The sequence below is a fragment of the Paroedura picta genome, chromosome 4, assembly GCF_049243985.1.
Source record: "Paroedura picta isolate Pp20150507F chromosome 4, Ppicta_v3.0, whole genome shotgun sequence".
NCBI classification, from domain to species: Eukaryota; Metazoa; Chordata; class Lepidosauria; order Squamata; family Gekkonidae; genus Paroedura; species Paroedura picta.
The window spans coordinates 86,105,354-86,177,442 of record NC_135372.1 but is presented as its reverse complement, the minus strand read 5'-3'; the positions used below and the strand labels follow the sequence as shown (position 1 = coordinate 86,177,442).

The window sequence follows — 72,089 nt, the reverse complement described above, 5'->3', positions numbered from 1 at the left end:
GTCTTCCTACATGTGGAAAACCACAGAGGATTCTGCTGCATGTGGACGATGGTGGATATTTCCAGTGCAAATCGGAAGGTTATATCTACAGATTTGCCATGCAGGCTGTCTGGAGTCTCTGTCTTGCTTCTGCCACAGTTCCACTCCACGCATTTCTGTGTCATATTCTACACACACACACACAGGGTTGATGCACTGTCAGTACTCAATGTCTTGTTGTTCAGCACCATAATGGGCTTCTGCTACATAAATGCAATTTCTTCATTCACCTGTACAGGCAAAGCAATGATACACCTAGTAGCCTTGCACTGATGCTGAGGGCACTGCATTGCACTCATGCCATAATCCCTTATCCTGATCCAAGAGTTTATTTGGTGACTGAGAAGCTATTGGGCCTCAGCCATGAGTAAATATGGTTTAGCCAGATATCCTAGAGGCATGACTTTAGTGAGTTAGTTTGTAAAGCCCACATTAAGTGTGCTAGTGTGTAATGGCTCCATTTGTCTTTCTAATTCGTGCAGTCCAATTCCAGCCGAAACAAACGTACTCAATTTGTATGTGTCATAGGTTCTGAAAACTCTGACATTAATTCCGGAATCTATGTTCTCAAGGCAAGTGTGCTCTGAAATACAAAGGTTCAGTCTTGCACCAGAAATTGATTCATACTGGCCCAATGGCTACACTGCTGAGACTTTTTCCACAGTTCAGAAAAAAATCTGTTCTAGCATTCTTTAAGTCTCAAAGAATAACAAAAGATTTTATACAAAAATCTTAAGGAATAGATCTGAATGCAAGCCCTGGTTGCCCCATGGTTTATTGTAAATCTTCAGAAAACACAATTCCCGCCCCCTCCCCTGGAAGGAAATCCAGTCATCCATTGTGTAACCTCAGGATATAAGTGTGCTCCCCCTCCATTCCTGCCTCAAGCGGATACATATTAACTCTACCTACTACCCACCTCTCCTTCCACCTGCCCCCCTGTCCTTTCTGTATTTTTTAAATTGAATATGATTACATCACAACGTGAATTTATAATAATAGCAACAACAATAGTTGGCTGCAGAGGAAAGGACATGCAGTAATGGGTTTAAACTTCAAGTACAACGATATAGGCTAGATATCAGGAAAAAAATTTTCACAGTCAGAGTAGTTCAGCAGTGGAATAGGCTGCCTAAGGAGGTGGTGAACTCCCCCTCACTGGCAGTCTTCAAGCAAAGGTTGGATGCACACTTTTCTTGGATGCTTTAGGATGCTTAGGGCTGATCCTGCATAGAGCAGGGGGTTGGACTAGATGGCCCGTATGGCCCCTTCCAACTCTATGATTCTATGATCTGCTTTTAGGAAATACTACAGAATGTTATCCTATGTAGTTTTGTTTTCTGCTTGATCTTTCTCCCCAATTGTTCTTAACTTTTGTGCTGATAGACTGTTGTGTAATGGTGGCCAACATGTTTTAGACATGCCTGTTGATTGAGCACATATCAACATGAAACCCCTCCCCCCTTGCTTGTGTGATTCAAGTGTCACAAGAATCTAGGGATGGGGGTTGTGATAACTCTGGGCTTCTACAGGTAGAGAATGAAAATCAGCTAGAACAAATACTTGTGATTCAAGCATTGGAACTCACAATCTTCAAGCATCTACATGCTAAATTATTGTGGGTGACAGTTTAAATTATGTTACCGTGAGATTGCATGTGCATGCTAAAATTACTTTTAAAAGGAGGACTTGACAGGAGATGGCACCACGCATTTTTCCAAAGAAAATGGAAAATACATGTGGCACATTCAGTCCTGAGCTGTGACAGAAGACAATCATAGTTGCAGAATTTCTGATTCTAAAGTATCTGGTTTGGAGCCCACCTTCTAAAATATGTATCATATGTATCATATTACCATTCTGTAAAGAAAATGGAAATAAAATATTCTGCCACACATGGAAATGCACTCTAGAGTTAAGCAAAAACTGAGGTATGTATGAAGACATTCTGTTTGAAATATGGGCATTTTTAATTTTTTCATTGTGGTGTAGACAACACATTCCCCCTTATTATTCTGTAGCAGAAGTCTCTAGGACTTCAAGAAATGTGGCAATATATTGTTAGAATGTTAATTGATCATTTACCATTAAAACAACCTCTAAAAGTATGTCATGTGAAAACTGGGGGGAGAATGGTGGCTCACTATGTGGCTGTAGCCATAGTAAAGTAATCATAAATAAATGCTATTTTAAAAGATTATTTATGTCTAAGAAGTCCTTAATTAATGGCTGCCAATCTCCCTGGATCAGCAACATTATGCACATACATAATTTTCCGGGGGGGGGGGGGGGACTCAAACCATTTGCTACCAATGGATCAGATTGGTTGATTAGCTCATGTCTGATCATCTCATTCTTACACTGAAGGTTCGACTGTCAAACCCATTCAACACATTATTTGCAGCATCCATAATCTTGAGATGGAGAGAAAAATCAGAAGAGAATACTACATAATTTCATCTCACCTCATATTAAGGGAATGTATATTACATTTGTAACAAAGTCATATATGACAAAACGCTTCTGAGCTGCAGTCATAGAATCATAGAATCATAGAGTTGGAAGGGGCCATACAGGCCATCTAGTCCAACCCCCTGCTCAACGCAGGATCAGCCCTAAGCATCCTAAGCATCCAAGAAAAGTGTGTATCCAACCTTTGCTTGAAGACTGCCAGTGAGGGGGAGCTCACCACCTCCTTAGGCAGCCTATTCCACTGCTGAACTACTCTGACTGTGACATTTTTTCCCTGATATCTAGCCTATATACTTGGCTACTGCCTGCTCTAGATGTGCCTAAAACCTTTGACCTGTGGGAAAAAACAGATGTAAAATAAGTGCTGAGCCTTTCTGTTTTCTCTGCATCCTCCGTTGTCAGGATCAGCCCCCTGATCTCTGCCCTGCTTTGAGATTGTCCAGAGAGACTCCATCTTTGGTAGATTGTGTTTGTAGAACCTTTGTAACCCTTTTTATGACCCTGAGCTATTTCACACTGCAATGTGTATTCTCTCCTGCTGCAACACTTAGTTGCAAATGTTGCTCTGCATTTTATCTACAAAGAAGGGTGCCAATTCCACCAAGGACGCCGGAGCCAGAGACAGTCTGGCAGGAAGCCTGGGATGGCACTTGGGAGCAGGGGGTAATTCCATCCTGGGAAAGTGGGGACATTTTGGCGGGAGAAATGCATTTATAACTGCTTGCTGTCCATGTATCGATCAGTTTCGACTTCAGACGTTAGAGTGTTCAGAACTACTTCCAATAAAGCTTTCTATTAATACAGAAGCCTAGTTGTGAGTCTGTCTGCCTTTGACATCCGTTAGAGTTTGTCCATCTGCACCCAACAGTGGGGCTATTGCCTCCTTTACTTTACGTTTGCTCCTCACATAACTGAAAAATCTTTTCTTGTTACAGTGGGCTTCCCTGGCCAATCTTAGCTCACTCTCAGCTTTGGCCTTTCTTATGATTCACAGTCTTAAGCATGTGAATAGGTTGCATTGAAGGTGGTTGATTGTAATCTACCTCTTGCCTCAGCAAGTCTGAAGCCAGTCTAAGGTGCCTTTCTCTGATGGAAGGGACTTTTTAGCTCCTTCAGCAAGGGGAAGGCTTCAAACTTGCTGAGCAGAGTGATAAGGTAGAAGTCAATGGGTTTTATTGGGCTAAACCTGAAACCTTCTACATACTAGATGCGTACCTATTGAGCCAGAGTCCCTGTAGTAGCCTGTGTCATGCAGGAGATATACCAGACAGTTGAAGGGCTGCTCAAATACCTAATGGTTCAACTCTTAGCCTGTTCAGTTGTGAACATAGACTTAAATTTTCAGCAATCCATTAGATAGTTCATCATGGGTATTTATCAGGCTGTTCTATGGTATTCCTCCCCAACGCACAATTTAATGCTTTCACAAAGGCCAGCTGAGTTCTACTACCTTGATTTAATAAAAAGTAAGATCACTGACAATTTAAATAATATGAATTAATGTTAAATAAATGCAGCATTTTAATAAAATCTTATCCATCAGTGTTCCATCAAAGTAAGCCTTGATGACTGTTCACCAGCTTAAATTGGCAGCAACCTGGACCATATACAGTTTTGCAAAATCCAGCACACTTGGTAATGTATCCCTGCCTTCTGAGACACAAAAGAGTCAGTTAAATTCGAGAAAGAGTACTAGGGTGTTCAGAAAACACTGAAACAAAAACCTCTCACCTCAAAGATTCTAAGACTGTGGAAAGTTTTAAACAATTACTGGAAATATATGAGCTGGAGTTTGTGAAGTTATTAAGTTATCTCAGAACAGTTATTGATTCACCTCAGACATTTTACCCCTGATTTCACCTGACCTTTTCCCCTGCTACATTTATCTTTGAACTTTAAGAAGCCTCTTGTGTATTATTTTCAGAAGTTTAAGAGGTTATATTGTCTCTTTCTTCAAGTTCCTAGGCTGAGCCAGCATCAAAATACAATAAAGTGAAAGTATGGAACAACCACAGATCTTCAGAAAAGACGAACATCGATAAAGGGGTTGCTCAATCAGAAAGGAAGAAAAATTGGAAGGAAAATCTTGTGTCTGAGGGAGAGAAGAGGGCTAGGTCATCATACAACACTTTATACTAACAGAGCCAACCCTTACTTCCTAATTTTCATAAGGACATTAACAATAAATCATGGAATAATTCAGTTGTGGCAGCAAAACTTTAAGATTCAATGTCTAACTTGGTCAGAGAGGAAGATGAGAAGAGGTAGGAGTAAGAGAAGATAGGCATAGAACAGTCAGGAAATGTTAGAGTGGTTCTAGCTTTGGATGATGCAGTTGCTAACAGATTGAATCAGACCAACACAGGCATCAGTCCTATCAAACACTCATCAGCCCTCAAGTAGCTTCTGACATGGCAACCCTATGAATGAACTTTTTTCCCCCAGAACTTGGATGTAAATTGATTTTTTCAAGTCTTTGAGCCATTATTTTGTTGTCCATATTTGTGGGCATATTCTTGTTAAGATTTTGATGGACTCCATTTCTGTGGCTTGGAATACCTTTACTGATGTGATGGTTTGTTTCTCACAATTGCTCTCAGTGCAGTTCACTTCTCTTTCGGAAATTAGAGGTTCTTCTTCATAAGATTTTTCTTGGATAGAATGTCATTCTTTCATCTCTTTTGCATAGTTCTTTGGTGTACTGTTCCCATCTTTTCTTCATTTTATCCTGTTCAGTTCATGTATTTCTATATTGAACTTTCAGCATGATTAGCTGAACTTTAAATTTCCTTTTGATGTATTGGATCTTCTGCAGCAGATCTTTTGTTCCTCCATTTTTGTTATTCTCTTATATTTCCGTACACTGATTATTGTAATAGTTCTCTGTGTTTCTAAATACAAGTTGCTAGAATGCTGCATTTACACATTCGATCCTATTTTTGCCACCTATTACTTTTGCTTCTCATCTATCTTTACCAAATTTTAGCATTTCATTAAGATAGACTCAGTTGGTCTGAAGCAGCAGAACAAAGTGACACCTTTAAGACCAACAAAGGTTTACTCTGGATATCAATTATTTTTGTATCTGAAGAAGTGTGTGCACTCATGAAAGCTTATACCCAGAATAAACTTTGTTGGTCTTAAAGGTGCTATTGGATTCAAACTTTTTAATCAGTTATCTATTGAGGCTTTACACTTAATTTGACTACAGGAATAGTCTTTTGATCATTCTTCCTTGATAATATCTCTAGTTTCAACCTATAGTTCTTCTGATTCATGTTTACTAAAATAAAATTACTGTATACTAAAACATAGTAAAGCAGTTCTTTTTATGGTCCTTAAACTCTTGGAGAATGTTGCCTAAATTGTATTTTGATACCTATGAATATTTCTCTTTAACTTTATTCTACTCTCTGATATAAACAATTCATATTATGTAACACAATAGACTCCTAGTTTTGTTTTGGTAGAAAGAATTGAGTTTCTCTATCTTGTGCTTCTAATCATGTAATGTATTTCTATATTTTAAGTTTTTATGATTTCTACATCAGCTATCTGTTGATGTCTACATACACATCTGTTTGATTGCCTGAAACATGTATTTGAAATGAATCAATGATTGTCTTCACAGAATTCTATGAGTTGTTCAGGTCCATTTGAGGCATAAATCAGTTTGGACCACTTTCAGAGTTATACACAAATGTTCACATTTTTATGTACATATAATGACATCTGATATCCTGTTGAACACAGATCTGCAAGCAGAACCTGACCCTGATGTGAAATAAACTGAAAAACAATCTACATTTACAGTAAGGAACATCTGAGGAGCAAAGAATGGATGTGTTTGTTAGAGCATGGAGAGGCTGGGTAGGGAGAGCCCTGCTTTAGCGGGGAGAGCCTTGGCAAGATCAAAGAACCTAATAATGTCACAACCAATTTGTAATAGTTTTCCAACCGCACACAGACAAAGGCCTTGAAATATTTGCTCCATGGTTTGAACGAGGAAAAGGTTTGACAGCTGTTTTATAACAACATTTGCTTCTTCATTATGGCTGAATTTACTCAAAGCAGAGATTCCCCATGGGTATGTGCACACAATATCTTGGTGGGAGGGAGACACATTTTAAAATATATACTATACTATACTATACTATACTATACTATACTATACTATACTATACTATACTATACTATACTATACTATACTATACTATACTATACTATACTATACTATACTATACTAAGAATACCTCTGCCAGAAATTAGTAATTAATTATCTATGTTTATGGGGTCACATCTACAAGCTTGGTGTGGTGGTTAGGAGCGCCAACTTCTAATCTAGTGAGTCAAATTTGATTCCCCACTCCCCCAAATGCAGCCATCTGAGTGACCTTGGGCTTACCCCAGCACTGATAAAGCTGTTCTGACCGAGCAGTAATATCAGGGTTCTCTCAGCCTCACTTACTTCACAGGGTGTCTGTTGTGGGGAGAGGAAAGTGAAGGCGAATGTAAGCCGCTTTATGAATCTTTTGGGTAGAGAAAAGCAGCATATAAGAACCAACTCTTCTTCTACTCAGATTATCCTTTAAATTTTTTTGTTTACAAGGGTTTGTATCCTAAAGATGCATAAGCAGAAGGCACTCATAGTCACATTCTTTTTCCTCCATTAAACCTTTTCAACCCCTAAAAATCATTGCCAGTAGTCATGGGTAGAGAAAAGCTACATATAAGAACCAGCTCTTCTTCTTAAGCACCTATTCAATTTATGTGTATATGAGGTTGCAGAGGTTCATTATAAAAGCCCTCTCAGTGTTGCTTGATTTTCATTCACATCACATACATATACTTTTTTAAAAAGCCATTTGCTAAATAGTGCTAATAAAGCCCTCAATGCCACCCAAGAGGGCTCTCTGCTACAGCTGCTGAAGGATTTATGAATTCATTGCTGTTTGGTAACTCTCACTTCTCAAACACAGATGAATATTTTATGCCCTGGGGGTTCCATACTCTGCATAATGTAAAGAGTCGAAGAACCTGAAAGATAATCCTAAAGGTCCCTTAGAGAAAAGCTCTCAGTGAGGTTATTCATTGTTGGCAAGATGGGTAAATGATTCATTTAAACTCTACCGGATGCATTATCTGATGATAAAATGGCTAGTGTAGGGTGTCAATAAAGTTGCAAGAAGCAAAATAGAATTCATATAAATAATTGTGTTCAAGGGAGGGAATGCAGATCTCTAGCATGTAATGTGGGCATTGAGTTTCACAGGAAAATACTCTGCCAAGGAAAAATATGTAATTCTAGACGGTCTCCTTTATGATCCTCATTAGTCTGGAGCTTCACTCTGCTCCAATGTTATATGCATCTATTTATTTTTCATTTATTTATTATATTTATATACCATCCTCCCTGAAGGTTCAGGGTGGTTCAAATAAAATGGAAACAATACAGATAACTTAGTTTAACAATAATAAAGTGATAACAACAAGCAACATAGGACAAGAGAAAAATATGGAGAACATCAAATTAATGTATACTGATAGCCCAGTGGGTTGGGCAGAATTGTAGTGGGTGCCATGGGAGAGGGGAAGTGGTGGAGGACCCATTAAAAGGCCCATGGAAAGTGGTGGTTCTGGTAGACCTCAGCCAAGTGCCTGGTGGAAGAGCACCCTTTTGCATGCCCTGCAGAACTATTCAAGTTCCGTCAGGGTCCTGATCTCCTCTGGGAACTTGTTCCACCAGATGGAGGCCATGATGGAGAAAGCTCTGGCCTTGGTTAAGGTCAAGTCAGCTTCCCTAGGGCCAAGGATTACCAGAAAGTAGGAAGTGCTGAAGCATAAGGCTCTTTGAGGAGTGTAAGCAGAGAGGTGAAGAAGAAGATAAAAGAAAAATGTAAGTGAATGAGTCAGCCTTGCTTGCAAAAGCCTTCTTATTCTGCACTGACTTTGGTATTATCAGAACCTAATTGTAGCATGAGGGCTATTTTGCACCTAATAAATATAGTGAAATACTCACGAGTGCCATATTTTTGGCATTTTACATGACGTCTCCAACAACCAGAGTCCAAGCAGTTACATCCTCTATTTTAAAATGCTAGCTGGGTAATTGCATAAAGTGGATTGCCATGAATATATCAGCTTGGTGTAGTGGTTAGGAGTGCAGACTTCTGCACTCCCCCACATGCAGCCAGCTGGGTGACCTTGGCCTCGCCACAACACTGAGCAAACTGCTCTGACAGAGCAGTGGTATCAGGGCTCTCTCAGCCTCACCTACCCCACAGGGTGTCTGTTGTGAGGAGAGGAAAGGGAAGGTGACTGTAAGCTGCTTTGAGCCTCCTTCGGGTACAGAAAACCAGCATATAAGAACCAACTCTTCTTCATCATCATCATCATAAACACACCCATAGATACACCTATCAGTTAAACCTCTCCCACATGGGATGTGTAAGGATAGATGAATACATTCTCTCTATCCTGACATACATATGCCTACAGCAAGATAAGTCTGGAACTTATCGGCGGCCTTTGACATCGTGGACCACGAACTGTTGGTCCATCGCCTGGCCGGTACGGGGATACGGGGCATAGCCTTGTGCTGGATACGCTCCTTCCTCCAGAACCGGTCCCAGAGGGTTGCTGTGGGGGAAGAGCTCTCACGGCCCTATAGACTCCCTTGCGGGGTCCCTCAGGGTGCGGTCCTCTCCCCCACATTGTTTAACATCTTTATGCGCCCTCTGGCCCAGGTGGTACGGAGCTTTGGGCTGGGTTGCCATCAGTACGCTGATGACACCCAGTTCTATCTCCTAATGGACGGTCACCCGAACTCCCCCCCAGAACCATTTGCCAGATGTTTGGAAGCGGTGACACAATGGTTCGAGCAGAGTCGCCTGAAACTCAACCCCTCCAAGACGGAGGTCCTGTGGCTGGGGGGAAGGGGGTGGGAACAGGTAACGTGTTTACCCACCCTAGCAGGGGTGCAACTTACCATCGTGCCCCAAGCTAGGAATTTGGGTGTGACCATTGATGCCTCCCTGACTATGGAGGCTCAGGTCAAGAGAGTAGCGGGCCAGGCATTTTTCTACCTTCGCCAGGCCCGGCTACTAGCGCCCAACCTGTCCCCTGACCACTTGGCCACAGTGATCCATGCGACAGTCACCTCCAGAATAGATTTCTGTAACTCGCTCTACGCAGGCCTACCCTTGTCCCTGATCCGGAAACTACAGCTGGTACAAAATGCAGCTGCCAGGGTCCTCACTGGAACATCCTGGAGGGTCCACATCCAGCCGGTGCTGAGGCAGCTGCATTGACTGCCAATTGCTGCCCGGATCCGGTTCAAGGTTTTGGTTTTAACCTTCAAAGCCATACGCGGGTTGGGACCCACATACCTGAGGGACTGCCTACCGCTCTATGCCCCCCGCAGGGCCTTACGCTCTGCGGGTGAGAACCTGTTGGTCATCCCCGGCCCGAAGGAAGCGCGCCTAGCCTCGACCAGGGCCAGGGCCTTTTCAGTCCTGGCCCCTACCTGGTGGAATGAGCTCCCGGGTGATCTGCAGGCCCTGCGGGATTTGTCAGCTTTCCGCAGGGCCTGTAAAACGGAGCTCTTCCACCAGGTCTATGGTTGAGGCTGGGGTCAGCAGATCAGGGACATCGCTCCCCCACTAGGAGCTGTACTGTACGCTACTCCCCTATCCTTTCCTCTTCACCTCTTAATAATTGGGGGAGGGATGGGTTTTTTAGCCGCCATGTTAGTAGATTGATATTTTAATGGGAATTTTAATGGGATTAGTTGTTGTGACCCGCCTCGAGCCTATCGGGAGAGGCGGGAAATAAATCTAATAATAACAACAACAACAACAACAACAACAACAACAACAACAATAACAATAACAATAACAATAACAATAACAATAACTTTTAGGGCCATTCTGCACAAAGGGCAATGTGGCTAAATCTGTGCGCTATTGAAAAGCGCTGCAGGCAAAAGCGGCAGATCACGGTAATGCACACAGCCATTTCTAGCAAAAAAAGGCTCTCCCACTAGCGCTGTTCTCGTAATGCACAAGTTTCCGGTCTTGCCGAAATCGCAATGGGGGGGCGATATTTTCCCACGCTTCCTCCTACCCCTTAACAGCCAATTGACTGTTGTGTTTGTGTTTCCCTTTAAGAACCCAAAAACACCTGTAGCAATGCATATTCATTCCTTCAATGTACCAGAAAGACCTTTTCCGCAAGTGTAGGAGCTGGCACTTAATCGTTTACAGGCTCCTCAAGTTAAAAAAAAAAAAAATACCCCCCCATGGGCGAGATTTGTGGCCGAAATTATGGGCAGTGTCAAACAAGGGGCTGTATTGTGCTTGGGAACTTTAAAGACACTTGCAGTAGGAAGCTTTGTCTAACTTTTAATCACTTCTGTGGAGGGACTTTAGCCGGAGAAGCCTCTGAGAAGCCTCGCTCATTCGTTGCTTTCCCCGTCTAAGAAAAAAAAAAAGGCGATTGGTTCGCCAGAAGTTCGGCAGGGAGGGACATTCTTTCTACCGCTACATTGAGAACGCACATGCCTTTCGCTGATGTGTTGCAGCTTGTGCGCAGGAGTGTAGCGGTTTTCTCAGGGGGAATCCACTTTTCTGGATTTCCCGAAAAGCACTACAACGAGGCGCTTTTTGCAGGAGTGTTGCAGAACGTTGAATTAGTAGCGTTTACCAAAGGTAAGACTTCTGCTACATTTAAGTCGTGGGGAATGGCCCTTAGAAATACTCCTGTTCAGCTCACCATTTCCCCAGAAGTGATCTTCCAGGGAAATCTGACCTTTACTCCAACAAGCTCAGACTATGGACATCTCAGCAAGTTCTTCTGTTGGAATACCTGGAAGTGGTAGTGTTATTTCAGACTGCAATCAACAAATATCAACTATATATAACTAACTTCTTTTTGTTAAAATCAGCTCTAGTCTTTCAAGGAAAAGACATAAATACACAAATCTTTAAGTGAAGAGATGCATTAGATGAAGTACTGGATTGAACTGGAATGGACTAAGAGTAGAATTATATAGCAATACCTTAACACTATTGTGTTCCTTAAAACAAGTGTACACTTCAACAGCCCTAAAAAGGTATTGAAAATGGTGGTTCATAGCACTGCCGTTTCTTAGGTTCCGTGTGACATTTTAGGTGCCAAATGGAGGACAGGACATTGACTAGCTGATTTCCTTTATTTGGTTGCTGTGCTGCAGTGACCCAAGACATTTCTCTGACTCATGCTCCTCATTGAACCTTCCTCCTGGGAAAGCTGTGATCACCTGGCCAGCATCTCTTCCCCGTCTATTTTACTTTTTAAAATTTCACCTCAAACAAAAAGTACTTGAGGGATCAGCTTTAGAGGAGAGATACCACTGTATGACTGGGAGATGAATTTTTATGAAGACATGCTAACACTTGGTGGGCTTTGTTTTCTTAATGTGAGCACAGCCTAAAACTCTTAGAAAAATTAAGTCTTTTGCAAACGTATATTCTTCATCAAGACAGAATATTAATTAGGGAACCCAGTGTTCCAATGTTCCTTGTTGCTGGCATTAGCACAGTGAGAAATGCAAGTTTAATTAATGGAATTAGCACAATAAGAACAATAGGTTTCTTTCTTCCCTGGTCCTACAGCTGTAACAACCAAGTGGCTGAAAAATCTATTACATATAAATATGTACTGAATGTACTTTGTTGCTCTTTCTCTGATAAGGGTTGAAAAAGGCACAAACATTGGGTTGAGACTGTGTAATCATGATGCGTGGTAGGCCCACCTTGAGTGGTCACAAGGTAGCAGAAAGAGCACCAGGCACTGTAGGTGAGCAGATCAATGCTAACCTCACTTGGCTTAAGGGTCAGCCACCATCAGCCTCAACTTCTTCACAAGCATCTCTGCACCCTGCATGGGGCAGTGTCAGGTGAAGGAGCCAGCCAGCACCTCTCCCAATAAGGAGAGATGCTGGCTGGCTCTTTCAGCTCCCACCCCACCCCAGGGTTCAGAGACAAGCCTCTCTTCACCTTGCAGAGGCAGCACCAGAGAAATGGGGAGATATGATGGCCAGCTATTTCAGTTCCCACCCCACCTAAGGGTGCAAAGACAAAGCTCTCTGCACCTGCTGGGGCAGGGATGGGGGATGGGGAGAGGCACTGCCTGGCTCTTCAAATCCTCCCTCCCAGGTGCAGAGAGAAGCCCACTTTTCCAGCTGGTTGAATCTCTATCTTCTGGGGTATTCACTACTCCTCCCAATTTAGTGTCATCTGCAAATTTAATGAGAAGTCCCTCCACTCCCTCATCCAAATAATTCATAAAAATGTTGAAAAATACCAGACCCAGTACCAAGCCATGTGACACCACGATGTTCACTTCCCTCTGATCTGACAAATTACCTTTGACAACTACTCTTTTGGTATGGTTTTCTAACCAGTTCCCTATCCACTTAACCATCTGAAAAGCACCTAATCTAACTGTGCTAAATACATTTCTCCCCAATGCCCCCTGCAGGCTATTCTTCATATGTTTTTAAATCATGCACACTACAGATCTTGCATATTCTGACCTTATCATCGGTAGCAGAGCACCATGGGTGCTAGGTCAGAAGTGACCAAAATGTGCTGGCAGGAGCTCATGGTAATTTTAGTCCATGAACATCTGGAGAGCCACAGTTTGGCCACCCCTGGGCTACCCATCTTGCCAACACTGAATAACCACCAATCAAATTAATATTGTTTTGAGAAAGCAAATTAATCTCTATTTGGAAAAAATATGTAGCATAAAGAAGGCACTCATCTATCCAATATATTATCCCCCTCTTTGTTTTCTTCTTCCCTCTCTTGGCACTTGTCTAAAAAGAGCTCTCCATGGGAGACCTATTTACTAATCTGTCCGTTTTCTGGAAAATACCTGTGGGCAACAACATTCACTGCTGGAGATTTACCTGTCAAACAAAACTTCGGGGAGCAAGGAAGAAGATCTATAAAAGCAAGAGAAAATATAACTCCAGCTGATAACGGTGAAGCCTGAAAACCAGTACTGCAGGGGGGTTTCTGAAGATCACCACTCCAGGGATAGCAGAGAAGGCAGAAAAATAATTTAAATTATTGGTCCACAACTGCCCAAGGGCAATTAATCACTCTGTTACCACAGGAGATGTCAAGTCCTGACAGTCCTCAACGCCCTGCTCCCCCCCCCCCCACAAACAAATAAAGTTTTTCAGCTAACTTAGACGGTTGTTTGGGGCTCACTTTCAGCAGTTTAGCCCTTGATACACTTTAAAATCAAGTGTTGAATCAACAAAAGAAAAAACTTCTGCCTCTTTTGAAGTACTAGCCAGAACACAAACTGAGCAAACCAAACGACTTTAGATGCACCTGGTGAGGGTCAAGACAACAGAAGCAGATCACTTCAAATTGCAAAAGTTAATCTAGAAGATTTCAGATTCTGAACTCTACTAATGTTCATAGAATCATAGAATCATAGAGTTGGAAGGGGCCATACAAGCCATCTAGTCCAACCCCCAGCTCAACACAGGATCAGCCCAAAGCATCCTAAAGCATCCAAGAAAAGTGTGTATCCAACCTTTGCTTGAAGACTGCCAGTAAGGGGGAGCTCACCACCTCCTTAGGCAGCCTATTCCACTGCTGAACTACTTTGACTGTGAAAAACTTTTTCCTGATATCTAGCCTATATCGTTGTACTTGTAGTTTAAACCCATTACTGTGTGTCCTCTCCTCTGCAGCCAATGGGAACAGCATCATGCCCGCCTCCAAATGACAACTTTTCAAATACTTAAAGAGGGCTATCATGTCCCCTCTCAACCTCCTCCAGGCTGAACATTCCCAAGTCCCTCAACCTATCTTCATAGGGCTTGGTCTCTTGGCCCCAGATCATCCTCGTCGCTCTCCTCTGTACCCTTTCAATTTTATCTATGTCCTTCTTGAAGTGAGGCCTCCAGAACTGCGCACAGTACTCCAGGTGTGGTCTGACCAGTGCCGTATACAATGGGACTATGACATCTTATGATTTTGATGTGATGCCCCTGTTGATACAGCCCAAAATGTAATTTGCCTTTTTACCGCTGCATCACACTGCCTGCTCATGTTTAGTTTACAATCCACAAGTACCCCAAGGTCTCGTTCACACACAGTGTTACCTAGAAGCGTATCCCCCATCCAGTAGGTATGCTTTTCATATTTCTGACCCAGATGCAGAACTTTACACTTATCTTTATTAAATTGCATCTTGTTCTCATTTGCCCATTTTTCCATTGTGTTCAGATCTCGTTGAATGCTGTCTCTATCTTCTGGAATATTTGCCAGTCCTCCCAATTTGGTATCATCTGAAAACTTGATGAGTAGTCCCTCCACCCCCTCATCTAGATCATTAATAAATATGTTTAAAAGTGCCGGACCGAGCACCGAGCCCTGAGGTACACCACTACTCACCTCCCTCCAGTCTGATGAAATACCATTGACAACAACTCTTTGAGTGCGGTTCTCTAGCCAATTCCCTATCCATCTAACTATCTGAAAATCCAGATTGCAGTCCTTCAATTTATCCATCAGAACATCATGGGGAACCTTATCAAAAGCTGTACTAAAATCCAAGTAAACAACATCAACCGAATTTCCATGATCCAGCAAACCTGTTACTTGGTCAAAAAGGGAAACCAGGTTGGTCTGACAGGACCTGTTGGAGACAAATCCATGCTGACTTCCTTGGATCACCAAATTGTCCTCCAGATGTTTGCAGATCGCTCCCTTTAATATCTACTCCATTATCTTCCCCACAACAGAGGTAGTTGGTCTGTAGTTTCCCGGGTCATCCTTACTCCCTTTTTTGAAGATCAGAATAATGTTTGCTCTTTTCCAGTCCTTCGGGACGTCTCCAGTCCTTAAAAAGGTCCGGAAGATGATGGACAAGGGTTGTGCAAGTTCTCCAGAAAGTTCTTTGAGCACTCTCGGGTGCATTTCACCCGGCCCAGGGGATTTGCACTCATCCAGTGCAGCTAAATGCCTCTTGACAACCTCTCTGTCCATGTCAATCTGCCACCCAGATGCTATCTCTTGGCTACTGCCATCTCTAAATGTGCCTAAACCCTTTGACCTGTGGGGAAAAAAACAGATGTAAAATAGGCGCTGAGCCTTTCTGCTTTCTCTGCATCTTCCGTTAGAGTTTGTCCATCCGCACCCAAGAGTGGGCCTATTGCCTCCTTGACTTTACATTTGCTCCTCACATAACTGAAAAATCTTTTCTTGTTACAGTGGGCTTCCCTGGCCAATCTTAGCTCACTCTCAGCTTTGGCCTTTCTGATGATTGATCTACAATCAAACAGATTTTTGGTAGCACTGGAAATGAAAGGGTCTGCTGGTGCAAGGAGCCAACCAATCAGCAAACACCTTGGCACAAGGCACAAGGTCTTTGCTGGAGGCAAGGGTGATATGCAACTGGAACAGAATGCTGAGGGCTGCATTTCCTTGTTGAAGTGGGGAAAATCCACTCTCTGATATGCTGGGGAATAAGTAGAATGACTGCAGAGTCAACTTTCAGGTGTGCAGACAGGGAACAAAATCTGAACAGCATCAGAATGGAAATCGGGATCAGGTGCAGATGGCTGTCATGAACCTCAATTCATGCCCCCTGATTGCCAGGCATTCTGACATTTTTGCTGTCCTTTTGAACTCAGGCTGTAACATGTTTCACATGCACTCTGAAACTGTCACCATAAAACCTGCATGCTTCTCCTGTCTCCTACCTAGTGCCCAACCTCCCTTTTGTCTCCCCCTGATGTTCTCAGCGCGACATTCTTATCTCTTCCACCCTAAACATCCTTGTAGAATGCAGAGACGAAACAGAGTTGTTACAATTTAGATCAAAGGTGGGGCTATCTGGCTCAGCCTGAGAATCTTCACACCCTTTCTCGATCCTGCTCTCCCTCCATAATTCCTATGCCCCCCTCCTATAAATGTACCACTATGTCTACGTCCATTGCCTCTGCCAAGAAGTTTGCTCTATGCTTCTTGGCTGCCTTCAGTTTTGTATTGCCTATTGCCTATTCAATAAAGCTTTTCTTTGAATTTCACCTGAACATCTCGGATGCTTGCTTTGAGAGGACTTTACTAGCTGAACTCTGCCTGGTTCATGACAATGGCTTTTTTAAACCTGAGCCAATGATTCTTAAAATCCCAGCACAGATAAGCCCCTGGACAATACAGCTCACCCCCCTTCCCCCCTTGGTGCAGTCCCTTTTCCCTGTAACTACACCACTTCCATTTGACCATACCCCTTTGGCTAGACCTCTTCTTTAAGCAGATTCAAGTTGGTAGCTGTGTTGGTCTGAAGCAGCAAAACAAAACAAAAACAGAGTCCAGTGGCACCTTTAAGACCAACAATATATATTTCCCACTGTCATGATGGTCAGTTCCTAGCCTGAGGAAGAGTGCTCACGCCTTGTTGGTCTTAAAGGTGCCACTGGACTCTTCTTTAAGCATTTACTTTTCTATTTCAATTTACTCACTTTAGTAAGGAGAAATCACATATTTTGCTTTCTTTTACATTTTATTATGTTCTATAAAACCAGAGGGAAGAAGATATGCTTGATTTTATTTGGATTTCTGTTCAATAAAATTGGCCTTTGGACTTTGACAGCATCTGCACCATGTGCAAACATAAATGTCCAGGTGTGGGAAGATCAAGAGACAAAGAATTCCTGAAGATATTTACCTGAACAATGGTTTGCATGCTTTTGGCAGCATTATCATAGCATTGACAGTAAGCATTAGACACCTGCAACCATATTTTTCTGTCATCCTGTTCAATACTGTTTGCAAGACTTTCTGGTTGTGTCTGTGACATGCAGTATTCTTTTTAAAACTTTCTTGAGCTCTACCTCTATTTTCTGTTAACAAAAAGAGGAAGAATATATGAGATTAGAGTGGGCACATTTTCCTTTGGAGGCTTAATGAAAGTTTAGCAGATGCTTGCTTTCTCAGATGATCCATCACCATAATGTAATAAAGTTGATTTTCTCCACTTTGCTGTGGTGTGCTTGTAAGTTCTAGGGGGGGGGGGATTATTTCACAGCAGGGGGTGAGCCTTGGCATCTGCCCCAATTCAGCCAGTGCTGATGCCAGCATTTTTGAATGATATTCTGTAATATATAAAAGAAAAACCTGTTGAAGGATCCTATGTGCAATGATTCACAATATAATTCTAGCAGCCTTTTAAGATAATCAGCCAAATACAGATGTAATACAAGCCCACCCTCATTCTGTTTATGGCATACTGCATTAAAATAAATCAGAGAAGTTTCCAGATAAATACATTTGATACATCCTTTAACAAAATTCTTATACTGGAGTTTTCCAAATATGGAAATTGGTGCCTTTGTTATTCCTGGAGAAAGTAATGCAAATCATTTCTGTCTTATTTCATTTAACCTTCTATCAACTTTCTCACATTCCTCCGCCATTTTATGTAATTCACTCAAGGAATCCATCAGACTAGCAGGACATTGTTGTTTGCATACCTTTAGCTTAACTTGTAACCTAATTCTCTCTAGATCTTTTATCGGGATGGGCTGATCATTTTGTTTGGAGGGAAATTCCCTGGTGAGGCACTGACCTAGATGGCCACATTGAAGTCCTGACAATTCGGCCAACACCTTAGAGAAGAAGAAGAGTTGGTTCTTATATGCCGCTTTTCTCTACCTGAAGGAGTCTCAAAGAGGCTTACATTCGCCTAACCCTTTCATCTCCCCACAACAGACACCCTGTGAGGGAGGTGAGGCTGAGAGAGCCTTGATATTACTGCTTAGCCAGAAGAGCTCTATCAATCCTGTGGCGAGCCCAAGGTCACCCAGCTGGCTACATGCGGAGGAGCAGGAAATCAAACCCGGCTCGCCAGATTAAAAGTCTGCGTTCCTAACCACCCTCACCAAGCTGGCTCTCTAAATTGTCAGAAGAAGGCATATTGCAAATTGCAAAGACTATCAACAGCTGACCCAACTTTGATTGAAATCCTCATTTATAAGTGAATCAAGCCTCCATTAACCAGATGTCTTCCCAATATTGCTGTTGGATGCTTGACTCAAACTCCATGCTGAGTAATTTTATAGCTGCACAACAGCCTCATGCTACAGGGCCACAGCTTAAGTGTGCCTTAGTTGAGAGGTTTAATTTAATCTTTGCTGCATCTTGCATTTCCTTTGTCACCTGAACGGTTGGCAAATACAATCTTCATTCACACTGCAATAGAAATGTGTTATCTAAGTCACTTCTCAAGACTGCATTGCCACCTTTTTGCACCTGTGCAGTCAGTGGCGTCAATAGTGATGGCAAGATTAGTCAGTTATGCTACCACAGTAAGGGACATAGGCACCATATTCCTTTATTATTCCGTTTTTCCTTTAACACTACTTCAGCATGGATTTACTAGTCAACATGAGTCACATCTGACCATGAGAAAGGTCAAGAGTCATGACAGCTGTCCTTGTGTCTGATGTTCAGTCTTTTGAATCAGCAACAGAGCTGACATTTAATGCAACAGTCTAGTGACATGTTTTCCATGCCAATTAAGAACCCCAAGAGAGAGTGACAGTTAAGAACTGTAACTGTAGTTAATTTAATAAGCTCTACTAATTGTGAACTCAAGATAAAACCTGGTTGTACTTCTGTGAATTTTGCCTCACCCAGGATTCAAGCACCTACTTAAAAATTCCATCAAGACCAAATAATTCTGAACACAATATTTCTTTTTACCCAGGCTTGTAACTGAGAGTCTGCATGTTTCAAAGCTGTTTTTAAAATAGTTGTTTTTAATACTCTGCTTTTCACTACTTGAGTCTCAAAGTGACTTGTAATCACCTTCCCTTCCTCTCCCCACAACAGATACCCTATGAGGTAGGTTGGGCTGAGAGAGTTCTAAGAGAACTGTGACGGACCCAGGGTGGCTGCATGTGGCGGATTGGGGAATCAAACTTGGATTTCCATATTAGACTGCCTGCCGCTCATAATCACTACACCTAGCTTGAGGACTGTTTTCTACATATCATTGTCATCTGCCAGTTGTTTTATACTATTTTATTAATTCTTTTATGATAATTCTTTTATTGTCTTGTGATTTTTTTCTATCCTGTGATATTTCAAACAGGTCATATATAATCTAATATCATATGTAGGAGTACTTTAAATGTCTTGTATCAAGAGGATTGACCAAGAAAACATGTTTATTTATCATAAACGTGCTCTCTGAATACTGGGTGAGAAACTTTCCTGTACCCTCTGGAACAGATATAGAGAAATATTAAGCAAAATGGTCAGGATGTAGAAGTACTACCTTCCCTAGGAGAAAAGACTGAAGCAGCCAGGGTGATGAAGGTTCCTTTAAAAATAACTACAGGAGATGTTTCCATGGGGGATGAGAAAATGCACCAAATTGTGGAAGCAGCAGTGAGTAAGATGGAGGCAGATAGGGACACGTTCTGCCCACCCTGGCCCCATACTGCTTGATGTTTCAGCACATTTACCTTCATATTTATGACACCTTTGGAGAGAGAGGAGGCATGCTCTGGGTTGCAAGCACATTGTACCAAGATTTTGACAAATGAACTGGCTGGCATCTATCCACAGGACAAAATTCTGCTCAATAACAGCAAACCACAGGAAACAGAGAGAAGGTATAAATGGACAGTTCTCTCAGTGGATAGAAAAAAACAGTGGGATCCCACAGGATCAGCATTTGGGTTGGCACCATTTATTTGTTCATAAATGATCTGGAACTGGGTGAGGGCGGTGTAGAAGGCATGTCTTCAGATCGAGAATGTTCTCAAAGCAATCTCACATTAGTAGTAGTCAATTGTTGGGAACTAATATCCACACCTCCTCATGAGAAATCTCATGTCCCTTTTGATTTGGGACCAAAATAAATTAAATTTTATGGTGCACTACAAACTTACGCAGTTATCTGACACTTGGGATGCGGCCTGAAGTTATATTTGTCTAAAGGTAAAGGTAAAAAGTATCCCCTGTGCAAGCACCGGGTCGTGTCTGACCCTTGGAGTGACACCCTCTAGCGTTTTCATGGCAGACTCAATACGGAGTGGTTTGCCAGTGCCTTCGCCAGTCATTACCATTTACCCCCCAGCAAGCTGGGTACTTGCCTACTCAGGACTGGCAGTCACTGGCAGTCTTCAAGCAAAGGTTGGATACATACTTTTCTTGGATGCTTTAGGATGCTTAGGGCTCATCCTGCATTGAGCAGGGGGTTGGACTAGATGGCCTGTATGGCCCCTTCCAACTCTATGATTCTATGATTCTATGACTAAATCCCCTGGTGGTGCATTCACTAGGCTTTCACATAAGCGAGCTAGGTTAACCTTAACAAAGCAGCCCATGACATCTGAAAATCTACTTTATCATGGCACTGGCCAAATGATGCACCCAAGGTTAGGCCTGAACCCTGTATCTGTTTAGCCATAGCCATACTTTTCCACCCTTGCCTCACCCCTTCTCTGTTATTTATTAGTTTTGCTCACTGTTGCATTTTAGATTGTACTAGCCTTGGGAAAAGAACTGACCTCTTTACTGTGTTATATTATAAAAAGTTCCTTGTACACACACTATGCAATAATAAATGGGCCTAAGCAAAGAGACTGTGTGAAGTAGTCTAGACATGCATGGTGAGCTATTAGTCATCATGGATTATGATAAAAAGGCCATCTATTTTTATCTGGCTTAAGCAGCAAATACAAAGATATTATAATACTGGTATGCTGAAATTACTGGCATTAACTTTGAGCACAGTAAGAGAGTAAGGACTATACACTACCACTCCTCCCTATAATCACTTTCTTGTAAGAATGCTCCATTAAATACTGTGGGATTTATTTCCACATCAATATGCATAGGATTGGCCTCTGAATCTCCTAAATGGAACATGTAGTAAATTCTGCAAAGGGAGCTCTTAAAAGAATTACAATGCAGTTGCTATTGTTCGTGGTGTGTTTTGCAATTTATTTTTAATATACATGCTATTATCATAAGTGATTTATTTAAAAGCCCAAGGGATATAAAAGACAAAAGGCATTTGTGAGTCTCAGAACGATTTGTATAGACTAAGATTGCAAACCCTGGCAGGATAATTAGTTCTCACTCTACCCTGAGTCTTTTAATAAGCAAATGGATATTCTATTTCTAGGCTTTAGAAACCAGCACAGGTTCCAACTGTCCAGTTTACTTTTCCTGCAATGGTTTTGCAAACATGCTCAACTAAAATTTAATAATGCCCCCAGCTAGCTGTTTACAGATAAACCCTTGCATCCACCAAATAGGAAATTAGCAACAGGAAATTCTTGGCAGACCCTTGGATCATTGTTAGAGCCATACTTTTAAATGAACCAGCCATAAGGAAGCCCATTCCAGTTGGAAGGGCTTGACATTAGTACATTGATATTAAAAATAAATCATGTTCAAGATTGTAATGCTATAATGTATAAACTGGTCAGTTTATCACTTGCACAGTAATTTATAATTCTAAGAGTTGATTCACACAAAATGGATGCTATGCAGCTCTGCTGCTAATGCCCTCCATGAGCTGCAGAACACCACATAGGTCGTGACATTCTTTCCACATAGCAAAGAAAAAAAGATTAATTAGGTTTAAAAAATCCCCTCAGTAATGCAGTGAGCTGCTGAATATGAATGTATCACAAGGAAATAGGCCTTACAGGACAGAACACAAGATTACCATTTGGTATGCACAGTATTTAGAGTTTGTTCATGTTCATATAGCTCAGCTGCTAGGATTTAACTATCATTCACACTTCGATGATTTATTCAGTCTGCACCTTCTGCTTCTTAGAAGTGTTTTCCATGATCCCAGTTTTTTTCCTGGCCTTTAAATTGCTACATATATATGGAAGAAACAGAACAATTTCCAGCTCCTGCAGTCTGACACATTTTCTACCGCTTATTCATTTTGATTTATTTAACTTTTATACCACCATACTTCCAATGGTCTCACAGTGGTTCACAACAGCATGAAATCAATAAAATAGAATTTTGTTGTTGTTGTTAGGTGTGAAGTCGTGCCCGACCCATCGCGATCCCATGGACAATGATCCTCCAGGCCTTCCTGTCCTCTACCATTCCCCGGAGTCTGTTTAAGTTTGCACCTACTGCTTCAGTGACTTCATCTAGCCACCTCATTCTCTGCTATCCCCTTCTTCTTTTGCCCTCGATCGCTCCCAGCATTAGGCTCTTCTCCAGGGAGTCCTTCCTTCTCATGAGGTGGCCAAAGTATTTGAGTTTCATCTTCAGGATCTGGCCTTCTAAGGAGCAGGCAGGGCTGATCTCCTCTAGGACTGACAGGTTTGTTCGCCTTGCAGTCCAAGGGACTCGCAAGAGTCTTCTCCAGCACCAGAGTTCAAAAGCCTCAATTCTTTGACGCTCGGCCTTCCTTAAGGTCCAACTTTCACAGCCATACATTGCAACGGGGAATACCATAGCCTTGACTAAACACACTTTTGTTGGCAGGGTGATGTCTCTGCTTTTTAGGATGCTGTCTAGATTTGCCATAGCTTTCCTCCCCAGGAGCAAGCGTCTTTTAATTTCTTTGCTGCAGTCCCCATCTGCAGTGATCTTGGAGCCCAGGAAATTAAAATCTGTCACTATCTCCATTTCTTCCCCATACAATAAAACCCCATAAAACACCCCTTACAGCAATAGATAGATGGTGATCCCTTCGTAAAACATTTTTAACTTCCTATTCCTCCCCTCCCCTGTTCAGCTAGCAGGCCAGATTTTCTTCCACTGGGAGCAATGAAATAGATCTAAATATATTGGGAGAGGATCCTCCAATAGAAATACTTCGGCTCCACCCTGGCCTCAACCGTGTGCCTGGTGGAAGAGCTCCATTTTGCAGGCTCTGTGGAAAGCTGACAATTCCGGCAGGGCCCTCAACTCTTTTGGGATCTCATTCCACCAGGTTGGGGCCAGGAGTGAAAAGGCCCTGGCCCGGGTCGAGGCCAGGTGGAAGTCTCAGGGGCCTTGGACAACCAATAAATTCATACCCGCAGAGCAAAGAGCCCTGTAGGGGGCATAAGCAACCAAACTGTCCCACAGATAAGTAGGACCCAGGCCACATATAGCCTTAAAGGTCAATACCAATACCTTGAACTTGACCTGGAAGCAGATTGGTAACTAGTGCAGCTGTCAAAGCACCAGCTGAATATGGGCCCTCCATGGTGTTCTAGTGAGGATCCTACCGCTGCATTTTAATGGGCATAACTATGAAAGAGTGGTTGGAAATTAATTAAACCTCCCCAACATAATAAATGAAGGTCTACTTTTGCTACTGTAAACATGTGTGTGGGGGGGTATGTATTTGGGATCATGGTGACAATCACACTCCAGTGTGACTTTGATTGGAATGAAATATTCTCCCCAGTCTTTGCATTTCTTGTTTGGGACTATGACAGTTTTATCCATGTTACCGGAATCCAGATTCCCAAAGCTAGGAAGAGATTGCAGGGAAATCCTTTCATCCTTATATCTTTCCCTGTTGAAACCAAACAGAAATTCAATTCTTGCTTGGACCAGCAAGCTCTATAGGTGACCCCGATACAAAGCAGAGCATGACAGAGCCAAAAAAAGTGTTGCAACAGAGGCATAATCAACACACAGCATAACTGAGTAGGACAGTAAAAGATGAGCTGCATTATACATTGCCAGTTCAAGTATACAACATGCATACTTATTCAATTGAATGATATCACACATTTAGATAGCATAACGATCTGTGAACAGTCCTCTGGCATTTGTGTTGAGCTGAAGCATGTCTTTCCCAATCAATATTGCAGTCGGAAATATGACAACCCTTTGAACATAAAACCTAGTCTAAATCCTCCCTCAACCATTCTTGATGACATGTGTCAACTCATCCCTCCCACAGCAACCTTTTGATTTTGTGTCAGACCACCCAACATTATTCCAGAATAATGTTTTGATGCTCCTTTGCAATCTGCAGCAGTGGAAAATGGCACATTCCCCTGTTAAGAACTCCAATTCTTGGATGCTTTAATCATCCAGCAAAAATGATGGGCATGTGTTGGCAAGGCCGAACACAGAAGAGAGAGCTACCACTGAGAATATAAAATGAGAAGAAACAAAAGAAGGGGCGGGAATCCCTGATTGTCGGATTTCTTTGCATTCATTTCACAGGGTTATATCCAATAACCAGGGGCCAGGTCAATAACTGATCACCTTCTTTGCAAGGAAAAGGTGGCAGCCAGGTATGACTATATCAACACCCTTAAGACATAAGTACACCAACATCTTAAGATTTCCTTCAGACACTGATTACTGCAATCCGAACTGTCAAAATCCTTAAGACGTTTGTGCTGTTTTGCTAAAATGCTGGACAACACTTTAATGCAGTTGCACAGGATATTTTATTATTCTATTATTATTCTCTATTATTATTTCAAACAATCTTTGGTATCCTAAGATGCAGGCCAGTGCACCAAAAAATATGTCTTGAATCTGACCTACCTGACAGAAATTCTCACTTTATTAGCATGAAAGTAAATTTTAAGAACGACCTTCTAATAAGATCAGCCTAATTTATATGCAGCAGACATTGTATCATTATAAACATTACTCCAGGTGGTCTAAAGAACTGAGTAATTATAATCAGAAAGAGTTGTCAACTGTCTGACCTAGGCAGCACAAATTATATGCTTTATTCTCGGGGGGGGGGGGGGAGAAGGAAAAACAGTTAACTCTTTTCAGATTTAGTAATCAACAGCTTAAAATAAAACTGGCAAAACCACCACAAGACAAAAATCACCAAGAGAAGTATTCCAGGGTTTCAGTGATGCTTGCATGTACTATAGAGTTCTTTGTTTCTTCCCATCCAAGGTGTATTTTGCAGCATGGAAAACTCACAAAAGACTTATTTTTTAAATTCATCACATGGCACCATTTCTGCATCATGTGACACCATTGTATGATTTTCGTTTTTGCATTACAAACACTGCCCACAGTTCCGACAGCGTTTTTTCAGCAAGGCTTCTTAAACTAGTTTTACGGTGACTTTTCTTGTGTGATGGCACTGAGAAACCAGCAATGCACTCAGGCATATTACATACAGAATTCTGAGGTTTAAATGGGGAGGAAAAATATTAAGCATTTTGAGCACTTTTCTATACCATGCTTTTTCATATCCCAGCTAAATGTTCCCCTTTTGCTGCCATTACTGCTAAGTTGAACAAAAAAGTGATGCAGTTCTTGCTGAGTGAGGGAGAATAAATTCCTGGGGACATTGTTAAGGGCTGACAGCTTGGTAGTTGGGGTGAAGTAGAAAGGAAAAGGGAGAAGACAGGAGAGTGGGGAAAAGGTTCAGGTGTGGGTTAAGATTCACCAGTAGCATTAACAGCCTCCAGGTGTAACCTGGGAATTCCATGGAATTACAACTCATCTCCAGGCTACACAGATCAGTCTCTCTGCAGAAAAGGGATGCTCAGGAGGGTGGACTGTGGCATTATACCCCACTGAGGTCCCTGTTCTCCTCAGGCTCCAGACTCAAATCCCTAGGAGTTTCTCAATCTGGATCTGGCACCTCTACTCCCCCCACACACACACACACCATTCCCCACTGGTGGCCAGGGATGACCTGGCAACCCTATCTACCAATAAGTAACAGAATGGAGACACATCTGTTTTGAGGTGGATATGAATTTTACACCAACCAGCTGCATAGATGAGGGCAGAGCTGAACCTCCTTCTGCCCCTCACCATGCTCTAGTAGACAAACTACTTTTCTCCTTAGGTTTAGATGCTGCAAGTGATGTGGGCTGAGGAGAGTACATGATGAACTGTTGAAAGAAGACAGAAGCAAGTCTCTGAGGAAGATTGCAAGCTTTACCTCTTGAGTCTGCAGAAAACAGGAGCTAGACTGCATCCCATTAACAGTTAGCTAAGACATTTTAGATAATAAATTGAAGATACCTCACCGAATTACTGCTTCAGCTGCTGCCAAATAAACCATTTCTTTAATCAAGTCCTTAACAGAGTAGCACCAACTCTTCAGGCAACTGTATCTAAAAATAGATGGCCATGACTCAAGTGGTGCTTCCGGCAGTCTTCTGTTCCTGCTCGTCAAGAATGATTACTGGATCATTCCATCAGACCGACAACCCATGTTGTGGACCTATTCTTGCCCTCAGATACTGAACAGCCCACTTCCACATGAGGTTGAATCAATACTCCAGGAGAATGATCAGGAGAATCATACTCCAGGAGAATGATCAGCTCCAAGTACATGCAGAAGTTAGTTATACTAATGATAGACAACACCATAGCTGAAGAATTCTATAGTCTATTGTGCTTGAAGCCCCACACAAATGGTATATGGACAATATATGCTCAACAGCAGTTGTGGGATGGGATTTTGACATGTATTTTCTATCCTGCAACTAGTAAGGTTTTGGTGAATGGGTTCCTAAGGATAAATTGAACATTACATAGCATTTTGGTTGGCAAATTCCAACCAGCCTCTGACTTTAAGCCTCAAGTCCATTTGCATGTCACATGTACAGCTCCTTATTGCTTTTTTGTTCGTTTTTTGTTAATTATATATAGCATCAGCAAGGAATAATTCAATAGACTGGAAATGTTGGGGAAGGAGAAAGGGATAAGCCACAAGGATAAATGCTCTTCATTTCTACAAAAATGAAACACATACAAATCCCAAGATTGTATACTGGGGCAGAAACTAATTTGATGTTTTACATAAGGTGAGGATTTTAAAGAAACTCTGTAGATAGTATGACTTTATTTTGGAAAATTTATGGTAGATTGAATGTTGCTTAATTAGGAACAAGCTGGAGGCTACATAACTTGAATTAGAAACACACTAGGGATATCACTAGGCTTTCTCTCAAATCCTCAAGAAGAAATATTGAACCTACCATGTTTCTACAAGAAAAATCCACATGCAAGGGTAACATCTTTTCTCCATCAAGAAGGAACTGGCAGATTGTCTCCAGTGCTTGGCAGGAAAATAGGTCAATTCTTTCTGAAATACTTATTTTTGCTCACCACTTGTGGAGAATATTGTTGCTTATTTTAGCAGATTGCTATTCCGTTTTAGGGTGCTTTTTTCACTCATCCCAACCCTTAAGTTTACCCAACTAAATGACAGCAAATGGTTCTATAGCTTACCTGTGAATTTCAAAATGAATTGGATGAAATGATCATAGATCACTAGAGCTTCAACTTCTTTACCTGAGAGCAGGGATAAGAAGATGGCGGATGAATGATATTCTCTTAGAAGACATGCAAAGATTGGGAAAGTGCCAGACAGAATTACAGGAATTCTTTGAACTTAATGCAATAGAAGGTATGAAAAAATCCATAACTTCGGAAACAAGCAAAGCTTTTATTAGGGGCAAGATATAATTTGGCTATGAAAAAGGAAAAAAAGACAAGAATTGAAAAATAAAAAATCAGACAACCCACTCTAAAGCAACTTGGAAGTAAATTAAGTATCTAAGGTTACAAAGAGACCTTATAGAGATTGAGGAAATGAAGAAAAAGTTGGACATCTTAAAACAAAAAACCTTTGAACATGCTGATAAACCAGACAAGTGGTTAGCATAATGGCTCTGAAGAGAATCCAGTAAAAAATCTATATCTCTAATGAAAATCTCAGGTGTGGAATGTCGAACAGAGAAGGACATCCAAAAATGCTTCCTCCAATTCTACTAAAAATTATACAAATCAACAGAGCAGCCTCAAACTTTGAATACCACATTGGACTATTTAGATACCATTCCTATAAAGAAAGAGAGCCTCTTGTGGCGCAGAGTGGTAAGTGGCAGACATGCAGTCTGAAGCTCTACCCATGAGGCTGGGAGTTCGATCCCAGCAGCCGGCTCAAGGTTGACTCAGCCTTCCATCCTTCCGAGGTCGGTAAAATGAGTACCCAGCTTGCTGCTGGGAGGTAAAACGGTAATGACTGGGGAAGGCACTGGCAAAGCCACCTGTATTGAGTCTGTCATGAAAACGCTGGAGGGCATCACCCCAACAGTCAGACATGACCCAGTGCTTACACAGAGGATACCTTTACCTTTTACCTATAAAGAAATTTTCTTCAGAACATTATAGAATTTTAAACCAGGAGGTAACAACCTAAGATTCACATCGTAACACCACAGATACGACAATTATTGAATGAAATTATGGAAAGCTCAGATACAGTATACCCACAAACATGGGAACAAGCTTTAATAACATTGATTCACAAAGAAGGAACTGGTCCCCAGACCCATCAGTCATGCAGACCTATCTCTCTGCTCAATGTGGACTATACAATTCTTGCAAAAATCTTAGCGGTTTAAGAGATGCAGAGGCAATGTTATAGAAGAATATCAGACCGGTTTTATCCCTAAAAGACATATGAGAAACAATATAAAACTAGTTTTAAATGCTATGGATTACACTCAAGAAATATTTTACAGTCAGCATTTGTATTTTATATGCTGAAAAAGCTTTGACAGTGTTCGATAGAACTTCCTACAGGCCATTCTTCCGGTAATGGATTGTGGAGACAGTTTTCTGAAATGTATTCAGAGAATTTACCACAAACAGGAAGGAACACTTTTAGTAAATGGGATGAGAAGAAAAGGTAAAATAAAACAAGAAACCAGACAAGGATGCCCTCTCTGCCCATTATTTTTTAATTTAGTCGTGGAAGTCCTTGGGACTAAGATATGGACCTCACCAGAACTGATGGGAATTCAGATGGTTCGAATATTTACAAATAGCAGTGAAGCTCAACTTAGAGATGAGCTACTCTAATACCCCAAGAAAAAACTTGACTGAATTTGGTCAATAGAAAACCAACTGAAGAATTTCAAGAACATTGGCATTATTATCTGAACTTTATTAACAAATAAGCTATAGATATAAGTATATGTATAAGCTGTTAAGTTTATTACTGGGCAGGAATAGTAATTCTAATGTAGCTTATTACTGAATATTTTTCTTTCCTTCTTTCTTCAATATAACTTCTGAAAACTAATAAAAATTATTCAAAAAAATAAGTCTTGTGCACCGATAGTACAAGAAATATTAACTTTTCTCAGATGATGTTCAGAAACCCTGAAAATACTTTGACAAACTTACCAGGAAATTAATGCTTCCCATTCAAAACTGATAACTCTGAGTTACATTAGGAAATGAAGCTCTCTGACTTCCCTCAAGCTCACATCACTGATAATGCAATTTAGGAAGTTTTTAACCTGTTTCTCAGTAAGATGTCCCTAAGGCAAGAAAAAGCAATATGAACAGAACAATAATGAAATCAATAAATCAAACAGTAAAGACAATCAAATCATTTCAGACTGCAGTGACAAGCAGTAATTCCAGCTCTAACCAGCATTTTTCCACAGTCAAATGCTAACAGGAATAAATAAGGCTTCCATTTACCATTTAGGTAAACAAAACCCTGGAGTTGGATTTCTTGCTGAAAACAAAACTGCAAAAACTAAGAGGAAAACCTGCCATTTCCAGGGATTTTACTGAAGTAATTATACCTGAGCCTTCGGGGAGGGCAGCATATAAATGCAAAAATAAATGAATATATCTAGTCTAGCCATTGTATTTGTATCATACCCTTCCCATTCAGGATAGCATACTTAATTTCTTCTATTCAGTTTTAGCCCCACAACCACTGTGCTAGGTAGACCAGGCCAAGTCAGAGCGACTCACCCAGTAAACCTCATAAAGAATGAGGAATTGATCCTGGTTCCCTTGGTTGCAGTCTGACACTGATCATTACATGACAGTGGCTCTGTACTTGCAAACCATCTACTTTCCTCCAAGGCCTCTGCTAGATCTGAATATATATATAGGGGATGTACATGGAAGAAATTATGGAATATGAATACCTTGTCCTCTGCTGTAAAGGACTTCTTTTTTTAAAGGTGCATGCACACATACACAAAATACCTTTATTGGCATAAAAACAGGTTGTTGTTGTTAGGTGTGAAGTCATGTCCGACCCATTGCGACCCCATGGACAATGATCCTCCAGGCCTTCCTATCCCCTACCATTCCCCGGAATCCATTTAAGTTTGCACCAACTGCTTCAGTGACTCCATCCAGCCACCTCATTCTCTGTCGTCCCCTTCTTCTTTTGCCCTCGATCGCTCCCAGCATTAGGCTCTTCTCCAGGGAGTCCTTCCTTCTCATGAGGTGGCCAAAGTATTTGAGTTTGGTCTTCAGGATCTGGCCTCCTAAGGAGCAGTCAGGGTTGATCTCCTCTAGGACTGACCGGTTTGTTTGCCTTGCAATCCAAGGGACCCGCAAGAGTCTTCTCCAGCACCAAAGTTCAAAAGCCTCAATTCTTTGACGCTCGGCCTTCCTTATGGTCCAACTTTCGCAGCCATACAAAAACAGGTTAAGTGCAAAAGAAACTGAGATAAAATAATATGGTAGTAATTTTTTATTTGAGAACTGTAGCTAATAGCTTGGAAAGGCTACAAACCACCTTTTTGGAAAATCTTGGGAATTCCAAACTATGTTCCTTATTTTTCCCTATGCCTTGAAATAAGCCATAATCTCCTTGAAACTAAGCCCTGGATCTCCACCTTTAAATATTGGTTAAAACTGCATTTCAGAATTCATTCAGACCAAAAAAAAAAAAAAAAAAGGAGGAGGTGACCACCCTTAATTTGACCCATAAACCCACAGGCAGCCATTACAGTTTACAGAAGTCTGGCATTCTCAGCTTTCTGCAACCCGCACCAATAGTCAGCCAGGGCACTGTACTTTGTACTAGTTAGAAACAGGAATTCATGACCACCCACTGAGTTTGAATTGTCTTGTGCTTACCAGTCACAATAAAGAAGCCAGTAATTTGCAGAGCTGTTTGGATATATCTAAAGGTATTCAAGCTGATTAGAGTGCTTTGTTGCAACCGCCACCCTCCCCAGTGGTACCACTACCACTAGTTATTATAAGATACCTCATTTAGAGAGAAAACTTGCTGGAGAATCTAGTTATTTCTTTTATGTCTCTTGGCCCTGAACCTAACTAGTTTGGTGTAGTGGTTAGAAGTGCGGACTTCTAATCTGGCATGCCGGGTTCTATTCTGCACTCCTCCACATTCAGCCAGCTGGGTGACCTTGGGCTCGCCACGGCACTGATAAAAATGTTCTGACCGAGCAGTGATATCAGTGCTCTCTCAGCCTCACCCACCCCACAGGGTGACTGTTGTGGGGAGAGGAATGGGAAGATGACTGTAAGCCGCTTTGAGCCTCCTTCGGGTAGGGAAAAGCGGCATATAAGAACCAGCTCTTCTTCTTCTAACTATTCCTTCCTGCAGTCTCTTCACGCACAGGCACAGAAAGCAGGCAAAGCATCTAACACCATTCATTTTAAAGGAAGCATTCAAATGTGTAAACCCAAAGGATGGATGAAGTCCACATGACGCTTGACAAGTCAATTACTGCAATGACCAATGCTAGATCCTAGGGGATACGTGCCTCTTCTCCCACCATCAAGACAATTTTGTTTGAAAAACCTGCTGAAGCAATAGAAACCCCAAACTATGTGTTTCTTTCAGTGCTGGCTATTGCACAGTAGCTCAGTTCAGTGCTCAAGGTGCTTTTGGGGGGGTGGGGTGGAGGGTATGAAGACGCTCTGACCAGGAGCTGGCACCATGAAAAAGTCTGCTCAAGGCAAACTAGCCTATTCGTCGCATTACTTCTCAGTATCCTAAGCAGGCAGTTCCAAATTGTATAAGCAGCCTCCCATACAGCTCATGACTATAGTTTAATGGCACAACCCGTGGTGGTCAGGAAGCTGTGTGGTATCCATGCAAGGCCATCTATTGTCTACGTAGCTTCATCGGGTAGGAGTACATATTGAAAGAAATAACCCAGCCCCTGAAGTGCCTTTTCCTCTAAACTAGAAATGTCATCTTTTATTTAAAAACGTGGATGCTTCACTTTAATCACTGCCAACATTTCTGCAGTGCCTTCATTACTGTGTTAGTAGCAAACAGTGAAGCAATAAATGCAATTGTACGGGAGGAGGGAAAAGCTTAGAGAGTGGGCACCAGCATATGCTTCTTCAGAATTGTCAAGTCTTTGGTTGCCATGGTAGCATGTTCCTAAAGAAACCAAATTAGGTGCGTCTGCTTTGTCACCAGACCAGTCCAGAGAAAGACATTAGCCACGAGGATTAAACAAACAGGATTTTTAAAGACTGATAAACAGTCCTGTTCAAAGATCTCATTGAGTCGCCATTGCTAGTGGAAAAAATATCTTTATAGATCTAACTGCAGTATATTTCTATTTTATATGTATACTAGTAACCAAGCCCGCTGCAGGAAAATGCAGCGGGCGCTAGGCACTCACTGTTGTCGGCAGCGGTCTGTTGGGCGGCTTGGTCGGCAGCGGCGGCGGCAGCAGGCTTCTTGCGGCCGCGTCAGGCCGCCAGGCAGGGAACGCCTGGCAGCCGCACTTCGCGCGACTGTCGGGGGCTCCCTGGGGCGGCGGCCTGACGCGGCGTGAGGCGCTTCACGCCTCTCGCCGCGTCAGGCCGGGAGCAACTGCAAGCCGCGCTGCGCGCAGCTCGCAATTGCTGGGGCTGGGAATCGGAGGGACCAATCGGCAGGCGCTTTGCGCCTGCCGATTGGTCCCTCCGATTGTCTGTCGTGAGGAAAGGTCCAATCTGGACCCTTCCTCATCACGGACAAAGCCCACCTCAAGGCCCCTTAACGAATTATTTAGTCTGTGGCGCCCGCGGCGCCACGGGCGGTTTAAAGATTATAAGTCCTCTATATGTCCTGCAGAGTGTTGGTGGGCATAGTCTTCCCATAGATTAGATTTATAGGTGGTCACAATGCTAAAGATGAGCATGTAGGTAAAGAGGTCCCTGAGAGGGCGGGGCATGCTGCAGAGCACTGCCTTGTCCATGGTGGCATCCTAAATGTTATTATCCCTCAGAACCCACAATGAAGGGCAGTCTCCTGGAAAGTGGTGCACTGGACCACCTTGATGATCTGGAGGTGGTGAAAGCTTGTTGCCCTAGGTGTATGGAGCAATAGGAGTCTCAAGCAGTATCTCTTAGTGTCTGTAGCAAATAGACAGAGTACAAACGACCAATGACATTGTATGCTGTTTCCGAAGAACCTGCTCCCTTGCACTCATGTGGAAGAAGAAGAAGAAGAGTTGGTTCTTATATGCTGCTTTTCCCTACCCGAAGGAGGCTCAAAGCAGCTTACAGTCGCCTTCCCATTCCTCTCCCCACAACAGACACCCTGTGGGGTGGGTGAGGCTGAGAGAGCCCTGATATCACTGCCCGGTCAGAACAGTTTTATCAGTGCCGTGGCGAGCCCAAGGTCACCCAGCTGGTTGCATGTGGGGGAGTGCAGAATCGAACCTGGCATGCCAGATTAGAAGTCCACACTCCTAACCACTACACCAAACTGGCTCTCAGATATACGTGTGAGGTATGTCAACATAGGAGATGGAACGTGCACCCTCGTGGGTTTTAAGGTTGAACCAAGATGTCAGCACAATGTCTCTGCAGGCAAGGCGGGCTACTGAGGGCAGCATTATCCTGAATGTCACAGTTATTGAAAACAACAGTGATATTGTGGCATCAGAAGTCCCGCCCCTCTTGGCTCCCGGACAGATATCCAGGCAGCCATATGTGTATGTGTGATTGGGCATGTAGGTTGCACCCGAGGAGGCACCACATGGCTTCAGGGGGGCTGAAGTATCTGGAGTCAATGTGGCTCTGGATCTCATATTTGAGGTTGTCCTTGGTTATATGAACAGTGGCGTAGTCATGTCCCTTGTAGGTGTAGCAGTTGTATTTGAGGAGATAGGGGTTGTGGGGCACAACACAGCGCTTGTTGAGGGTTGCTCCCTGAATATCCTGCCATTGTGACTTCTCTGGTATAGTAGGTAGCCATTGTGGTCAGGGGCGGGACACACACACTGATTGGGCAGCTGCTGGGCAGATGGCCAATCAGGCTGGAGGAGAACACAGCCAGGCGCTATACAGATGACTTGATTGGCCAGTAAACATTGAGGCCCAACACCTCCTAGGACCTCTTACCACCTTTTTAATGCTAATGTTACTGATAAAGCCCCCCTCCAGGAAGATTTCCAATCCAGGGCTAGCCAACCTCAAGAGAGGGCCTGGAATGCTCCAGGAATTACAGCTCATTTCCAAATTATAAAGATTCCAGAATTTGCAGGCAAAAAATACTGCTTTGGAGGATGGAATCTGAAGCATTGTACCATTTGGAAGTCCCACCTCCAAACCTCAAGAAATATTTCCAACCCAGGGGTAGCCAACCTCCAGGTGGGGTCTGGAGAGCTCCTGGAATTATAGCTCATCTCCAGGCTATAAAGATCAGCTCCCCAAACAGAAAGGGATGCTTTGGAGGTTGGACAGGGTTGTTGTGCAGATGAAACAGGAGGCAAAAGAACCTTTGCAAAAGCATCTAGTTTCATCTGCACAACAACTCAGTGTGGTAGGCCTCAAAACTACAGAACTGTGGAGAAGAAATACACATGGCTTGGCTGCGCCTTCCCTCCAGCAGCAAGGCCAGCCACAGCAGTAGTTTAAGTGAGAAGGGACTTTTCTTTGGCCTCCGTGTCAGCCAACTGTTTGGCAGAAGAGGAAAGTTTTCCCCCTCAAAAGGAAAGCACGAGTACGCCCAGACTCCTCTGCATTGCTCTCAGAAATGTCTCTCACCTCGCTCAGGGGCAGTTAAGAGGCTTACTTCTCAGCAGGCCTCAGGGAAGAGGGGGAGTTAGCTGCCAGGGGTGGCTAACTCACCGGGCGACAGACTCAGACAAATTGAAAGAACTGTGAAGATGCAGTTGGGGGCGGGACACATAGACTGATTGGGTGGCTGCTGGGCAGATGGCCCATCAGGCTAGAGGAGGACACAGCCAGGAGCCCTGGGTGTACTTCTAGGCCCGAGGGGGAAGGCCTGCTTCCCAACCCTCCCCCCCAGTGGCGGTGCAGCCTTCCCCTCGGGCCTAGAAGAAGGCCCCCTTCTTTGCTCACGGTGTCCTGTCACTTTCTGGCCTGTCCTGGTGAGGGCCCAGAAGCCTTTGTGGCCTGTCCTGGTGAGGGCCTAGATTGTGCCCTCACCCGATTGGCTAGAACTGCTGTCTGTCCTTGTGAGGGGCCCCACCCACTCCCCACCTACTTAAAAGGTAAAGGTATCCCCTGTGCAAGCACCGAGTCATGTCTGACCCTTGGGGTGACGCCCTCTAGCGTTTTCATGGCAGACTCAATACGGGGTGGTTTGCCAGTGCCTTCCCCAGTCATTACCGTTTACCCCCCAGCAAGCTGGGTACTCATTTTACCGACCTCGGAAGGATGGAAGGCTGAGTCAACCTTGAGCCGGCTGCTGGGATTGAACTCCCAGCCTCATGGGCAAAGCTTTCAGACAGCTGCCTTACCACTCTGCGCCACAAGAGGCTCATGCCCCCACCTACTTACCCCTTAGCAAAATATGAAGATGGAAAGATAACAAGCTATACCACCATTCTCAAAAGCGGTGAGACTAGAAAGAGAAGTGGACCAGATTCCTCTTAACTTAAACTAGAGAAGCAGCTCTCAGTCTTTGCAGAGGATTCAGCCAGTGGATGATAATGTCAGTTTCAAAACAATCAGAAAGGTAGAGTTCAAGTTCCTTCTCTACAATATACCCTAAAGATCATCATACCTATACCCTAGAAATTTGTCATTTGTCACCAGACTAGTCCAGAGAATGGCATTAGCCATGAGGATTAAATAAACAGGATTTTTTAAAGACTTATAAACAGTCCTATTCAAACATCTCATTGAGGTGTTGTCACTAGTAGAAAAATACCCATATAGATCCAACAGCAGTATATTCCAGTGTTATGTAGTATTCCGATTGGGGTGGGTGTGGGTGTGTGGAGTGGGTATGGAGGTGTGCAGGTTCTGGTGCAGTGTGGGCGTCTCCTCTCTTGCTGTCAGCTTCCCCCTGCCAACCACAGGGCATAGGAAGGTTGAATATATATCAATCAAGTTAAAAACCCAAGGCTTTTAGCATAGCCTCAGTGAAATAAATACATACATATATACTAATGCCTCCACTGACCAGATGCTTTTCAGCATTACCACCTTTATTCATGGTCAGGCATCAAATAAAATCAGCATACCTAAAATGTACTATAAATACAATAATTGTTATAGCCAGTTGGCTCCTTTACATAAGAAAATATATTCAGGACAGTATCTTTTAATGTAAAGTTTAGGTTAAATAACAATAACTCCCTGGCCCCCGCCCCCCAAGAAGATACTTGCAGCTGAAGATACTTGCACCCTTAGAAGCCCTACTAAATAAAATAGCCTCACTGTATTTTCTAAGCACAGCCCACCTCATGAAGCCATTCCTTAGGATGGGAGCTACTACAGAGAAGGCATGGGTGCTAGCAGATTCCAAGTGAGCTTCCTTAAGCAGACTAACAGCCAGTAGTTGGTAAACTGACGACCACAAAAGCTTGCAGAAGATCAGCACTCTACCATATTCAAGTGTATGATTTTTTTTTAGTTCGGGGGGGGGGGATCTGTAGATCAACACGAAAACAAGAGTAGCAGAAATGAGGTAAGTTTTAATTTTCAAAACACAATATTAATAAATGCACCACATCAATAGTATTTCTTCCTGAGTTTTCCATTGCTTTTTAAAAACCGTAACTATGAAGTACATTACAACTATGATAGCTTAAAAATATCCTTTAAAACCAACATAATGGCATGATGCATTCTTCACATTAACCATCAGCAAGTCATAACAGTATGTGTGCAATATACACATTGTATACCTGACGGAAAAAATGCAAAGCTGTTCTGAGATAATTTTTTCCCTTTTTCAATTTGTTCTTCCTGCATATGAGATGCACAGTATATATAAGGATCTTCTAAAAAAGCATACTCTCCCTGTTTTTCATAATTAATAGGCCTAAATCTTTAAAAGTGACAAACAAATTAAATAGCAATCTTAATTTAAAAGGGAATTGTATCTGCTGGGGAGATCAGTTGAAGCACTTTCAGTAAAACACTTCCTTTAGAATAGTCAAGATGGTAATTAATTTGTATTCACACAGACAATTCTGGAACTATGGGAGTCCAGAGGCTACTGTGTTTTGGGAGACATTATCATCACAATGGTATGCTACTTTTAAAAACAATGATTTTGCTCCCATCAGCTGGATCCTGCAAGGCTTAAGACATACTGAGCTACTTTTGGATTGATTGTGTTGTGAGAAGAGCAGGACATGGAGGCACAAGCCACAGCTGAGCTAAGCAAATAGAAGTAGATATGTAATTTCAAGCCATGAAATTAGCATATGTCAATGCTATGGGTGCCCTACGTTCAACTCAGACTGATTATGGAATGCATGTCCCACGATCGTGCTGACCCAAATGATAAAATATCTAATAATGGAATGCTCCCTAAATGTTTGCTTATGAGATGGAAAAGGAAATATTGATTGCAAATATGTAAGATATGTTCAAAAATTTTGCCTGCCATAGTGCACTACTTGTATTAAGGGAACAGCTGTGGAATTAACACACCAAACTTGGAGGGGGAGCTTACAAAAGTGACTGGGAAAATTAGATGCATCTTAATGGGACAAAGGGGAAGCAGGGGAGAACAGGTACTAGATATACATTCCAACTTCAAAGTTTTTTGAGAATCATTTGCTTTGACACAAAGTCTACAAGCAGCAAGAGACTGGCCATCCAAAAGCTTTTCAACACACACACACTTACCTAGGCCTAGCAGCACAGCATGGCTGCTGCACTCAGCCTTGAATGCCCTAGTCTTTTGAGCCACAGCCTAAGCACCACCATAAGCTCTTTCTTACAGTGAGGCTGCACTAAAGAATGCTGAAGTATAAACTTTCTCATTGCTGCTAAGAGAAGTGCAACAACCCATATTTTTCATGGCGCATATCTGGATAAAAACCTGCAAAAAAAGAATTTCCAGATACTACTATCACAGGGAAGAATTTTCCAGGGCATTCTATGTAGGAGTTGTAATGGATAACAAGAAGATACATTCCTTCAAAATTACTTAGAAAGTTAAACACTTCAGGTAGAAGCAATGTAACACAGTGACCTGGAAATCTTAGCTACAAGACAGACTTAGCTAAAGACAGGAGGCCTTAATATAATGAGGGCTGCTCCCCCAAACTACTTTTTGCCAATTCCATACTTAAGATGCAGCCTCCCATCAGTGATGGAATAGAGTGGGAACAAGTTACTTCTGTGGAGATCACACTAGCATTGAAACAGCTGTGGCCCTATCCATTTTATAATCATATTTATATAACTCCGTACAAGTTAAGAGTAATATATAACTTGGTTGTTATAGGAAAGTCTTGTGAAGCTTCCTGGAGGATGGGCCACCATAATCACATGGTAGATATAGGTAGAGAAACAGAACTATACAACTACTTCCAGCTCATTCAATCATATTTCTACTAGCCATAGCGCTGATCATAAATGTGTATATATATACTGTAACAGAAAAACTGGTGTGTAAATGAAGTCTTGCCATATTAACAGCAGAAATATCTAAAAACTTTATACAATTCATTACGTTTCTCAAACTTCAAAAGGACATTCCACAAACACTATCCTTTAAATCACTTCATTACAAGTTCTGTTCTGCAATGTTGTAACACTGATAAACCCAGAGTCCTTTAAAATAATTATACAAAAATTGACACATACACCCTTTCCCCCTGTGCTGACAACTAGAAAATGAGTATCAAAAGGCAGCAGGAGTGGCTGGTTGGAATTCACTGTTTTTTGTGGCCTGACTCATGGCTCTGCGTTTGGCAAGGCGGGACTTTGAGGGGGGAGAAAGCTTCATGGAGCATATGGCCTGAGCGATACTTTCTTCCTCTTCACTGAGATGATTCTCATGCTGGGAGAGCTGGCGGTTTAGTGCAATAGCCTCAGCTGCAAAGAGAGTGAGCTCTTTTGTGCTGCTGTTCCTGCAGGTGGCGAAAAGAATGACATACAACCAGAGGAGTAAAAATGCAACTCTTAAAGCTAGAAAAAAGATACAAGGACTCTTTCATTGTCTCACTTAGAAATAATAAATCAGTTACTCCCAGTCATGCAAGAAATAAAATAGAATCAACTACAGACACTCAAGAAAATTCTCCCCTCACTTCAGCTTATAAAGCCCAGAGCTTTTTCCCAATGCCCTCCCTAAGATGTATATACCCTTCTATTACTACCCATCTCACTACACAACAGGTGATTACCTTTGAAGAACTTGTGGTGTAGGCAGTCCTCTTTCAGAAGCGTTCTACAGAAGATTGAAACATAGAAAAATAATCTGAGGATCTCATAATATATATTTCATCTGAAGTATAAACAGATGATCATTATGTTTCATAGCTCTCAATTTTTAACAGCATTCCATGAGCAAGTTATATTTCACATGAATTATAGGGTGAAACATGGAAGATTGCAATGTACATATAAATGTAGTAGTAGAAATAACAGATGTAGTAGTAATATAACAAAAGTAGCCACAAGGCTCTGAATTTTACTCGTAAATAAACAGCCTTCCTGACATTGCTAGAAGTAACCTTTTGATAATAACTAGGAAAAGCAGGGGTGCAGGATATATATGAGTTTTTTATGAGGAAGAAGCTGCATATTCAGGTTCTTGCATAGTACCTTCACAGATTACCAGAACCTTATGTAAGAAGGGCTGGACATTCTACATTATGAAATGCAGTCAAGGTGCTTTGGCTCCACACAGACTCGATTTATCCGTGGCACAGATAGGTTCTGTAAAGCAGCCTACATTCTGGGATTATACTGTATAAAGTTAGGGCTTTGGAAAGTACTACTTACCCCTTGTACCCATGGATGCTGCAGAACCTGAGCAGCACTAAGTCTCTCTTTGGCATCACGAACTAGCAACTTGGAGATCAGATCTTTGGCATCACTAGAGATATGAGACCAGTCCTTGTCAGGAAATTCATACTTCCCTTCTTGGATACTCTCAAAGAGCTTGTTCTAAGAACAACAAACATTTGTTTACTGTAAATATTGTAGGTTATTTCCTCCCCTGCCTACAATGCCTTAAAATTGTTACAATCTAACTTCCCACATTTAGCTCTGGGAATTCTGGAAGTGAATTGCTAGTATAACAATAGGGCTGAAATGCTCCATATCCTGTGTAGAACATGGACTCAACCAAGCCAAGCATCACAAGCTGTGAATCCCAAGCCTTTTATTTTACATGGCCTGCCCAAACCAACTTTCTCCACAACTGTCAAAGTGTGACATCTGAGGCCCTTTCCTCATAAATGCATTTTATAACTCATAAAACAGCACAACAATACTTTTTAGCAGTGGTCCTTTATTCCAGATGCATATCAAGCTCCCTTTAATGGCCCACTCAATCCATTTAGCATTAATCTGACTGGCAGCTGCAGAATCAGAGGCCTTTCTGATCCCAACCAGGATCCTGTTAAGCGCAGATGGAAGAACTGAACCCAGAACCTTCTGCAGGTAAGTATTGATTTTACAGTCAAGCTATGAATCGCCTCATACTACATACTTTCCCTTTTCCCACCCTCAAATTTTACAATTCAGACCTGATTTTCATATGCAAAAAAAATTCCTAGCAATCATCCAGAGGAGGAGATACAGTCATGTGGCTTGGGCCCTCAGTCAGAAAGAAATCTATTCCAATTGCCAAGAGAGTATAAAAAGAGCAAGAAAAGGACACTCTGGCAGCCAGCACTTGCAGAGGAAAGAAGGTCTCAGGAGAGTTGAGCTATTTTTGTCAAAGCAGCACCAGCCCAGTGCTATCGTGCATTCAATAGCTAAGGTGGCCCCAGTTGGTTGAGAGCCAGCTTGGTGTAGTAGTAGAAGAAGAGTTAGTTCTTATATGCCGCTTTTCTGTACCCGAAGGAGTCCCAAAGAGGCTTACATTCGCCTAACCCTTTCCTCTCCCCACAACAGATGCCCTGTGAGGTGGGAGTGAGGCTGAGAGAGCCCTGATATCACTGCTCAATCAAAACAATTTTATCAGTGCTATGGCGAGTCCAAGGTCACCCAGCTGGCTGCATGTGGGGGAGTGCAGAATCGAACCCAGTATGCCAGATTAGAAGTCCGCACTCCTAACCACTATACCAAGCAGGAATATCAGGGCTCTCTCAGCCTCACCTACCTCACAGGGTGTCTGTTGTGGGGAGAGGAAAGGGAAGGAGACTGTAAGCCACTTTGGGACTCCTTCGGGTACAGAAAAGCAGCATATAAGAACCAACTCTTCTTCTTCTAATTTGGATCAAAAATCTCAAAACAATGGGGACAATATTTCTCCAGTTCCCAGGACACCTCTAGTTTTGAAGAGAAATGAACAAAAAATAAACTTGCAGAAACTTAGATCTTGTAGTGTTGTCTGGGCAACCCAGAATAGCTGCTGAGGACTTGTGAGACTTCAGTCATCATTTCTTTGCTTTTTCAACTAGAGGAGGTGAGTTTGGGTGAGATGCAGGGAGAACAGAGGCTGGCAAGGGTGGGGCTATGGATAATTGGAGCTAGGGACAGTGGGGGTGGGGAAACAGGTGGGCAAGAAGACACCAGAAAGACTGGAGGGGAGTAGGAAGAGAAAGAGGGAAAATGGAAGACTTAGTAAGAAAGGCAATTTTCCCTCTACAAGTTCCCAACTGGGATATAAGCTCTTTCAAACTTACTTTGCTCTTTTTTCCTACATTTCCTGTTTCTTTTGTGTGCTTTTAGATTGTAAGCTTGAGGGCAAGGACCTATATCTTGTACATCTTAGTAATGCAAGCATTGTTTGGAGACAATTAGTAGGAGAGCAACATATACATCTGACAAAAGAACAAGGTGGGAAGAGGTAGCAGAATGCTGAGATTGTAGACAGATTACAGTACTTTAGACCAGGGGTAGTCAACCTGTGGTCCTCCAGATGTCCATGGACTACAATTCCCATGAGCATTTGCTGGCAGGGGCTCATGGGAATTGTAGTCCATGAACATCTGGAGGACCACAGGTTGATTACCCCTGCTTTAGACTACAGGCAGAGGACCTTGTTTTGGAATGCTCTCCTATATGAAGACTCCCTAGGGCAGAGACTCTTCCCCTAATATGCATCTTCTTTACTTTCACAGGGTAAGGGTACAACCGAAACTGGGACCGCCTCCTGCAGTCCAACATGGTACATTGCATTCTACTTCACAAGGGCTCTAACAGCAAGAGAAAAGCATGGGAGTTACTAGGACTAGCCATACCCTTCTCCTCAAGTCAAAACTATATTACATACTGCTGCTAAATGGCCTGTAGAACAACCTCGCTGAGCTGTTTCATTAACAAAGACACTACAAGACACAACTATTAGATCCCCAAATGTACTTAGTTACCTGGCAGATTTTGCAGACTACTCCTTTGTCCCAGCCACAGTCGGTGCCACAATTCCCCACAAAAGGAGGATAGCCACTTAACATGATGTACAAAATCACACCCAAGCTCCACAGATCACAGCGCTTGTCATAGAATGTGGCTTCATCTGTGAACACTTCTACTACCTCAGGGGCCATGTACTCTGCAGAACCACACTAGCGTACATGAGAGAGAAATTATATTCAAGTGAAATGAAGTAAGCACATTTAAGGACAAGTGAAAACAAATATTTAAAGTCTTAGCACTGAAGGACATCTAATCACAGCAAAGTCTCATTTACAGTGCAAATTTTTATGCCTGGTTTTTGTGAGAATTTGCCTTTGGCAAGTTCTGTTTAAAGACATTTAAAACCAAGTTTTTCAATATTTCCACTTCAAATTATAATTGTGAGTATTTGTGCAAAGCTTCAAGGCTCTCTAGAATACCTATTCTTTCACACAAAATTGGTAAGAATATAAGCCCAGCATAGGAATGCCTCTCTGGATGATTGTTTGAAACACAGAGCCGAGAAAAACTGACACAAGCTAGTAGGCAAGTAATAGAGGGAATTAAGTACATTTTTTCCTCACAGGACATGAATACTTAGCCCTCAACTCAAGACCTCTGTTAACCATCTCACAGATGGAAGGAAGTTAAAGCTTTGAAATTACAAGCTGTTTGCTCTAAGGCTGGCAGGAACAGTGATATCTGCATGCAAATCTGATTCATAAGACTGTAGAAGAGCCTTATTCAAAAGATTTAAACCCACAGATTTTAAGTTCCATGCTACTTGCAAGTAAGCATCAGACTGCCTCCCACAACGCTGACAAACTGTGCTAGTTGCTGGGCAACAGCTATTGTAGAAGCAAATGAAGGCATTGAGAATTCTTAGGTATTTCACAATTCAGTATTTGAGGGGCTTTCCACACCCTTTAAAAATAGTGAAATACTTACCTCTTGTTGTCATTATATTCCAGCCCCTCCATATGATATCGCCAGTAAATGGCTGGCTACATCCTCCATTTTAAAGAGCTAGTTGGGGAATCCCAAAAAGTGGATTCACCAACATATGTAGTGCTATCTAACGGAGAGCAGTCATCAGCCCACCAGCCAAAGAAAGGTATGGAGGTTGAAATGCGTGAAAGGAGCCTGCCTCGTCCCACCCTTGCTCCCGCCCCCCACTCCTGAGGATGGGAACAGCTTCTTTTATATGGAGGGGTGACAGAGGCAGTGAGCCCTCACTGGGGAGTGTATATGTGTGTGCACACATGCACGGAGGGAAGCAGTGACAGCAGCAGGCAGACCTCACGGGAGCTTGTGTGTGTGTGCATGTGCGCATGGGGGGGGACGCAGTGATGCCTATGCAGGTTCACAGATCAGCGGGGTGGGGTTGGGGAGAAAAAAACCTGCATGTGCAGCCACTAATGTTGCTAAAGTCTACATTTTTTCACTATAAATGTAGTTAACTTGGGGCAATCGCCTGTTCAAAATTACGCATTTAAGAAAAAAATTGGCAGGCATCACAGGCCCTTTAAAGCAGTGGTCCGCAACCTTTGTCAGGCTGCGGACCGCTGCGCCAGGGTGCGGGGAGAGGGTGACCCGGGGCCCCGCATGTGCGCGGCAGCCCCGGCGCAAACGCGCATGCGCGGCCTCGCCGTGCGTGCATGTTTGCGCCCCCGCCGGACACAAATGCGCATGCGCGGCAAGTCTGCGCGTGCGGCCGCGGCTCCCTCTCCCTGCCCCTCCAGGCCGCAAGGAAATCGGCCGTCGAAGCTTGGCGAGCTTCTCGCTGTGGGGGGGGGGGCGGGAAGAGGGAGCCGCAGCCGGGGGTTGGGGACCACTGCTTTAAAGCATAGAGAAAGTGGATTGGCTGCCTGGCTTGAGTGACAGGCAGAAGAGAGTTGCGTATAAATCATGTTGCTCTCTTCTGCCATTTCCAGCAGCACTTGTGGAGGGGGAGAAATGCAAAATGGTAGCAGAGAAGAGCAAAACAGCAAGAAAGGTGAGGAGGGGTCAGGAGGCGTGATTTTTTTTAGCATTACACCACTCAGCGGCGTAAAGCTATTTTTGATGATGTGTAACATCTTAAAGTTTTTATGTTGTCAGATCTTTTAAAAATTTTATAGTACTATTACTGTTTTTTCTCTTTTTAAACTGTCTTCTTTTTAAATTGCTTGTATTTTAATTTTGGTCTGAATGACTGTAAATAAATATTGATTGATTGATGTGCAGAAATGCTCTGAATATGCACACATTTTAAGTTTGTACTCACAAGGGAAGAAATTAATAACCTTGGAGTATCAAGTACAATATGCTGCATTACAATTCCAACATCAGCGGCTGAAATGACCGTGCAAAATTATGTTCACGGAAGACAAGCCCTTGTTCCAAACATGGGTAGTAAAGGAACCAGAAATGAGCACCTTGTGCATGTTATCCATTTTGAAGTGTAAAGGACTAGACTGCCACCTAGCATTTATTTGTTTGAGTACTGTGGTTTCAAGACTAGCATGGGGCTGAATCAATGAAACTCACACTAGGCTTGACACTCCAAGGATAAAGGCTGTATTTAAGTAGTAGACCTGGCCAGGTTGGGTGTTCAGAGGTATAGTGGGTTGCTATTCTGTTACAGGCAAGTTAATCAGGGCTTCATGTTGTTGTTAATGTTTAATAGTTCCTAATATACCGGTGTATGTGCTGGAGTGATGTAAATCAAATATCTAGAAGAGGGCTGCAAAAGTTATCTATTTCATATGGAAGAGATTTTTGACAAGGACAAGAGCCAAAATTCTAAGAAACTGCAAAGTCTTTTATAATGAATGGCATGACATGCCCAGCATTTGTATAACTTTCAGGCAAAGAACAATTTCACTGACACCCCTAATTCTCCCTGCATTACCACAACACAGCTAAACAACAGAAGAATGCTACATACTGGAGTAGTCAATTCAGGAGTAGTTATTGGAGTACATGCACTGTTGAGCTTCACTCCACTCCCAAGGTCAAAGTCACAAATTTTCACCGGTGACACCTGAAATGGGGGGAAATGCACAAAGATGAACTCAACTCTGACATAAATGGACTAAAAAACTTGTTTTTAGAACAAGTTTCCATATAATGAAGTGGGTTCTAGTCCAAAAGTTAAGAAACTGATTCGTCTTTAAGGTACCACAATTTACTTCATTTCAACAGTAACAGAACTGGCTCTATACAGTTATTAATCTTGAAAAACAGCTAAACACCAGCAAAGAGAAGCTACAAAGTACGAAGTACCTTATCATGGGATTCACACAGTATGTTTTCTGGCTTGAGATCACGATGAGCGATACCTAAGGACAAAAAAGGAGGTTCTGTCAAACTGAGGGAGAAGCTACAACAGCATTTGCTTCTCAATGGTCTCATAAAACCAGAATTACAATCAGGTTGCTCATCAACTGCACCATGTACCAAAACAATTTCAAGACACAGCAAAATATTACTATTCATATTTGAATATATAAGCCAAAACCTGGGCTATCTGATCATTCATGGACTTTAAATTCACTTCATGGACAACGGTCCTAAATCAGTTAACTAGAAAGAATGAAGAACGTAAGACTAGGGGCAAGCTATCACTACTCTGTAACTCTGGGTGAGCCAGTATAGCTCCATGGTTTCTTTTCTTCCATTCTGGGTGCCTCTCAAAAGAAGGAATTGCATGACAGACCACGACCCAAGACATTGTCCAACCAAAGAATACAGGGAGGGTCTCTACTTCAAAAGCTAAAGGACTTTTTTTGCTGCCCTAACTCTCCTCAACTTCTATTCCTCATGACTACAAATAGAGGCAAACAGGATTTCCTCCCAGAAGCCATGGACTATAAGGGACTCACAAGGCAAGATGAAAAACTACTGCAAAGGGACTAAGAGGAAAAAGAAACAAAGGAAAAAGAGAAAAGGGCTTCTTGGGTGGAAGAGCTCACACTTGTCTAACCATGCTAGGCTTGCCCACCTCAAAGATGAATCCTTCTGATGATCATGAGCTTCTGATGATCATGAGCTTTGGCTCAACTAGTTCCTGTGGAGTTTCTACTGAGAATCACCAGAGAAAAGTTAAGCCAGATTGTCTTCCCTGCAACCCCCAAATATTCTCTTGCAATGTTCCCCCAGAATTGTGCACCCTGAGGTCTCTCCCCTCTTCGGCAGCCACATCTTCCTGCGATGGGCGCCTGCTGAAATTCAATGCAAATCTGATGCCTGGGGAAAAGGATGATGCATAAGCACTGAAGACACATACACAACCCCACTTACCACACTGGGTTATTGGCAAAGTTAAGATGGAGAACATTGTTCCACCCTGAGCACCCTGGGGGGAAGGGCACTAAAGATGCACTAAATAAAGACACTGGTCTCTCGGTGTCACACTGTCTGATCACAAAAGGAAAACAAAAGAATAATCTCAAAAAGTAGCCACTAACTCAGTATCACAGAGAACTCCTCTAAAGAATGTGACAAACGATCATTAACATATTGTACTGCTCTATATATTTTCATGAATCTCATATTTAAACATGCTGCAAGCTACCAATATAAAATTCTGCAAGTCATGAGCCACACTCAAAGTTCTCCCCAATTCACTAGCAAATGCCTCTTTCCAGAGCTTCCCCATGAAATGGCTCTCCCCTGCCACCTCTGCACTGACTGTGCAGGAGGAAGGAAGCAGCAACACAAGAGATCCTGTCACTGTTGCCACCAACCTCAGGTAGAGAAGGGAAAAGAGACAAGACTCGTAGCACTTCTGCCGTCTCCCAAGCATGGCAAGAGGGTAAACATTTCCCTACTTAATCTGCAAGTGCCAGAGAACACAGGGACAGGGCAAGGGAGAGGCAGAGCCTCCTTTCATTCTATGTATGACTTTTTCCAGAAACAGCAACTCACAGTACTCCAAGAATGAAATAATAACCAGCTTCTGTTCTGCCAAGACATTCTGGTATAAGCAAATAATGTCTTCAGCCAGTATGCTAAGTAACAATTTATGTACTTGAGATGCAACATTTATAACAAACCCAGAAATCTGGTTGCATCTTACTCTGAACAGCGCACAGCACTTTTGCAGATCTTGTCCCAGGTGATCATGTTAACTTTACCTTGTCAGAAGACACTGTAAACCCACAAGCACTGATCAGTGGCTAGGGCAGGGGGGAGGAGAAGCAAAGGGGAGTCTCAGCTGAATGTCACTTCAGAGCTTAAGACAATCGCCATGGACATGCAAAGAAAGACAGCTCAACCTTTTAAGGACACATGAATCACTAATACAGCCTTCATCATACAGCATTCATAATGGCAGAAGATGCCTAATGCATGCCCACACTATGTTCCTTGTCCTGCCAGAAATGCCCAAGACTGAGAGGGTAAATGTTATCATGGAACTGAACTACAGCACAACCTACTCCCATATGACCATGGGATTCAAACCATTTTTCCCCTTAATCTGACAGTTACATTCCTGCCATTTGAGTCTCTGAGTATCTATTAAAGGCTGAGTGCTGTGCAAATATGTAAGAGATCTGTTAAAGCCACGGACTACAAGCGATTTAAGTATGCAATGTACTACAGAGATCTCAAAGAAATGGTGTAGTAGAAAAGCCACATGAACCACGCATTAGTAAAACTGATCTTCATACTGCAGCAGCTTCTATAGGTGATAAAGCACAACCTCTTCCCTTCTCAGAAGCCTACCATTTAAAAAACGAAATGCTTATCTGTAGCAAATACTTTACCTTCTTTTTTAACAGCCTGTGCGCCATCGCTCAATAAGAATTTTAATACTACACAGCAGAACCGTAATGAGAAACGAGAATTACAGAATATTACTCTGCAAACATTTCTTCTTGCTGCATCTCAGCAGTCACTTCTAAAGTATTTTCTGCCAGGGCTATTTGTCACTGCTTGTCATTTCTTCACAGGAGCAAGCAGAACTGAAAGCTCTCAATGGACATGTTGAAAACAAGCAAGTCACTAGACTCCAAAGCAGCTGATTACCTACATTTGCAGTTACTTTAGCTATACTTACTATGTTTCAGAGTTATTCCACAGGGCAACATTCTCCCCCCCCCCCCAGTATGCACTACTTTCAATGCAAATATGGACTATATCTTTGGGAAAAACTTTTACCATTCCCTCTCCATTCCTTGCCCAGATTGTCCTTCAGCATAATGATAGGCATTAACAATCCCTCATTAAATAGTTATGTTCAAACACTTTCTTCATCGCATACTAAGTTGATCAGCTCAGCTATGGCATTTCCACAAATTAATTTCTCCAACAGGCAAGCCAGTTGAGAACCTCAGATCCTATGACTCCATGCAATATTAATTTCACGGCATCCTAGAGAGTTGTTGCTAAAGTGGTATTAGAAGTTCCCACTAAAAATAGTGGAATGATTTACTACAGTCAGAAATAAATATAGCACCATAATACTAACTTCTGAAGGTGATAACATCCTTGATCCATAAAGATTACTGCTTATTAAATATAATTTCCCTTTGGCTACTACTAGTTAAGCATAAAAATGGCCTTCAAATACCAACTTCTGTGAAAAAGAAACAGCTTACGTCAACCTCAGGAATATCATAACTGCTTTATGGGGACAGGTATCCCTACAACCCAGTCTCAAGTAGTTATCTTAGAATTTGCTGCCAGAAAATAGAAAGTACCTTTGGGAACTAATCTGCATCTCTAATTAGAATCATAGAATCATAGAATCATAGAGTTGGAAGGGGCCATACAGGCCATCTAGTCCAACCCCCTGCTCAACGCAGGATTAGCCCTAAGCATCCTAAAGCATCCAAGAAAAGTGTGTATCCAACCTTTGCTTGAAGACTTCCAGTGAGGGGGCACTCACCACCTCCTTAGGCAGCCTATTCCACTGCTGAACGACTCTGACTGAGAAAAACTTTTTCCTGATATCTAGCCTATATCGTTGTACTTGAAGTTTAAACCCATTACTGCGTGTCCTTTCCTCTGCAGCCAGCAGAAACAGCATCCTGCCCTCCTCCAAGTGACAACCTTTCAAATACTTAAAGAGGGCTATCATGTCCCCTCTCAACCTCCTTTTCTCCAGGCTGAACATTCCCAAGTCCCTCAACCTATCTTCATAGGGCTTGGTCCCTTGGCCCCAGATCATCTTCGTCGCTCTCCTCTGTACCCTTTCAATTTTATCGATGTCCTTCTTGAAGTGAGGCCTCCAGAACTGCACACAGTACTCCAGGTGTGGTCTGACCAGTGCCGTATACAATGGGACTATGACATCTTGTGATTTTGATGTGATGCCTCTGTTGATACAGCCCAAAATGGCATTTGCCTTTTTTACCGCTGCATCACACTGCCTGCTCATGTTTAGTTTACAATCCACAAGTACCCCAAGGTCTCGTTCACACACAGTGCTACCTAGAAGCGTATCCCCCATCCAGTAGGCATGCTTTTCATTTTTCTGACCCAGATGCAGAACTTTACACTTATCTTTATTAAATTGCATCTTGTTCTCATTTGCCCATTTTTCCATTGTGTTCAGATCTCGTTGAACTCTGTCTCTATCTTCCGGAGTATTTGCCAGTCCTCCCAATTTGGTGTCATCTGCAAACTTGATGAGTAGTCCCTCCACCCCCTCATCTAGATCATTAATAAATATGTTAAAAAGTACCGGGCCGAGCACCGAACCCTGAGGTACGCCGCTACTCACCTCTCTCCAGTCTGATGAAACACCATTGACAACAACTCTTTGAGTGCGGTTCTCTAACCAATTCCCTATCCACCTAACGATCTGAAAATCCAGATTGCAGTCCTTCAACTTATCCATCAGAACATCATGGGGAACCTTGTCAAAAGCTTTACTAAAATCCAAGTAAATGACATCAACCAAATTTCCCCGATCCAGCAAACCTGTTACTTGGTCAAAAAAGGAAACTAGGTTGGTCTGGCAGGACCTGTTGGAGACAAATCCATGCTGACTTCCTTGGATCACCAAATTGTCCTCCAGATGTTTGCAGATCGCTCCCTTTAATATCTGCTCCATTATCTTCCCCACAACAGAGGTCAGACTCACTGGTCTGTAGTTTCCCGGGTCATCCTTCCTCCCTTTTTTGAAGATCGGAATAACGTTTGCTCTTTTCCAGTCCTCCGGGACATCTCCAGTCCTTAAAGAGGTTCCGAAGATGATGGACAAGGGCTGTGCAAGTTCTCTGGAAAGTTCTTTGAGTACTCTCGGGTGCATTTCATCTGGACCAGGGGATTTGAACTCATCCAGTGCAGCTAAATGCCTCTCGACCACCTCTCTATCCATGTTAACCTGCCACCCAGACACTATCCTTTGGCTACAGCCATCTCTAGATGTGCCTAAACACTTAGACCTGTGGGAAAAAACAGATGTAAAATAGGCACTAAGCCTTTCTGCTTTCTCTGCATCTTTCGTTATAGTTTGTCCATCCGCACCCAACAGCGGGCCTATTGCCTCCTTTACTTTACGTTTGCTCCTCACGTAACTGAAAAATCTTTTCTTGTTACAATGGGCTTCCCTGGCCAATCTTAGCTCACTCTCAGCTTTGGCCTTTCTGATGATTGATCTACAGTGCCTAGTAACCTGTAGGTACTCTTCTTTAGAGCTCTGTCCTTCCCTCCATTTCCTGAACATTTTCCTTTTCTTTCTTAGTTCCTCTTGAAGTTCTCTGTTCATCCAAATAGGCTTCTTAGAGCTCCTGCAGTGTTTTCGTATTTCTGGAATAGTCATTGATTGGGCATGCAATAGCTCTTGTTTGAGTAGCGCCCACCCTTCACATGCTCCCTTCCCTTCCAGCATTCTCGTCCATGGTATGACACTCATCATGTCTCTGAGTTTATTAAAGTTTGCCCTACGAAAATCCAACATCCGCGTCTGGCTACAAGCTTCCTTGGCTCCCCATCTCAAAAGGAATTCTATGAGGACATGGTCACTTCCCCCTAGGGTCCCCACCTCCTTCACCTCATCCACCAACTCTTGCCTGTTGGTCAGTATTAAGTCCAGTATGGCTGAACCTCTTGTGGGTTCATCTACCATTTGATAAATGAAATTGTCAGCCAGGCAGGTCAGAAACTTGCATGACTGAGGACGCTTCGCAGAGTTTGTTTCCCAGCACACATCTGGGAAATTGAAGTCACCCATGATGACAAGATCCTGCCGTTTGGATATTTTCTCAAGCTGCTCACAAAGTGCAGCATCCACATCTTCTCGTTGGTCAGGCAGTCGGTAGCAGACACCAACCACCACACTGTTTGTTTTCCCCTCGCTTATTTTCACCCAGATGCTTTCCACTGTAGATATGCTCTCCTCCACTAGAATTTCCTGACAGGTAAGCCCTTTCCTCACATACAGTGCCACTCCTCCACCTCTTCGATCTATTCTGTTTTTTCTGAACAGTTCATATCCATCCACCATTACATTCCAGTCATGAGAATCATTCCACCTTCTAATTCTGAAGCTGGCTCTACAATCAAAAGAACCATAAAATGAGGCCAAGACGGGCAAGGGAAAAAAGTTAAATCACGTAACCCTGAACAACAACAAAAAGACCAAACCAAAATTCCAACAAAGATCTTGTGACACTTTGCCATGAATCTTGGTTACTACTTTAGGATGCTTAGGGCTGATCCTGCATAGAGCAGGGGGTTGGACTAGATGGCCTGTATGGCCCCTTCCAACTCTATGATTCTACTGTGGGAATTGCTAGGCAAGCTTGTGTAACACTGCAAACCAGCTGCTGAAGGATGTGGGGCTTGAAACTGAAAGGCTGCAAGCTTTCAGCCTCAGAATCTGGAAAAATTGGAGGGGGGGGGAACAGACATCCCATCAGCTCCTATCCTACAGGACAGGTCCATAACATCAAAAAAATAAGAAGAATCAGGGGGATGAGATTTTCCCTCTCACTCCCTCCACAGATCTTACCTTTTCTAGCTACCTGCAGGTATTAGATTGCATCATCTGTTAGGCCAGCCCTAGCATGTGCAATTTAGTCTGTGAAGGTGGAAACATTCCTATCTTTATAGCCACTACTGGCAAGTTATAATGATCTGAAACTTTGCTGCAGGTCCCAAACTATGTATTTTTTCTAATGCATAAGCTACTCAGCAAGTATCAAATATAGCAAAAGCCAACCAACCATTCTCAACCTTTTTTGGTCATAGCCCTCTTAGGAGCTCTTCCCATGTTCCAGGGCCCCTTGCAATAGGCTGGTCACTTGTACAATGAGCTAGGCTAACAAAGGCATAACCAAAGAGTTAACTATATTTGATGTACCTTTCTAGAACATTCAACCAAAAGAAGCATGTGCATTCATTTTTTTTCTTGAATGCATTAATTCAAGCACACACAAAGGAACCAATTACATTATTGCTTTTTCCCCCCCTTGACAAAGGTCAGACTTTCTAGCACTCAATGACATCTTATGTACCAAAAAGGTATTTCATCAGTTCAGTTACACCAGGGTCTGCTGTAAACCTTTTGGGCTTCCCTCCCCACATTTTTCAATCAGTGGCCCCCTTCAAATGTGCCAGGGCCCCTGAGGGGGTCATATGGCCCTCATTAAGAATGACTGTACTAAACTACAAATATTTCAGAACCACATCTAAGTGTCAGTTGATTTATATATCATATTATTGGCTGTTATTTTCTTCAGGGAATAGATGCCACTCATCTTCTAATGGCACAATTATTGTCTGCTAAAAGATTAACAATTTTCAGCACTGCAGACATCAACTTCCCCCACTAGCATTTGCAGAAGCTGTTTCAGGTTTTACATCTGTTTAAAGAGGCAATATAAGGCGCAGTGCAGCAGAGTCTCTGCCACTCTAGAACTGCATATATATCTATACAACCCACTATGAAGGGCACCTCTACACTTTCTACTCTACATATTTCCTCACACTTCCCTCCAAAATGAAACTATCTCAGAGACTGGGCTAGCCTAACAGCATAGTTGTATTTTTTATCAAAATGAAGCTTACTGTCCCACCCTGTATCTGTTAGTTCTTGTTTTTAGTTACAAGCTTTTTTGATGTTCATAGGCTTTTCTTTCAGATGTTAAGGATTCTTTTAAACAGAGAGGTTTTGTTACTTTGTTTATTCCAATACGCATTTTTCTTTTGTCTTTTTACTTTGAGTTCTCCTGCACTCCCCTGAAAAGTGGGAACTCTTAGCTTGTACCTTCTCCCTTCTTCGATGAACCAGCATCCCTCTGCCTACTGAAGCACTTACTCAGAAAAATGAATCTGAGGAAATGCACCCCCCTGATTTTCCCTTAATAACTAGGCAGGGATCTTTTTTCTTTTCCTTAGAAAGATTCCCCTTCAAATTTGGCTTAATTTGGGAATGTTGCTGTTGTTTCAGCACTTCAAACCTTACTTTTAAGTGCCGTCTATCACACCTACACCCCTAGATCACCTCTGTAGTCATTAATTGGAACTCTGAAAAACCAGTCATAAAATACTCCAATCTCAATAAATTTAAGGCATATTGGCCTTAATCCAAAAATCTATCCAGTGTTCCTCATAAGTTTAGCTGACTACCAGACAGCTTCAGGCAATCAATTCAAATTTTTGCCAGTAACATGACATGCCCTGAATCATTGGGTCTGACTCAACTCATAAACAGAACATGCTCATCTCTACTAATTTCAGTTACTGTTGCACAGAGCCAGCAAAGTATTTCCCATATTATGTCTTTCTAAGAGAAAACAAGCATTTAACATGACATTCCAGGTTTCATGCTGAATTCTTTATATTAATTGACCTTGTCTGACCTGAAAGATAGGCAATGTTAATGAACTTGTAAAATGAAGGACTTGCATTTTACCTTTTGTATGGAGGAAATCCAGAGCACAGGCAATATCTTTCACTACCCTGCTGGCTTCTCTCTCATTAAAGTGCTTTTGCTTTTGTATATGGGCCAGGATAGAACCTGGGGAAGAAGAGGACAAGCAGGTACTCTTTAGAACAAAGGCATCTGAAAGGAAGTGATTCTAGACTCCAACATTCCACAGATGCTATTATCTGAACCAGGTGCTATTATCTGTTTGATTTGATAAGAACTAAATATCAGTATTTCTGATCTCAACACCACAAGACCATAATGTTTTGGGGGGAGGGGGAGTGTAGGTAAAACTTGTTGCATCAATAAATCATTTATACAAAATAAGGATATGCAGAAAACAGGAGGTCATAAGAAACACCAAAGTTCAGATATGAGTGGTGCTGAAACAGTATAATGGGAAAGTTGCATGGAATTCACCCTTAACCTTTCAGTGAGATGCTAGCATGAACAGAATAATTCAAAATAATAAGGACAAGAACCACATGAACTATACCTCAAATGAATTATTATTATTTATTAATGCATCATTAGTATGATGCAGATCACATGAAACTATGGTGTGCTCATGCCATTCACTTACAAGGCTATTTCACTACTTGTCCCTGCTGAAGCTATGAACAGGGATAAGGAGAGGTGTTTGGAAAGAAAGTGGAAAGAAAGCAGTAAGAATGCAAAAAGAGGGAATAAGGAAAAAACAGAAATTAATGTGGGGAGCAGAATCAAAAGAGGGACACCAACAATGGAGAATGAAAGTACAACAGGTTGAGAAGAGTGCAGACAAGAGGCTCTTCTGCTGCAATTGACACAGCTAACTTAATTTTCCTTCTGTGTTATGCAGCACTAAGAAAGAAGTACCAAATACTTTTAAATAGCACATCCTTTTCCTTTCCTCCTCTCACTACTGAATATAGAAATCCATTTATAGCTGGTTCTCATCATAAGTGTGTTGGGGGCAGATTGCAGGGACAATTTTATCTTCTATCTTGGGAAATAAGATATAGCATTTCCCTTGTCAAAGTCTAATGCATACAGAGTAACTATGTTAAGCAACAGGAGTCATCTTGCAGCATCTTAATGTGTAACAAGTTATTCCAGCATAAACTTTGTGAACTGAAATCCATTTGTGTGTATCTGATGAAGTGCACTCTAGTCTACAAAAGCTTATGCTAAAACAAAAACACGTTCATGTTTAAGGCACAAAATTTTTACTTATTATTGCTTTAGCACTGCCACCCCTCTTGAGTTAAATAACAAATTATGTTTAGGGAGCATAGAGCTTGCTACTGATAGTAATTATGCAAATAATGAGTGTCTGTCTAAGGTTTTATTATCTCTATTATTGTTGAGTGCTCTTTTTATACCCTAGTGGTACCAAAACAAAGAGGAGAGTAGCCATGGAGAAGATTAGTGTATACAGACTGCAGAAACCCAACATTATCCCTCTCATGTGTTCAGCCATCAGCAGTTACTATTACACATTTTCAAGCTTTTCTCCACAACTGTTCAGGCAGAAACATGTTATTCCCAATGCATACTGTTCCCAAATTTATACGGATATTTTAACAGGAGAAGATTTTGGAATTACTGTAAAGGCAAATAGCAAATGATAGTCTCAGAAGTGGCATTTAAGGCACAGCTAGGCCGTGGACAATACAGTTGTATAATTACTCATTAATTTAGAATTGCCAAAAGAATGTTTGTTCATTATAGCTGCATAGCAGATACAGTGTCTTTGTTTTCCAGGATATAAATTATAACAAGGAAAAAGCTTGGAGCTTTAATGTCTTCATTTTTTCAATCATGACCCAATCTTGTAAAGGACATAATGGACCTAACACAATTATATGTTGGTGTTTATGCAGTGATGTTATAGCCTATAGCTACAACAATAAACTTCAACCTAATAAACTTAAATTATTCTATGTAGACTTTATCAACCCTAATATTTGAAGCTCTGGCACTGGATCATCAGTTGATTCCTAGACACATTATCACCATCTATATACATAACCCCTGAAGATGCATTTTATGCAAGGCAAAATGATTAATGCATACAATACCACAAAGTCCTTGTATTGTATTTTCACCATGCTCATATACTGTACCTCCAAGCAGCTTTTCAAAGACAAGATAGTACCTTGCATCATCTTCAAAAAACTCTATTAATTCCAGAATGTTCCTTTAAAGAAAGGATGAACTGTGTTCAGTTTTTTCCCTACATATCCAAAACAACACACTACAGGACACAAAAGAATAGGTCTTATTTGAAGATTTGATAAAATCTCGTTGCCTTTGCCTTTTTTCAGCTGCTGCTCAGAAGTGCTTCTTGGAACAGAAGCTGACCTAAGAGCATGTCAGGAGGTCAGACTTTAGGAAGAATGCTGACAGTGCAGATACCATGGAGGGTGCAAAGGCCTGTTTCTCGCCTTCAGCAGGGCACTGCAGCCGGGGTTTGTAAGAGCTTTCTTCCATAGTGCCGTTTGCAGGTGGAAGGCATGCTGGGCCTTCAGAATAAGCTGCATGCAAGTCTTGCAAGCCCTGACATTGTGGGATCCACCCAGACGCAACAGGAGGCACTCATCCAGTTATGTCATCTTGGTAACATACTTGTTACATTTTTTGAAGAGGAAGGCTAAATGTGGAGCTATGCTCTTTTCCCCAGTGAAATCACCAATGAACTCAAACAGCTAAAAGTTCAGCAAACTCCTCTCCCCAAAAATGTTTGTCCAGTTGAACAGAAAAATTCTCCTCAGACTAAAAGGAGAGAAAAAAACACAGCAAAGGAAAGCCTGATGGAAGAAGCTCTCCCCAGTCACACATCAGATTCAGGTGGAAAGAGTCAGCTTCATATGCATGACAGCCCTGCAGTAGACCTGCACACATGTGTAGTCCCATGAAAGATGAACAATCGTTCTTACGGTGTGTAAAGATTGAACTTCAGGGGTGGGCGGTATATAGATACAAAAATAAACAAATACTATAACAGTTACTTACTTGTTACCTTGACACTGATACAATGTTTCCACTTCCCTAAACACCCGACTCCGGCTATGCCCAGCACTTTTTTCAATTATCTGTTAAAAAAATGGAAAACTGGATTTCAAAGTGAGAAATTTTCCTGGACTGTTTAGGCAGCATTTTCCCAAGAATTCTTATATTTTAAAGGGAAAAAGTATTTTAAAGAACTAAGAAGGTTTGAATTTGTTCTTTAAAAATGCAAGATGCTTTCTAGCATTATACAAGCCTAAAACAGGATGATTCAACACCAAGGCACATTAAAATTACATTTCTTTTCAATATTTATAGCTTAACTTTCTCGCTAAACTTCTTGCGGTTCAGCCTTGTTAACTCATTTAATGACCGTGAGACAGCATAATTTGGCTTCAGTATTTCCAATGAAAAACACTCCCATTCTTGACAGAACTGCCCAAATATTTAAAAATAAAATAAATTGTTAGTGTGTAATTGCCTATTTCACTAACTCAGAAGACTAACATGCACACACACTTCCAAATCACACATTTGTTATATTAAACTTCATACTAATAACATTCCAAACACAAAAATGTACAGTTGCTTGTGGCAGTCAAAGAAGGTCCACACTCTTCAGCTACATGATTTGTTGAGAACAATGACAGTTAGAGCGGGTTCTCAGTGGAACAGGCTTTCTCAGGAGGTGGTGGGTTCTCCATCTTTGGAAATTTTTAAACAGAGGCAGGATAGCCATCTGACAGAGGCTGATTCTGTGAAGAATCAAGGGGGTGGCAGGTTACAGTGGAAGAGCAATAGGGTTGTGAGTGTCCTGCATAGTGCAGGGGATTGGACTAGATGACCCAGGAGATCCCTTCCAACTCTGATTCTAATTCAGATAATTTAGTTTTTGAGAACCTCAGCAGTGAGTAGTTTTACAAATGTCAATGGATTTGTTGGTGGCAGCATAAATAAAACATTCAGTCATCTTGCTGGTACATTAATATTAGATGAAAATGATGACTGACAAATACAACGTACCAGTAAAGTCACTAATTGACAATTTTGTATTGTTTCAAAGTTTTCATAACTTGTTTGACCAGAAATGGCAAGTAATAGGGGGATCCATGTTTATTCATATGCATTGACTTCCTCATACCTAAAGCAGAAATGAGGGACCTTTTCTTTAAGATAACCCTCAATTCTTGCTTTAGAAACAGATGGATACGTGCCTACACACATATTTAGTTTAGCCCACAGCATCACAAAATAAATGTATGTGAACCAAAGGAAGTGATACATGCCAGAATTTATTTAACACAACTTAACATTTTAAATTTATGCATTTTACAGCATATCAGACCATCTCTATTTCTCAAATAGTCCTGAGAATGCTTCCCAAGCTGGTCCATGATAATCCTAAACTATAAAAAAAGCAATAAAAACAAACTCTGCTTACCTTAACTGCATACTCCTTCCCATTTTGCAAGCTAACAGCTCCCTGAACTTTGGCACAGGACCCTTCACCAAGCAACTCTGCAGTAAGTTTGTATAAATCTGTCAAAGAAAACCAGCACAAAGATATTGTTAGCAGAAGACACTCGGGAAAATGACAAGGATAGACGAGCTAATGATTCTCTCAAATTCAGGTAAGAACATCAGCTCCTTTACTAACAAACAGGGTTGATAACTGTGTTTTATTATATAATCTAATTAATTGATGAGAACAAAGTCAAAACAAATAGAAGGGGGAGAAAAAGAGTTGGTTCTTATATGCTACTTTTTTCTACCAGGAGTCTCAAAGCAGCTTACAGTCGCCTTCCCTTTCCTCTCCCCACAACAGACACACAGTGAGGTAGGTGAGGATGAGAAAGCCCTGATATTACTGCTTGGTCAGAACAGCTTTATCAGTGCTATAGTGAGCCCAAGGTCACCCAGTTGGCTGCATGTGGGGGAAGAGCGGGGAATCAAACCCAGCTCACCTGATTAGAAGGCCGCACTCCTAACCACTACACCAACCTAGCAATGTGGGAGTAAAGCTAATCTGTTCTATATAAAAATAGTGGGTTGTAACCTGCCATTTAGTGCTGAGCTTCCTCCAGAGAAAGCACTGGCAGAAGGTGCCACGCTTAGTTTTAAAAAGTAGTAGGACATAATCTATTAACTCCAGAAAGAACAAACTGAGCAAAGCAATAGTATAATCTCAACATAATGACAAAATATTTTGGAACTGAGACAAGAGAGCAGATTTTTCCCCAGGAGAAATCTAAAATGCTCAGCCTATTTCATAACTTTAACATATACTCTTAATTGAGTTTTAGAATTTTTACTTGATGTAGTTGTATTTTGTATTTTTCTAGTGCTATACACAGTTCCAATTTTTGGAGAGAGGCAGTTTAGAAATCCCAACATTTACCTACAAATAGCATTGATCCCCCAAGGACATGTAATAAATTCCCTCTAAATTTAACCACCCAGACAACAAACTTTCCAAAAGCATAAAAGTGTTTCTCAGTGCAGAATTAAATGCTCAGGGATTCTTTCTTCAAAATAATTCTAAATATTTTCACGGGAGAGGTAGAACTCATGCAAAAGGTATTAAAAGATGGTTCAGATATTTTGCTGAGTGCATGGAAAATAAACACCAGAGACAGCTCATAATGAAGTCTTAAGAACACACGTTGAAACTAAAAATCACTAACATGTCTTAATTTATAATATCAGGAAGAATTATATTGATACAAGATACAATATAGTAGATTCATTACCAACCTTCAAACCTTTCTGGGAAATTATCTGAAGCTCTAGTCCTTTTCTTCTTTTTCCTTTTCCCATTGTCTGAGATAGGAAGAGGTTGGCTGCTCACCATTTCTCTGGAGCAAAGTTTATAGCAACCTATATTTAAGGTGGAATATGAAAGCAGCCTGTAATCATGCTTTTGTTTTCTACATTTTCCTTTGCCAGTAAACCTCTCATCCCATTCCTCCCATATCACTGTCTATTAAATAGGCCTTTGTTTTGCTTATTCCCAAGGAATAGCAATCATTTTCAAATGGAAGACTGTTAGTTAATAACACATTCACCCAGGCTTTTAATTAGATTTACCTTACCAGCTTTTTTAACAGTTTGCTTCTGTTTTATGCTGCTTGTATTTGTAAACTGCCTCGAGCAACACCCTGAAAAAGCAGCATAGATATATTCTACATAAATAATAGAACTATGACTTGACCTTTACAATTGTCAAATTAAGCAGTATCACTGTTACCCAAATCAGGTCCCATTATGTGAAGGGTATTCTCCAGACAGTGAGAACCAGAAAAAGGGGCTCTAACATGAAAAGTGATACTTGTTTTGTACACATGGGTCTCAGAATGACCCATTAAATGTTCCACAGGGAGAAAGATAGGAGAGAGCAACAATTTAACTTTACTGTCCTAACCAAGAGAGTAGAAAATAAAATTTCAGTAAAAGCTATTCAGTACACACAGTCCTAACATTCACTTGTATTCATTTAAATTAGATGCCCAATTAAAAGTTATTTTGATCCAAATCATATCCCACCTACTAGCAAATCGACCCAGAGAAGAAAGTGAATAGCTGCTAAATTGGAACCAGAACCAGAGTGATAGCATACTCACCTCCCTCCCTCCCCAGCGTTCATCAATCTTATCATACTGTTTAGTCATCTCCTAACTTGTTTTGCACCCTGCTTAGCCTATGTTCAGACAAAACCCTAAACCATGAGCCCCAGCCTTTTTCAGCAGACAAGCACGTTTGGAATTCTGACACCAGGTGATAGGCAAAGCAACAAAACAGCTTCCATGAGAGGTAGAGTCAACCATAAAATGCCAGGGAGTAAATTTATACACAACTCTGGTCACTGGTCTTCAACATTTCAGGCAGAACCTCCACCTTTTAAAATGAATACATTGTCTAAAATATTTTCTTGTATATATATAAAATAAGTATACATGTTGAATTAGCTAAGAAAAAATCCAAAATATAATATAGAAAATCAAAGAAATTTAGTTAGTATAAAGTTTATTTACAAAGAAGGAGGCATCTATGGGTCTTAATTAACTGGATAGCTCAGTAATGTGTACATCAGACAACATGGTGTATAGCATGCTTGTGTTTTATTTTTATGCTCATTCTTAATAAAAATTTTAAATTAAAAGATACATTAAAACTGGGAAAACATAGCAGTTTAGCTGTGGGGAGTTCCCAACTCTAAATCTTAGGGGTAAATATTTAGGACCTGAGAACGATCATTCCCCTATTTACAACTTGTTTGATTATTGATATTAACTGATCACATTTGAGGTAAGTGAAGCCAATAATACTGTGATTGTTCTGTTCTCATGGTCATCTGGTATTATCTAGCCCTTGTGACTTTAAATTTATTTACTTCATTTACGACTTGCCTTATGATTTTAAAAACACTTTTATGTATTCCGTGGCAGAGTTACAAACTGGAAGCATACATAATATAAAATACATAAGTTCATACAACAGGTATGCAGACTGACTGGGCAATCTCCCTAAATACTTGTAATTTGTCGATTCACTCAGTCACAGCTGGGGAAAGTTCAAAGAGCTCCATCACAAAACCATGGAAAGCACAACCCTCAAATTCCTGTGAAAAATGGAAAATGGTTTAGCAGGCTGCACCACAATCCCATTTGGTGTTTTGCTTCTTTTAAAGAATAGGTCCATACAACTGCCAAAGCCTGTTCATATTCTATCAGCTGTCCTCCATACTTTACGTGGCAAGTCAAATCCTATGGGCCTCTTGCTGATGTCTATGAGGTTATGGATATTGGCTGGAATTGACTGCATCCATGTTCGGAACCATTCATTCCCTAGATTAAAATTTTCTGATTAAAAGATTTGTACAGATTGTATTGCTAAGTCTCAGGAACTAAGTCTGGATAGGCTCACGTCAGTCATGTCTTTGGGGATAGGCAAATGTTTTCAATGCTCTTTCCATATTCCTGAAGAGCACCATATCTCTGGATATGCCAGGTAGCAATATGGCACAATGTGAGTAGCCAGTAGGCTGGAATGTGTTTGTGGACATGGGGGCTATTGAGCCACACTGTACTATATACAAACCCCAAAGCTGAGCATCTAAATGTTGGATCAGACACAGTCCAAGTTGTATTACATAATTTTTGGAGAACATTGTTTCATGTGTGTATTTTTGCTGCTACATTAGTAAGATGGTGCTTATAGCTCAAGGTCCTATCCAGGGTAATGCTAAGGTACTCAGGTATATGCTTGTGTGTACGTCAAGCACAATTAATGTAGTAAGATAGGAGAGAGCAGCAAGTTACTTTACTATCCTAACCAAGATTGAGTAGAAGATGAAATTTCAGTAAAAGCTATTTAGTACACACAGTCCTAACAATTGCTTGTATTAATTTAAATTAGATGCCCAATTAAAAGTCTTCCTGTTCTCATGATGTCAGTGAGAAACTTTACGAGCCACTTTTTAATGAATGTACCACTGCGGATCAGGAACTCATTATGGACTCAAAGCATGACATCTTTCCACTCTTTCCATGTCCAAGTCAGATTTTACAAATATCTGGGAGTACTATTCAAATCAAATGGCTGTAGAAACTCCCATATATCATATATTTCCTCAAATGCCCAGAGAACTTATACCTTCCCTACAGAATAAGCCCAACTCAGAGGCAATCACAGACATGTTGTCAGACAACAGCACAGAAATAACTTCTGTTGTGGCCAGATTTGCTTGGAGAGCTATCAAAACAAGGAAGAGCTGAGTGGATTCGGAGCAACTTAGGTAGAGATAGTCTCAATTGCTTTAGATAATGCTTGTGAGTTTTAAAATCAGAATGATTCTTATAGCTGGAATGTTTTTAAATTTTATAATATTTTAGTTATCAATGATTTTTTATCTTGTTAATGCCAGATGTTTTTATGTATTTTGTAATTTGACTACTGCTCTAGTACTGTAATAATAAAGACTTGACTTTACTATCCTAACCAAGATAGAGTAGAAGATGAAATTTCAGTAAAAGCTATTCAGTACACACAGTCCTAACATTTGCTTGTATTAATTTAAATTAGATGCCCAATTAAAAGTCTTCCTGTTCTCATGATGTCAGTGAGAAACTTTACGAGCCACTTTTTAATGAATGTACCACTGCTGATCAGGAACTTATTATGGACTCAAAGCGTGACATCTTTCCACTCTTCCCATGTCCGTCGATACTTTGGAAATTTCAGCACTGAAATCCCCTGACACCTTGCAGTCTTCAGGGCAAGTACATTTTCAAAATCTGGATTCTTCAGAGCTCTGAAGAGGGAAAGTAATTGGTTAGCTACCTAGTTTGATGTTACCTTCCTTGGAGCACAGGTGGACTTGCACCTAGTTTTTTCAACAGGCTCTAAGCTTCAAAGATTATCAGTTCCAAAAGCAACTATTCCAGTACAACCTTTGCCACTGTTTTTGATCTGCAAGCTTTCTTACACTGCAGCAATATATTTTTAATGGAAAAAACAAACTTTACACTTTCTAACAGCCTTCTGAATATATAATAAGAAAGCTTGTTGTGTGCAGTGATGGGGTTCATAGGTTTCATTTCCAGAAAAAAAACAACCTTCCTGGAATGAATTGAACTATTTAAATGAAAAGCCATTAAACCAATGATCCACTTATATCTTGCAGTGCTTTGTAGCCCTTAAGTAAATGTAGCAAATTAAACTTGATCCATCCCGTATCATTCATTCATTCATTCATTCATTCATTCATTCATTCATTCATTCATTCATTCATTCATTCATTCATTCATTCCCTACGGCTCTGTAGAACATTTACATAGAACAATATCCATATATCAAGCACTACCTCTGTCCAAATAAGTGATTTCTTCTATTTGTCTGCACTGGGACAGCTAGCGCACGGATACCCACTGGTTGGAGAATTGCTCAAAGCATATTTCTATCCTTTTTTCCCCAGTCTGCCACACCAGAGGTTATTTTCCACTGTGAAAGAAAACTTCACTCAATGACATCTCCAGCAGTCATACAAGAGGTGTCATTTTAGCTGTTCATTCTCCCTGTGGTTTAATCAGAATTGGAAGATCTAGCCTTGGCATTACCTGTACATTTCTCCTCTAGAATCAACTGACCAATTTTTATTGTGTGCAATTGAAAACATTTTTGCTGTCTGCAGGTTAGCACTGGAAAAGAAACCCTTATGGTTTCACACCCAATTAACTCAAAGTATAACTGACATGCTTGACAAAAGTGGAGTGAGGACAGGCCTATGTTAACTTCTTAACACTAATATGCTTTTGGCAACAGAACACAAAAGGGTCTGAAAACTAACTCACCCAAGTTATCCAGTTTTGTTCATCTACGTTAATGGGCAAGCCTTTTCTTTGTCCTACTGAACTACAGGTTTCTCAAGTGCCTTGCTGCCACAACCCCTGTTCAAAGTCTATCTTTAAATAGGACAGGGTCCTATTAAATAAAAGAGTAAGGCCACCCGGGGAGGAGTTAGGGCGGGCCCTGTCCAGGATAAAAACTCAAAGGGCCCAATCAGGAGCCGCAAAGCGGCTCCTGATTGTGCCCTCTGAGTGTCCATCCAGGGCCAAGCAGCCAATGGGGAGGCGCGCAAAGTGCCTTCCTATTGGCCCCTTACCAGGACAAAATTCCATTCACCCAGCCCAGTCTGGCTGCCAGTCTGCTCCTGACCACCAAAGGGAGAGGAGGTCAGTAGGGCTGCCAAGGGGGATGAGAACAAAGGCTTGGACAGGCTGTGCCAGCCCTTTTCGCCCCAAGGCTGTCCTAACTGCCATGTCCAACTGTAAATTGCCTCAGAGCCCTGACAGAGCGCTCCTTCCCCCCCTCCCTTCAGGCCTGCTGCGAAGGAGCCTCTGACAGGCCCTGACTGAGGGGAGGGAGGCCTTTCCAAGAGCAACGCAGGGGAGACTGAGGGCCTTCCTTTTGAGGGGGGGGGGGGAGATTTTCCCCCTTCTGCCAAACAGTTGCCTGACAGGGAGGCCACAGAAAAGCCCCTTCTCACTTAAAATACTGCTCTGGCCGGGGGTTAGACACAGCCAAGCCATGTGTCTTTCTTCTTTGCAACTCTCTGCAGATTTGAAGCCACTGCACAGCGTTATTCTGCAGAGGAAGCTGGCTCTTTTGTCTCCTGTTTCATCTGCACAACAACCCTGTGCAGTAGGCCTCAAGTCTTTCAATTCAACAACAACAACCTGTGTGGGAGGCCTTAAATGTTTCTTCTCTACCACAACCCTGTCCAAAGTAGCCCTTTCTGCCTGGGGAGCTGATCTTTATACTCTGCAGGTGAGCTGTAATTCCAGGAGCTCTCCAGGCCACACCTGTAGGTTGGCTACCCCTGGGTTGGAAATATTCCTGGAGGTTTGGAGGTGGGACTTCAAAATCGTACAATGCCTCAGAGTCCAGCCTTCAAATGAGCCATTTTTGCCTGCAGTTGGTAGGGAGTGGTGCAGGAGTGTCCCTCCTGGCCTATGGGTTATGGCCAGCCCTTACCAGCAACTGTTTGTATTCTGAGGCGCAGACAGGCAGACCAGGACCAGTCCTGTGAGTCTGGAAAGTGCAGGAAGATCTAAATAAATATTTACAGCCTGAAACTAAATAGAGAACAAGTAAATGTCTGGAGACACATCGTAACTGAAATAGTAACTGACAAATAACCTTGGCCTGGCAAATAAAAAAACAGTATTAAAAACCTTACTAAGGTCAAGACTGCTGTGCACAGACAGTCTTCCTCTTAGCACTTGGAAATTTATCTTTTTCCTGATTAGTAATGGGAAACAGTCTTATTTGAAGGACTTAAAATGCTAGCTGACTTACATTCTATTTGTATTAAGTGCAGGAACATAATTTAGAGCTCGATAGGAACATCGTTGACCATGGACACAAAGAAAGTGGCCAATATTGCTCCAGAAAAGTACTAAATCATTTTCTTTTTGGACATTGAATATAAATAGCACGCAAGTCAACAAATATTTTACAACTTCTCCAAATAAGAGCTGCACATGCCTTCCCCGACCGCCCACCTTCCCAGGCAGCAAAGAGACTCTCCAATGCCTGAGAAAGAAGAGGAGGGAGGCATTTAATGAGTACACCAAGCAGCCTTCATGCAAATGACAGAAAACCAAATTTAATTTAATGAACAATATTACACAGCTCAGAACACAATTAATGAGATAACCTTCATGTTACCTTAAATGAAAAAGGGAAATTCTTCAGTTCAGAAATGTTTTGTTGCTTCATTGCATTTGATACCTGAAAAGGATGAGAGCAGAATTATCCCTCACTCTTAGAACTGCTGTAAGACAGATCTGTGTACACCATTGCTTTACACAGGATTCACAAGTTTATTTAAAGGGATAATTGAAATACTTCCATAAAATGACTGGGAGACAGTTATGAATTCCACAATAATATCCAAAGAAAATGATATGGATTCACCTCCCTCAGTCATGTTTATAGTCACTCATGTAACCTGTGAAGAAACTAGAAGTGATTTCGCTGTGAGAGACAGTTATAAGGTTTCCGTAGCCCAAAGTTACATTTTATGTTTGAGAAAAAATTTTTACATACAGAATTTCCATTGCCCATAGATACACCCATATGCCTTTGAGTGAACATAATTGAGAAAGGTGAATATTCATACTGAAATGTTGTGTTTGCTTCAAGCAAAATAAATATTAAAAAGACTACAAGCAAGAAGTTGTGCTTCTTTGTTGCTACATCCAGCTAGGCACAGTTTTCTTCTTTGTATATAATTGAAATACTACCATATATAAAAATCAAATACAGACAAAAGGGACAGTTTGTAGTGTTAAACAAAGAGAAAAAAACCTATCCCAAGGCTACTAACAACGTTAACAAAACTAATACAGGATAAAGAAAAGTAAAAAGTCTCTTCTTATGGAATGGGAAGGCGACTGTAAGCTGCTTTGAGCCTCCGGGTAGGGAAAAGCGGCATATAAGAACCAACTCTTCTTCTTCTTCTTATGTAGGTTTCTTGTAGCATCCAACCAGAATGGGTTCCAGATATCTCCCATTTTCAAGGGGAATTTTACTCAGTGGTTGTTCCTCACACTTGTGCGAAAATTGGTACTTCAATACTTCTATTCAATCTCAAAATATTACAAACTAGTAATCAAGCCCGCTGCAACTAATACAGCGGGTGCTAGGGCAGGGAGCCCCCGGCAGTCACGAGGAGCGCGGCTGCCGGGGCTCCCTTGGCCAGCGGCAGCCGCGCTCTGCGCGGCTCACAGTTGCTTCCTTGTCAGAAGGGCGGGAATCGGCTGGGCCAATCGGCTTTGTGCCTGCCGATTGGCCCGGCTGATAGTCTGTCCGGACAAAGCCCGCCCTAACGCCCACCCTGTCACGGACAAAGCCCACCCTAACTCCTCCCACAAAGTGCTTAGCGCTTTATTTAGTCCGCGGCGCCCGCGGGCGTGTTAAGGATATGCCCGGCCTTTGGATCCATCCTACAGTATAGACAATCAGTGTTCTAAGAATGATAGCTGCATGAACCATTGTTATTAACAACAATAAAATAGAACTCCCTCTACAGAGGCACTATGCAGTTAAATACCAGATGCTAGAGAAAGAAGGCCATCACTTCTCTGCTTTGTTTATGCTTCCAGAGTCATCTGCCTGGCTGCTGCTGGAAGCTAGGCAGACTTTGGTACAACCCAACAAAACAATTTTTATATTCTTAATTTCAAGAGTTTAAGTACTGTCCAGTGCGCTTACTGCCAGAAGTTCAAGTGTGCAGAGAGCTTTAGCCCCAGTACATGCCTATCATTTCAAGTCTACTAGCAAGACAGCAACAGACTGTTTAACCTGCAGAGGATTCTAGGTATTTTTAGGGCTCTGGCACAAGCCTAAGGAGTTTAAGGAAAGCTTGCATACTCCTATGCCTCCTACTTGCATCTTCTATGCTTAGCTTCACTAAGCAGCTTTCACCTAAGGAAAGGAACAGACATCAGGTGTTTCGCATCAAATGGGGATCAACAATTTTACTGATCTGTTGAATTTCGTGTTAACTCACAGGGTAAGTCCCAGCACTGATAAGACAGGGAATGCGCTCTGCCTTGAGTGTAAAAGACGACCATAAAATAAATCAACAGCTGCAGAGCTTCATTGCCCACAAATCACTCCACACCACCATCAAATAAGATGCTTTAACTACATCCGACGGTTTCTCCCGTTTCCTAAGGCCGTTCACATTTGCTGCTCGGGGAACGAGAGATCCTGCTTCTCAGACGACTCCAGGAAACTTCACAACTGCGCGTGAAAGAACGAGAAGAACCGCCTTCCAGCACCTCTCCCCCGCCAGGCTGCCTGTTATGATTTGTACCAGCACCTTAGTAGCGCCGAACTAACCCGAAAAAAATGATAGAAAATGGTAAGCACTGATAATGAGGAGCACCTCTGAGCATGTACAGAGTGTCCCTCCCTACGGCTACCAAACGACCCCAGCCGAAACCCAAGAAGGAGCAGGAAGGCTTCCTCCCGAGCTCGCACCTCCCTTTTGGGCGTCCTCCCCGCTCACAAGTCATAATGAACCCAGCAGAAGCGGAATGGACGACCTCCCTCTGCCGCCATCAACCCCGCCGCCCCTCGCCGCCCCTCGCCGCCCCTCACCACCCCTCGCCGCGCCGCTTCTTGCCTTGCTGGAGACGCTCCCGCTGTGGAAGGAGGAGCCATGAGCGCGCCGGCCAATACGAAGGCCCCACCCCGGGAGGGTTTTTATGGACGACACGCGCATGCGCTCCGGGAACGAAAGAGCGCAGGCGTATTAGAGTCCTCCGAAAAGCTGGCTATTACGACGCCGGTTAAGAACAGCCAACTGCTGTCGGGCTTCGTTTAAGAGCCGTCGAGGCTTGCGGTGCGAGGAGTGGCCGCTTGTCCGCCGAGTTATAAACGAACGGGAAGCGTCATGAGGGGTTCGTCACCCGCTGACATCGTCTTCCTAACTGAGGGCAGTGAGCGGGAGGTCAAGGAGCCGGGGCGGGCCCGTCGATGCCCGTGACCTCATCCGGCCGGGATGGGAGGCCCCGTTGCCCAGGCTGTCACGCGCGCGGCCGGGGGGGGGATGGGGATGGGGATGGGGTAAGGGCAGGAGTTTCTCCGCCGCTCTTGCCGCAATAAATCAGAATTGGAAACAATGTTGTTGGTTATGGTTGTCGAGTTCAGTAGGACTTTAGCGGCCGAGAGTTTCGGGGCGAGTCAAAGCCCGCTTTTGGCAGATGCGCAGTAGGAACTACGTTTAGGAGTCGTGTCTAGCTGTCTCACTAAGGTTTAAGGCCCAGTCCCCACAATACTCTTACAAAAAAACTGTGGGAGAACACAGCCTGAATGAATTAATTCGTGGGATTCATTTGCCCCCCCCCCCCCCGAAACTGAGCGAACATACAGCCTTCTCAGTGCGGGCCCAACCTGGTGGAACGAGCTCCTGGAAGAACTCCAGCCCCTACAGGAACTGCCCGCCAGGTGTTTGGTTGAGGCTGATAAGTTACGATACCAGCTCTAGGGGCTCCATTCATAACCCTCTCCCACTCTGGACCGAGAAGGGAGCAGAGCGGTTCAATAGGCAGATCTAGAGACTACAGTGTATTGGTTCAGATTAATGGTTTTATCTGTTAGGGTTTTATGGCTGTTACTGTCCATGTTGTAAATCGCCCTGAGATGGCTATGCTGAGAGGGTGTGGTATAGAAATGGAATTAATGAAATAATTAAAGTAAAATAAGTAACAGCTGTAAGATTGGTGTTGAGCAGATGGGCCTTTCTCTCAATAGCTTTCTCACTCCTGCCCTCTACTGGCTGTTGTGTGCAATTCACAGAGTAGGCGGCTGGGAAGGGGGATTCTGTGGGGACCCTTTTGTGCTCTTGGGGGGGATATGTGGGGTTCCCACTCTCCCAAAGCACTTCTGACACCTGATAAGCTGTGCATCTTGATCTGGGGTGAGGGGTGGCTGTATGGAAGACATCCACACAGAAGCTGATGGCAATGATAGACCCTTTGGTTATTGGGGGGATGGCAGTATGAATGGGCACATCAGCAAAATTAAGGCAACATGGGGTGCTCCATCAGCATCTTGTCCACAGCTAAACTGTCTCAGAGTTCTCCCTACATAGGAATCAAACTGGAGACCCTGGCCATGCTATTTTAGTGCTCTTCCCCTGGTTTTCTTCACAGTGTTTCTTGCACTGCTCCGTATGGCTGGTGGTGGTATCAGAGCTTCTGGGAAATGCCCTATGCTATATGTTCTTTGTGTATGAGATGGGTATTGCTGTGTCTCCAGATGCTAGGGACTCCAGTGTGCTCATTATGTCATCTAAGCCTTGTGGAGAGGTTTTGTTGTTTTTGTCTCCTCTGCAAAATGGCAGTATGATAGTGACTTGGCAAAAACTCCCTTGTAGGTCAGTGGGCTCAAGATAGCACTGTCTCAATCATGCCTATGGTTATGTAGGAATTGGTGATGGTGGAAAATGCCTGCAAGGGTTTTCAAAGCAAGAGACATTCAGAGGTTGTTGGTCATTGCCTACCTCTGCCTAACAATCCTGGACTTCCTTGATGGTCCAAGTACTAACCAGGACTAACCTGCTTAGAAGAAGAAAAAGAAGAGTTAGCTTTTATACCCTGCTTTTCACTAACCAAAGAAGTTTCAAAACAGCTTATGAAAGCCTCCCCTTCCTCTCCCCACAAAAATCCTGTGAGATAGATGGAGCTGAGAGAGCTCTGATAGGACTATTCTATGAAAACAGCACTACCAGGGCTGAGACCAGCCCAAAGTCACCTGGCTGGCTGTGTGTGGAGGAGCGGGGAATCAAACTCAGCTTGCCAGATTCGAAGCTGCCACTCTTAACCACTACACCAGCTTCTAAGATTGGGCCTCAAGAATGACAGTGAATCAAAATGTATCACAAAATATTTTAGTATCTCTCTGTGTCTTGTGCTTCTGGTATCAGTGTAATTGCAGCCTATGACATTAGGCACCAAAAAGCTTTCTCCATAATAATGGTCTTTATTCTCTTGAGAACTTTTCATTTTGGAGATATCCCTTTGGGATGTAAGGCATGCCAGTGGTAAAGTAATAAAATCAAAATGGTACATTTAAGGACACATGGGTGCTGTGAAGTTTTAGCAGAG

At 42.2% G+C, this 72,089-nt stretch overlaps 1 protein-coding gene across 19 annotated transcripts; it reads right to left on the bottom strand.

The window, feature by feature from the left end:
* Positions 1–37,190: 37,190 nt before the first annotated feature.
* On the bottom strand, positions 37,191–69,941 carry MKNK1 (MAPK interacting serine/threonine kinase 1). Of its 19 annotated transcripts, none has more exons than XM_077333860.1 (16): positions 69,605–69,940; positions 67,138–67,200; positions 64,772–64,908; positions 64,065–64,219; positions 61,002–61,067; positions 60,664–60,786; positions 59,351–59,448; positions 57,916–57,995; positions 57,027–57,100; positions 54,904–55,008; positions 46,317–46,372; positions 45,979–46,074; positions 43,025–43,219; positions 40,485–40,649; positions 39,884–39,927; positions 37,191–39,607 (listed from the first exon to the last, which is right to left on the bottom strand). In XM_077333860.1, exons 6-16 carry the CDS (start codon positions 60,758–60,760, stop codon positions 39,379–39,381), a joined length of 1,239 nt encoding a protein of 412 aa, XP_077189975.1. In that variant the 5' UTR covers positions 60,761–60,786; positions 61,002–61,067; positions 64,065–64,219; positions 64,772–64,908; positions 67,138–67,200; positions 69,605–69,940; the 3' UTR covers positions 37,191–39,378. The 19 variants fall into 19 exon arrangements, with proteins under 19 accessions (XP_077189975.1, XP_077189976.1, XP_077189980.1 ...); XM_077333861.1 differs by lacking the exon at positions 69,605–69,940 and adding an exon at positions 69,460–69,477; XM_077333865.1 differs by lacking the exon at positions 69,605–69,940 and adding an exon at positions 68,984–69,449 and having other exon boundaries at positions 60,997–61,067.
* Between the last annotated feature and the right edge of the window lie 2,148 nt (positions 69,942–72,089).

Excerpts from the sequence above, each read along its gene's own strand:
- MKNK1 (XM_077333867.1), bottom strand. The coding sequence starts at position 60,760 with ATGGTGAGCAGCCAACCTCTTCCTATCTCAGACAATGGGAAAAGGAAA. Across the intron at positions 57,101-57,915 it reads TATCAGTGTCAAGGTAACAA|GAACATTCTGGAATTAATAG; the intron begins GTAAGTAACTGT and ends CTTTCTTTAAAG. Across the intron at positions 40,650-43,024 it reads TAGTCTGCAAAATCTGCCAG|AACAAGCTCTTTGAGAGTAT; the intron begins GTAACTAAGTAC and ends TGTTGTTCTTAG.